The sequence below is a fragment of the Juglans regia genome, chromosome 10 (genome assembly GCF_001411555.2).
Source record: "Juglans regia cultivar Chandler chromosome 10, Walnut 2.0, whole genome shotgun sequence".
Lineage (NCBI taxonomy): Eukaryota > Viridiplantae > Streptophyta > Magnoliopsida > Fagales > Juglandaceae > Juglans > Juglans regia.
In genome coordinates, this window is record NC_049910.1 from 17530264 (window position 1) to 17602352 (window position 72089).

Genomic DNA, 72089 nt, shown 5'->3' on the forward strand with positions numbered 1-72089 from the left:
CTCTGCCAATTACCGCAACACAACACAGGTATATGTACTAGCTATGAGTGCGTTGTATGTGCCACACTGACTGTGGACCCCATATTTCGTGTGCCACACTGACTGTGGGCCCCACGAGAATTGAAATGTGGCTCCATCGGCGTTAGTATCTGGCGCGCTCCGGTGACCAGCTAGTTAGGCCCCTCTCGCTATGTTGACAGTATTTCGTCAACTCAAAAAATTTCACACCAATTTAGATACTACAGCGTGAATAATGAAGTTTCATTAGGAATTACCTCATCCTAGCACTTAAGGTCGTCATTGACATTAATAACTTCATATGATTGTTCTCAAAATACACAAATTGTATTTGAGACAAAACGTGACTAGAATACGAAAGGACAGGAGCCCTAATGTAACACAACACGACTTGAATGTAACTCGAAAGACAAGACTTACTTGAGATAGAAATATTTTGTAACATGACATAACATGTAACAGACAATATTTTGTAACATGACATAACATAAAAACAGACAATATACTTGCAACAGTTAATATTACATGACATGACATACATGTAACAGATGACAAACTTAAGATGACGTAATTGCAATGTATAGCAATACGTGACAAAATATCTTGTGTAGCAGATGAAAAATTTATGATAGAATAAATTCTGTGTAACAAATGAATATGCAATGACTTGTAATGGCACATATGATAACATACATACATACACTATAGTTTATTTACTCATCACACATACACATTACACTGATAGTAAGTTAAAAGCTAACTAATCTCTGTCTTTGGATTTCTAAACAAAACTCAAGCGCGATTACAAGGATCTGAAAGTAATGATTTCTAAAGTTAGAACTTAATCACTAACAATTATGAATATGGAAAAATTTTAACTTAGAGTAAAATTACCATTTTACCCCTAACTTAAGTATTTTGCATCATAACTCAAAAAATCACCAAAACTTACATAAGGTATGTAAATTTTGTCCTAAAATCAAATATTAATTCAGAAAAATTTAAAACTAAATACAACCATGAAAACTCTATAGGGGTCGAAACTTACATAGGCTATTTTCCTTGATTTTTATTGCAATTCTTTCAAATTTAAAAACGCACAAGTAAACCAAAACTTTTCTTCTAATATACTTATAACATATTCCTAAGAATAATCATATTTTGAATCATGAACAAAAATCATCAAAATCACTTATAACAATACTTGAAATTTTCGATTTCTTTTTAAATTCAAAAACAGATTTTTGTTTCTAAACTAGTTTTGATCAACCTTTTGATCGGTCAAATGTTGTTTAAATCCCAGAAAGTTCATTATGGGCTATAAACTGGAGAGTGTTATATTTTGAAATTTTTGGCCAAGCTAATGGATAGATCTTGGTCCGAAAGTTTTATGGAGTACTATTAACATGTGTATATGATTATTGGTTGAGGAGTTGTTGCATGATTAAAGGTTTTGATGAAAGATTTTATTAGATCTAGAAAATTTGAAACTGGAACAGGAAACACTATTTCTCTTTTAAGAAAGTTTGGATCTTTTGTGATTTAAACCTATTCCAATGACTGATAATTTTATTGGAAGATACTAAGCCTCTTATATACATGTTAGAATATTAGTTTGATGATATTTGATGTTATATTCAAATATATGAATTTTTATGCAAGGCGATATTTAGATAGGTCACAAAATTGATGTCCTTAGCTAAATCCACATTTTGGTTGATTTTTAACCCTGTGATCTTGAGTGTAAAGCTTAGATATGTTTTAGGACACCTTTTTAAACCATGTGATGATCTTCAAATAGAACAAATAAGGTATCCATGTAAACTATGTTCACAAAGGAACAATTTTCATGAAGGAAACTTTGTGAGAAAACACTTACAAGATCTTCGGATAAGGCATGCAAAAGAGCTTAGAAAAACTGTCTGAGAGTGTCTTTTGTATTCTTTCAAAGAAAAGTATAAAGAAGAGATTATTTGTGTGGTAAGTGGGCTGGAGGGCTTCATATACAAGTTATGGAAAATGATAAGGCTGAAATGATGCTTGAGTGTTGGTCTTTTCTACCCAATACAATATACAAAAATTAATCCAAGATATTTCCTTTAGGTGGAGTGTAGAATGGAAAGAGTGAGGTGGCCTTGTAGCTCTTCACTTCAAGTACTCTCTACACATTCTTGAGCAAATCTGATCAGCCATGTGAGAGTGCAATAACTTAGCCAAGAAGTAATGCTAAGGTCGCCAAATTCGTGGGCCTAAACCAAATGGACCTCAGTTTCGGGTTTTAAGAAGGTCTAGGTTGCTATCAAGCCCAAATCCTATTTTTCTTGACCCAATCAAATATCCAAGGTTAAAAAAGTTGGACAATGATGTCCATAATATAAATTTGAAGAATTAATAGCATGTGGAATAAGTTTTATCAAGTTCTGAGCAATATGATTAAACACAATGTTAGAAATCAATTCAGTTAGGGTTTGAAGGTCAACTTTAGGGTTTGAATAAAAATCGTTTAGGATTTTGGTTCCAACCATATAGGGTTTTACTAGGGTGTAAATCTTTTTTGGTTTAGCACAATTTGATTGGTTAGATGGAATTCAGGTTTTTGCTTCGGTTGCAAGATCTTACACCTTGATTCCTTTAAATCCATCAAACGTTTCTCATGGTACCAAGTGTCTAATACTATTCACTATGTGTGGCTAAGATCTTGCCAAGTGTTCAAATAAAAATTCTAACTAATTTGGATATTCCACACTGTGATTTTAAAAACATTGCACTTAATGCACATACCGAGATTACTATTCACTCTGAAAAAGTGCATAAATAAACTTAGTACTAAAAAATTCTAAATATTCATATTAACTTACAATGAAAATAGTCTAATGATACATACCATAATGCATTCTGACACTTTTAACTACCTCAAATAATTAAAATCGCACTTATAGCATCATAGTGAGTGATAACACTGACTATATTAAAAAACTAAAACATATACGATTGGTTAATTCGTGAAAACTAATGGAGATTTCATAATGTTCCTAAAACTAATAGAAATTACACCAATAAATTTTTAGCAGGCTGTTACAATCCAAACCTCCCCTAAAATTCTCGATTTCTATGTCCTCCTCAATTTCTATGCAATCATTCTCAAAATTATTAGTTAACCATTAAAATCTCTAAAAACTTCTCATCTAACCCTATAAATTATAGAAATTGCCGTTTTCTCCCTTATTCTATTTAATTAAAATCTTCCATTAGCTTTTCATTATTTACATTTTAATCCCTAAACTTACCAAAATTTTAATTTAAATCATTAAAATATATTTGTATATTATTTTTTATTTAAGTTTCAACTTTACCCCTAACCTTAGGTTAAACTACAATTTTGCCAACTCTCTATTAATTGTAATTTAGTCCCTAAACTTTGCTAAAGTTACATTTTAACCTCTAGTTTTACTATTTATCATCAAAATCATTTTCTTCATAAACTTCACTCATTCATAAAATTATTTTTATTAAAAATAAAAATAATATCCTCAACTCATCTCACTACTATTCATTACTATTCTGCACCTTTAACTCACAAATCTCACTACTATTCACAACTCATCTCACTACTATACACAATCCATCTCAACTCATCTCAAGTCATCTTCGAATTCAAACGTCTCCTTTAACACCTAAATACATTCTAAAACCCTAATTCACACTGATTATTAAATTTCACTATTCATATAGATTTTGTTACATATTAATTTTCCAAGAACTTTCACGATTCATTTTAAATCAAAATTAATGTGCCATTAAACTAGATTACTGATTTCATCATTCTTTTAAGTTTTATAAAAAAAAAAAATCAAAAATCAAAACCCCTAACTACCTATAAATCTTCTATAATTGCAATTGCACCCCAAATTAAATTTATACACAATTAACCTCAAATATTATTTTTTATCCATTTAAATAAATTATTTATTAACTAAAAATTCAAAACTTTAAAATTAAAGCGCTAACCGAAACCCTAAAATCTCTCTTCAAAATTATCACTACAATTCTTCATCATCAATTCAACTCCAAACACCTCAAATATCATCCCACCATCATGATATATAACACTAACTACACAAAATAAATTAACCCAAGTTTTACATAGCAAAACCAAGATCCCTGACCCATTTTTTCCAAACTTTTTACCATTCAATCACACATATAATAATCTATAATCACAACTAACATGAGTACTATAAATTAAAAATTCACATAAATTTAGAAGCATAGAAAACTAATTACCAGTTTACGTCCTCAAAGCTTGCGAAATATTCCGCTGGTTTTTAGGTTGAGGGTCGGTATATATACATGTTGGAGGATATGATTTAAATGGTAGGTGAAAATTAAAAAACAAAAAAAATAACAAGGGATTTGCAGAAACAAGGAACAAAAGTCAAGTTTGGTCTTTCATGGGAGATGTGTCAAATGGAGGGAGCTCAATTCCTACGTGTTCAGTGCAAGCAGCTGCCACTATTTATTTATTTTTATTTATTTATTTTTTTTTTTTTTGAGGGAGATGTGTCCTGCTGTTGTTATAAAAAAAATTATTATTTTTTTAATTATTAAAAAATATCATCATGTACTAGGGGACACTCCTTTGCGAGCAATGTGGCATGCTTGAAGGCGGCCACGTGACATATTTTTTTATTGCTTTATTTTAACATCTAAATATTAATTTATATTTTTTTTAATGTCGGAATCTCTCTAAAGTAGAGTCTTTCGGACCCATTCATGCAAAGTAAATTTTGGTCTCGTGCAACGCACCTTCAGAAGTTTTCCTATATGAAACCGGTTAAATCACTAGCTTTCTACTAGGAGTATGGTTCTAAATGATTATTTGCATCCATGAAATGTTGAACCTTGAAGGGAGTGATACCTCAAGATGAAGGCTTTCACCACTTGGACCAACTCTTGGAGTTAAAATATTAATTTATATTTTGCACTACACCCTAATATTACTGATTTATATGTCTATATTATTTGAATAATTCTATTTTAAACCTTTAGATTATTATCACATGTTATGTACATGATATAATTTAATTTAAAATATAATTTTAAAATTTAAATATTATAAATCAAATTATATATAGATGGTATATCATATATGATATAGAGATCTTAAAATAACATTTTAGTATTATTTAATCCAATTTCATTATTACATTTTTTTTAAAATACTCTAGTCATAAAAAGATTATATAAAAATAATCCTACAAACTGATATGGTTTGATGTGACTCATTAGATTGTAAAGCTCTTTTTATTGTAAAGTAGATCTAATAGATTAGATAAACCCACAACAATTTGTGTAATTGTTTTGTATAATTTCTATGTAGATTAGTACTCTTTTATTTTTATTTTTTTACTTTTTTTTATGAAAACATTATAGATACAAAGGGATCTCACACACTAATGTGACACATTGTGAGGGTGCCACATCTCCTCTTTTCTTTTCTTTTTTCCTTTTTCTTTTTTTCCTCCTCTCGTGCGTCTCCCCTCCCCTCCTCCCCATTTTCCTCTCTTTCTCCACCTGCCTTCGCCTCCACATGGCCGTCACGGTGGTTGGGATGGCGGCCACGAGGAGGCGTAGGCAAAGAGGGAAAGGGGGAGGAGAGACGCACGGGAGAGGCGCTGCCGTGAATGAGACGGTGCCACTTGGACCGATGGCGGCTTCTGCTGGCCCTAAGGTGGTTCCCGACCACTATGGCGGCCACGGAGAGGGCGGAGGCAAGCGGAGACGCACGGGAAGGGAGAGACGCATGGGAAGGGGAGAAAAAAGAAAGAAGAAAAAAAAAAGTGGGTAGACGTGTTATACTCATAATGTACTACATCAATGTGTGAGATCTCTTTATGTCTATAGCAGCCATCTTTTTTTTTTGTCTTGTTTCTGTTAAACAACCTAAAATTTTTATTTTTTATTTTTTGAAATCAATGATATTTTTGGCTGGTATAGTGGTATATGCTTCAACTCTACTGGGCCTGATGGTTTTCCAGCAAAATTTTTCCAGGGACACTAGGATATAGTAGGCACTTGAGTCTGTGAGCACTAAATGGAGGCAAGTGGGAAGGCAAACTAAATGAGACTTTCATAGCTCTTATCCCAAAGAAGTCTAACCCAACCCAAGTCTCAAACTTCAGGCCAATAAGTTTGTGTAATGTTTTCTACAAAATCATTGCTAAGACCATTGCAAATAGACTCAAAATTGTCTTGACTAAGATCATTTCCCCTACACAAACAGCTATTGTCCCAGGGAGGCTTATAACCGACAACATCATAGTGGCTTTTGAATCACTGCACACCATGAAAACCAGGTTGAAGGGCAAAGATGGATTTATGGCCTTAAAACTCGACATGAGTACAACTTACGACAGGATTGAGTGGGAATTCTTGGATTTTGTTATGCACAAGATGGGCTTTTCAGACTCTTGGATTGGTTTAGTTATGAAATGTGTTATCTCAGTTACTTATTCTCTCATAGTAAATGGGGTGTTCCAACCTTCCTTCTGCCCCTCTCGAGGCCTTAGGCAAGGGGATCATCTTTCCCCTTACCTTTTCATCTTGTGTGGTGAAGCTCTCAGCTGCCTCCTTAATAGGGCAGAATGCAATGGTTTCATGACAGGCTTACCTATTAGACAGAACCATTTGCACATTAATCACCTATTTTTTGCAGATGACTCTCTCCTTTTCTGCAAGGCCAACTCGATTGAATGGAGTCATCTTTACCGCCTGCTGGACACATACGAGAAAGCATCTGGACAAAGACTAAACAAGGAAAAAACCTCAATCTTTTTCAACAGGAATACTCAAGAGGAAACCAAAGAGATAGTAACAAGTATTGCTGGAATTAGAGGGACAAATTCATGTGAGAAATACTTAGGTTTACCAGCCCTCATCGGCAGATCCAGAACCTACTCTCTCAAAGGGGTAATAGCTAAAGTGCAAGCCAAACTAAGCAGCTGGAAAACCAAACTGCTATCACAAGCAGGGAAGGAGATTCTTGTTAAGGCTGTGATCCAATCAATTCCCACCTATTGCATGAGAATTTTCAAGCTACCAAAACATTTACTTCATGAACTCAACAAATTGATCAAATCCTTCTGGTGGGGACAACAGTCCCAAGACCACAAGATACATTGGGTAGCATGGAAATAGATGAGCAAGTCTAAGAAGTAAGGAGGGCTAGGCCTTAGAGACTTTGAAAATTTTAATGGTGCTATTCTAGCCAAACAATGCTGGCAGATTCTTTCATTTCCACACTCACTTGCTGCCAAGGGTACTTCAAGAGAAATACTTCAAAGGAAAGCACTTCCTTTCTACAAAAGTGGGCTACAACTCATCCTTCCTCTGGTAGAGTTTTATCTTTGCTTAACCACTCCTTGAGGAAGGTTTAATTTGGCATATTGGGGATGGAAATTCAGTGACCATCTGGAATGACAAGTGGATCCCTCAAAAATCCACTTTCAAACCTCAAAGTTCAACTAGGTTCCTGCCAGTAGAAACTAAGTTTCTATGCTCATCGACCACACTACAAACCAATGGAAGATTCCCATGCTAGAAGCACTTTTTAATAGCACAGAAGCTGGAATCATCAAGAGGATTCCCCTCAGTCCCTACCAGAAGTCAGATAAGCTGATATGGAGATGCACTCCTACTGGCACTTTCTCAGTCAAGAGTGCTTACTACCTGAAGGATGAGTTGGATAAAAGAAAGGTAGGCCAAGCCTTTGTGCTCGAGAGGGTGTTTGAACCTTGGACTAAAGTATGGCATCTGCAAATTCCAAATGCTACAAAAACCTTTCTATGGAGGGCCTGCATAAATGCTCTTCCCTAAAAAACAAACCTATTCCAGAGAAAGGTTACTAAAGATGTTTCCTGCCCCATCTGTCACTTATATCCAGAAACCATTGAGCATGCATTGTGGGAATGTTCATCTGCTCAAGATGTCTGGGGTCAAAGCAGTAGGAAGCTTCAGAAAACAACTGGTAGAAAGCTTGTTTGAGTTCCTAGAAGAAGAGGTGATGATTGAGTTTGCTATCACAGCTTTGATGATATGGAAAAGAAGGAATGAACTAGTGTTTAACAAAACTTTCAAGCATCCTAAATCCCTCATTCAACAAGCCAAGGTATTCATTGAGGAGCTGAGTCAACTTCAATATGCTACCAAGACTCCATCAACTGAGCAAGGGAGGTCATCTCAATGGGAAGCTCCTCCATGTGGCCAACTCAAATTGAATTGGGATGCTGCCCTTGAAAAAAACAACTGCAAGGTGGGTGTGGGAGCAATTATTCGAGTTTGGGAAGGAACAGTGAAGGCCACGATGAGAATGAAGCATGATCTCTTCCCTGACCCCTTGATGGCAAAAGCCTATGCTCTCCTGCAAGCATCCATTTTTGCAAATCTCTAGGCTGGGAAGAACTCATCTTGGAATGGGACTCTTTACAAGTTGTCAACTACCTCAAGTCTAGTGAAGTCAATGATTCTTATGTGGGCACCATGATTAGGGACACTGTCTATTTTGAACTCTTTTACATCTTGGACCGTGAGGCATATTCTTAGAGCTGGTAATGTTGTAGCTCATGCCTTAAGTCATGATGCACTTAGTGTTAGAGATTGTATCTGGTCTGTTGGTACTATCCCAACTTGTATCCAAACACTGTTTTTAAGTGAATGCATAGAAATGTTTGGATTTAGAGATGAGTTAAGATGGGTTGAGATGATTTATGAATAGTAGAATAAAAATTGAATTATTTATTATATTTGATGTGAGAATTTGGAAAAGTTGTTTTGAGATTTGAAAAAGCTAAATTGTTTATTATATTTTGTGTGAAAATTTAAGAAAGTTATAATGATGAGATGAGATGAATTTAGATGAGTTTGATGTAGATTTTGAATCCAAACCTCTCCTTAAAAATAAAAATAAAAAAAAAAAAAAAACTCTGCTGCTAAACCGCGCGGTCTCTGTCGTATGGCCTCACAATATAATGATATATGTAGCGACGGTTGAAATTTTTCTCATCCTTTCCCAGACAGTTCTCCAATTCCGAGCCCACGGTTCGTCAATTCCAACCAGAAGCCAAGCAAGAGGACATGGACTCCATCCTTCTCTCGGAATCTCTAGCCGTCGGTAACCCCCGCGTCGCCGCCGTGGCTCACCGTTCATTCAGTTACCACGTGCCATGCCCTCTCCTATTGCCTCCCGGGAGGAGACTTGTGAAGGTGCCCACCCATCGTTTACTGGGTTTCCGGAGGTCCTTGGCTCTCGCCGCCACTGGCACCTTGATGGCTAATTCGGTACCCGTACGTTATCTTCTTCCTTGTTCGCCTCTCTAATTTGTTTTTTGGGTATTTATTAACGAGTCTTTATGAAGAATAGTATTCGCCTCGTAATTTTTTTTTGAATCTCGGGTTTTATTTTTTGAAAAATAACAGATTCCATACTTTCATTCCACATAAGAAGAGACCCAAAAATACATCGTAAATCGTAAGAAGGGCATTAAGTAATTAGTAGTTGCGGTACATTATGATTCATATTGTTTGCAACAGATTTTCAGTGGCATGTTAGCACAAATTAATGGCGAGGAGGCTAGTAGCCGTCTAGTCGAAAGTTTTGAATAAGAAGTATATAATAAGTTAGGTATTTGCATGCTCAACCTTTTTACTAATGGTGGAACAGAAGAACAAGTATGATTTGGATGAGTATATGATCATTTCCATGACCTTATCCTTCTTCTACATTGACTTGTTAACATTCAGCCAAGAAGTGGAGTATACACCGTTGGTGATTTTATGACAGGAAGAGAAGAATTGCTTGTGGTAAAGCCTACGACAACAGTGGATGAAGGTAGTTTGTTATCCCTGGATTTACAACTCGTCCTAGAAAACTTTTTAATCTCCTAATTTATGAGCCTTCATGCCAACAGCGCTGGACGCTCTTGTAGAAAACAGAATCACTGGCTTTCCAGTCATTGATGATGACTGGAAATTGGTAAGATGTGCTGACTCCTTCACAAATCATTTATATATTTTCGTCTTTGGACATAATGGCTTACCTGATTTATGGGTTTTGGATGTATTTTAATGTCCAGTATCAGACATTGCAAATGCTTTCTAATTCCATATGAGCGTATATTCTAATTATTGAGGACATTTTGAGTTAAGTAGAAGAACTAGATATTTCAACTGTTCCCACAGGTCCCCAAATCCGACTGTCACTTCCCATCTCATCTCTTCAAAAGAAAAAATGAATTGTTGAAAATAGGAATTTCGCCTGCTTCCCTGAGATAGAGAACTTTTCTTCAATTTGTTCAGGATTATCTTAAAACCTCTTGCTACACTCAAACAAATATCCAGATTCCAAATCCATATATAAATTTTCTCATGCTGTTTTGTCTGTACTCATGCATCCGTAGTTAATTTCAGTTTCTTTTCTTTTGCAAATGCAAATTGTATGAATGACGTGGTGTGGGTTGGTAGAACATATCCTAGAATGATTTTTGAATGTTCTCTTAAAACGCAGGTCGGTCTTGTTTCAGATTATGACTTACTGGCATTGGACTCCATATTAGGTTAATTTCCATCCTATATTCTGCCTTTTTAATGTTTCTAAGAAAAAATATTTGTTGCTGTTATTCATTTGTATAAAAGCACTCCTTAAGAGGCTTATAGTTGCTAGCCTTGAACTAATTATCCTGTACGAGGGAAACTGTTGGCTTTAAATCAAGATATCCGATTTGGTGGAATAATATTTATTATTTTTTCATCATTTTTTGTATGGTTTTGTTAATTGCAAGAAGAGAGAAGTTTTTGCTGTTTTACAATGCTTAAATTAAATGCATCAACGGTTTTTGGAAGTGACATCTCCTGGCGCCTCACACAAACGATGGAAGATAGGACGCTGGTTCAAACTAGTACAAACGAGTTAATATTTCCCATCAGTAGATGATCATAAGAAGTGTTGTCATAACATTTCTATTGGTTCTTTGTTGCCACTTAGAACTTGTTTTTCATACTCACTAATTAAAGCCACAAAAGCATAAACCATGTTGACCATATTACTTTTCTGAATGAAACTCTTTTTTGAAGAATAATTTGAACTTCTAGACTTCAATTTATGTGGTGCGAGAGGAAAATGATGTGAATGCATGATTTGAATTGTCTTCTTTGAACAATTTGTACTGTTAGTTTCTTACATGATGGGATTCGATATTTTAAATTAGGTGGCACGCCAAACGACACCAGCTTGTTTCCTGAAGTTGACAGCTCTTGGAAAGTATGGAGAGCCTTCCCACTCTTAAAATGAATTTATATATTCATGGTTACCCTTTTCTCACCTTTATTTTACATATGTGGTCTGATGAAGATTCTGTTTTCAAAACCATTATTGTTTATAGTATATCCCAATGCAGTGAATAAAAGAAATTTCTCAAGATTTTCTTTTGTTGAGTAGAATAATAAGGACAGAAGAAAATAGGGGCAAAATGATTATTAATTTGCAGAAGATATTTTTTTCCTCCTCTCTTGGATGGACACAGTGCCTCAGAGCTGCAACCATACGCATAGAGAACTGTCCAGTGGATTATGTGGGGCTGATTCTATGGTTGAGTAAAAATTGTCACCCCTTGCCTCAACCATTGTAGCTGGGCATAGTTATATAGGAGTAGCTATGTATTACACTCCTATCCCACTTTTATCCCACTTTGTAGATGTGACTCTTTTCATTGGTTCATCTCTTATTTTGAAAAAGAAAATCAAAGCTTGATGGATAATGTACCTCATCATAGTGGGATAAGAGTGGGATGATTTTTCATTTATATAGTGACTGCAAACTGGTTGAATTATGCCCCAAGTATTCCATGGCCCCAAGATGATCATTTGTGGGGCACAGATTATCCGCCTATTTCTGTCTGTTATTTTGGCTTTCACATCTAGTTAGAAAGTGGTTTTTTGTTTAGGTTCTTTTTTGGTCTTCTTTCAGCACATTTTACATTGAGGATTACTATAGCCACAAAGAGATTACACAAAAACAATCACACAAACTGATGTGGTTTCATGTGATCCGTTTGTTTTACTTTACAATAAAAGTAACTTTACAATCTGACGAACCACGTGAAGCCACATCAGTTTGTGGGATTACTTTTGTGTAATTCATTTGTGGCTAAAGTATTTCACATTTAACTTCTAGAGAAAGGGGGGTTGATTTACTCATGTGAATCATAACATGATAAACGTTAAAAAAAGGAGAAGAAGAGAGAGAATCTGCTATTCAACTCAACCGAACCCTAACTTGGTAGTTCCTCATATTTTAACTATTTAGGCTTTACCTTCAAGATCCCTAACTTTCATTTATCAGTCAAGTGTTATCTGACCATGTTGACCACCATATTTTTGGGTTTTCTTGAATCTTTTGGGTGGCCTTACACTTCATTGAAATAATTCCTCCCTATTGCTGTGCATCTTTTGGATTCAGTATATGAGTTCCATCAGTCATTTTCCCCTCAACTCATCCTCATTGCTCAATTGCTTTTATACTTAAAACACTTCTAGCCATAGTTTTAAATTTCGTACCGTACCGGCGGTCCAGCCGGTACAAGTACTATATCTATTTCATACCGGCCAAAATACCGGCCGTACCGGCCTCAAATTTCGGCCAGTGTTTTTTTTTTTTTTTTTTTTTTTCGTTTTTTCAAACTACAAGCTTATTTTTTAACTCACAATTCAGACAAGACTATTTATAATTTATATATATATGTATTTATATATAATTTATTTATATATAGACTATTATTTTGGAATATAATTTTATATATAATTTATTTATATATCGAGTATTCCGAAATGTTATCCCGAAACGCTATTCCGAAACAGTACCGATACCGAAATATTTCGTTCCAGTGCCTTGACCGGTACAGTATCCGGTACGGTATTCAAAACATTGCTTCTAGCCCCATGAGCTGGAATCCCAATCCAAAGTACTTCAGCTCTTTCTGTGCCCACTTTGTTTAGTACCTCTACTGCTGTGATTCGTCTTGTCTATATTTGAGTCCCTTGTCTGTGCCTTACGGGTTCAGAGCAATGTGGTGAAGCATTATGATATGATGACCTTATTAAAGAAGTGCAAGATGCAATCAAGATGTGGATAAATTGGGAAAGCAGCATGTTTTGAGTCTGTCATTTCTAGTTGCTAAGTGGTTAATAAAGCATCTTTGGAGTACCGGTTAAAAGATTTTTTCATTTCTTTCCTTCTAATAGTTAGATTGTCCAACCTAGGGATTCTCTGATTGCATATATATCACTGCAGACTTTTAATGAGGTACAGAAATTGCTCAGTAAAACCAATGGTAAGTTGGTTGGTGATTTGATGACACCAGCCCCAGTTGTAGTTCGTGAAACCACTAATCTTGAGGACGCTGCCAGGTTCTTTTCTGTGTTTGCACTTTCTCCACTTCCTTTACTACTGCTTCTTCCAGCTTTCTGAATAGCTGCAGCTAGAATGACAATTCTGAGACGGTTTATCAAATTTAGGATATTGCTCGAGACAAAATATCGCCGGCTTCCTGTTGTAGATGTTGATGGTAAGCTGGTAAGTAATTTCCCTTCGAAAATCACCCTTATATCTTTGCCATGCTGTTTACCGCTTCTTAATTACCCGCTTTGTATGACCTGCAGGTGGGGATCATCACCAGAGGAAATGTAGTTGGAGCTGCTCTTAAGATAAAACGTGCTAGTGAAATGAAGGCATAAAATTTAGTTCTGTGGTATGAATCTGAGGCTGTCCGATTTGGCAAGCAGGAATGAGTCTATTCATACAAGCTCTTGAGACTGTTGAGAGGGAGGTCAGAGGATCTCAGCTTCATTCTATATACAATTTTTGGCTTATATATGTATAAGAACACTGATGTGTTTGTTATACGTAATTACCAAGACCAAGGTTGTTGAGGTACCTACAATTGTTCTGAATTGAGGTACTTCTGAATTTCTCCCCCCCCAACACTGCTAAGAGAGAGGTCAGAGGATCTCAGCTTCTTTCTATTGTACAATTTTGGCTTGTATATGTATAAAATCACTGATGTGATTGTTATTCTGAGGTACCAACAATTAGGGCTGTAAGGTGGTTGGTCCGGACCGGAAAAACCGACCGGACCGACTGGACTGATTTACACCCCTACCAACAATTGTCCTGAAATTTCCCCCCGCTATAGAGAAAAAAGGACCAAGAAATCAAGAATTGTTGTCACCAGTAAAATGACTCAAAAATATCGATGCTATTGGATGTGTCCAAACGTGTAAAGCCCGTGTTCAATACAATAACTTGAGTTTAAATTGATTTTTTTTATTTAAATTATGATCGATTATTAAATAATACAATTCAATAACTTGGCTCCACTTGTATAAAACTTGAATAAATTTATATTTATTATTTTTATGGATAAATGAAAATATTTTTAATATTTAAAGAGATTAGAGAAAATTTTGTCCCAATAACTAAACAGGATATTTGATTTCTTATAAATATAATTATTGATATATGTACGTATACAATTTATAAAGACATTAGCAAAAAGTCAAAATTTATTTGTAAAGATTTGTTTATGAATTTATAAAAAGAAATATTAATAATCTATTTTATTAAAATGAATTAAAATTGCCTTAATATGTTGTTCGTGAATATAAAATCCTTGATAAAATTAAACGAACAAGACTTGACCACCCACTATTCGCTCGAACTTGCTTCATTTATACCCTTAGAGCATTCTGAATAGGCAAAAGCAAAAAAATATCCCACATTTAGCTATTACATAAGGAAAATCGGCTGCAGTGGATTGATTAGGCAAACTCACTCAAACCAAGTTCTATATAACAAGTTTCAATTAAGCCTTAGCCGTTTCGATGATTGATGATGCTACTACTACTATGATTTGGAATCATTATTTCCAGAATTTAATAGTAAAAGAAAGTTTTTTTTTTTTTTTTTTTTTCAGTTTGAAATGGATAATATGCATAAAAAGTACAGGATATTTTAGTCATTTCACATTATCTTGACAAATGAATGCCAAAATGTATCATGTTACTTAGAAAAAAAAAAAAAAAATTCTGATAAGTATTTGGAATGGAAAATTCTGAACTCTGAGTTTACTCAAAATTATCCCCAATCAATAAAATATAGAGGTTAGTGAATATCAACCGATAAAACAAACCCTCCCAACAGTTTTTGGACTGATGATCGATCGTCCTTCTATACAGCAAAAGGGATATTATAGATCTGCAACCCCACAGTTTCATATGGTGAAAGAATCTTGTTAAAAAATTTGATAATATCTCAAAAGCATGTATTAGCCGCTAATTAGGGAGTAATCCTCTTGTCCTCTAATGGGAAAGGCATAGAAAACATGGATTAACAGCCAAATCAGTCGAGTCAAACAACCTTTTCATCGGAACTGGGATCTGGGTGTAACCAACCCCTCTTTAAGCAAGCCAAGCAGCTTTGCTAATTTCCCATTCTTAAAAGCACATATTTTTTGGTCATTTTCACACCCATCTACATATTTAATACTATCTGAGAGATGACTAAGAAAGAAATAAACCCCACCGACCATAAGTCGCGGGGCATCATCATATAACCAGCAAAGCTCTCTCTCTCTCTCTCTCTCTCTGTGGGGTACCCAACCCCACACAGATCACAATCAGCTACATTGCAGAAGCAGAAAATACCTAACTCTTTAAAAATCTTTATCTCTTTTAGTACTTGTCAACTTTAGTGGTTAGCAGCAATTAGCATGGCTATTTGCGCCCAACTGCTGTCTATGCAGTGTAGTGGAGGTCACTTCTGTTTTGCCTCCCCTCACTCAAACACATACACACTCCTACTTTTACCTTCTTCTTCCCAAGTATCCATTTTTTTGAACTTTCCTAATTCCCACCAACAAGTTCTATCTCACTCAAACTCCATTCATAAACTACAGATAAAAAGACTCCAAAAATAAATAAAAAAACTCCAAACATGCTAATAATTAAGAAGGTAAAGGTAATATACATTTCCCACTTTTTTACAAAGGCCAAAATTTCTTTTGATTAGAAAATAATAATACTAACAAAAGTTAAAGGAAAAAGAAAATAAAAGCCAAGACAAAATGTACAGAGAAGTACTGAGTACTAACATAGCAGAGGCCTTCACATTAAGGAAGAGATGGACTTTCTCCTCTAGTTCCTCTCCCAATCCCCGTCCGAATCATCCGGGTCGGGCACCTTATTCAAGTCGACTCGTTCCACAAACCCACCACAAGAATTAAACTTGTTCGTCGCAGCCGCCGCCGCCGCCGCCGCCGCCGATGCATGTTCATGATGAAGACGATGATGCAGAGCCGTCTCGAGCGCGTCGACTTGCGCTCCCACCTCGGTCGCCTTCTTCCTTATGGAAGCCGCAGACAAGTCACCGCTCCCGAGCGCTTCACCGGGGGCCAAGAACTCTGGGAAATTGAGGCGAGCGGAGGGTCCCCTGAGATAAAATACGGCGGTGTCGTAGGCTCGAGCGGCAGCGACGGGGGTGGAGTAGGAGCCTAGCCAGATCCTGGAGCGCTTATTGGGCTCCCTAATCTCGGCCACCCACTTGCCCCACTTCCTCATCCTTATCCCCTTGTACCGTTTCTCGCACATCTCGACAACCCCTCTCTTCCTCCTCGCCTCCCCTCTTTCTCCTCCAACACCACCTTCCATCTCTGCAACTCTCCTCCGAAGCACCTCTGTCTTTCTACCAAAATCGACTCGTGAATTATAGAGGGAGAAGGTGAATCTTCATGAAAATATAAAAACTAAACGAGTAATAGACACGGCAGTGCCATTTATTGAGAAGGACAGAACGAAAGAGAGAGGAGGTTTTATTTCATGCGACGGAGGTTGTCATCTGGGTAAGCCTCCACGTTGTTTTAATTCTTCCAAAGGGTAAAAAACAAAATAAATGAAATAGGGTCCAAAATTCACCGACAAATGCTCCGTGCCCTTTTCTTCTTATTGTTTTTTTTCTCAAGAGAAATAAATGCTACATATATTTATAGTGTGTATAAATATTATATAATTATTTTAAAAAAGAATAAATTTTACTATTAAAAATGTAATTTTTTTTTTATATAAATCTCGTATTTATTTATTTTTTCAAAGTGATTGCATAACGCTTGTGCACTCACGACTGCAACTATCATTACTCATATAATTATTTTATTCTCAACTCAATAGTAGAGCATATCATTTAGGTCATTTAAATGATAGTATTTGATTCATAAAATTTAAATTTTATCTTTTAAATCAAATTATGTTATATAAATATTATATCAGATGTATTTGAGAATATTTTTTTTTTATATATATATAAATATACTTTTAAATTTTAAATGTTGTAAATTAAATATTATTAAGTCAGTAGGATAACCTTATAGATGGTGTGTCGTACAAAGCGACTTGTAAGGATAATTTATTTTTATTTTTTTCTCTCTTTTCTCCTATAATGGTAAGAAGAATCTTGCTTGCAAGCGGGTATGAGAGCATACATTCCACAACTCTGTAATGAAATAACTTAATTTGCAAGATAAGTTTAGAAATTAAATTTTTTGCAACTCTAATTTTATTATGTCAGGGCATGTAAGATTGGAAGGCATTTGTCTACTCAAATTGTAATATCATGTTTAGTGGTGGACACTGAAGACTTCGTTGTATAATAATAATTATCATTATTTAATAATATATTATTTTTATAATTTAATAAATCACATTAAACCACATCAATATTTAAATTTTATTGAGAAGAATTTGACTTATGTGGAAAAAAAGAATTTGGTTTTTGATATTTTATAGTAAAACAAAAAAAGAATAACAAAGTATCCATCTGATGGGGTTTCTGTTTGGGCTCGATTTGGCAACAAGAAGGGGAGAAAAGATTATTTTTTTCCCCTCCTATATATTTTTGTAAAAAGAAACAACATAAACTTTAAAAATAAAACTTCATTTTATTATAATAAAAAATTATATTCTCAAATCGATACGTAGAAGATATATAATAAAATATTTATATGATATAATTTGATTTAAAAAATTAAATTTAAAATTTTTATTTTACAAATTAAATTTTATAATTGAAGTGATGTTGATGGCCATTTGCTTTACACACCCACTTAAAAATAGAATAATTCTATTAAAATTTATGTCATCTCGACTATATATAATCTTATACAAAATCTATGGATATTAAATTTTTTTTTTTTAAATATATTTATCATTATTATCTCTACATTCCTCAGACATTAATGATTATATATAAATAATTTTCACTCATTTAAAAAGACAATGAAGTAATGAAAGGATGATTAAAAGAATAAATAATAAATAAAATTACTCAAAGGAAAAAAATATATATAACACATCCATCAGCCTATGTCACTTTGAAATGATCAAAAGAGAAAGTGGTAGGTAGTAATTGGTCGGTGGATGGATTCCGTTGGGAATTGACTTTCCCTCTACGCACGCAATTACCGATTTGAGGGATATATATATATATATATATATATATATATATATATATAATATAAATAAAACTTCTTCTCATTAATCACTATTTATTTTTCCACACTTCATATCTTATGAAAAATATTCTTATACCTTATAACAAAAAATTATAAATATAAAATATAAAAATAATAAATAGTGGTTGATATATAATATCCCTTATACTGACATTTTAAATTTGTTTGTGGCCTATTATATATTAAGTCAAGCTTGGAAGCCTTAATTTGTTCTTTTATAATCAAAAAAAATTTTATTTAGGGGGTAGAGACTGCCTAATTAAGCTCGAAAATACATGTCTTTTACATAGAAGAGAGGTTTAAAGTTTTTTTTTTGTCTTTTCAATCATTTATAAGTTAAAGTTTCAGGTTTAAATTAAAGTCATCCCTTTGATTACTGTAAACTTCTGATTTCAACACAATGCAAAAGAAATATAACTATAGAAAAGTATGAAAAATTTATTATTTTTTTTTATAGGATCCATATTTTTATAAAATATTTGTACAAGAGATATACATTTGAGACTTGTATCTAAAAAGCACCCGCTAGACAACAAAAATGTAAATATGAATTGAGTTGGTGGCCGCAGATTCCGCATTTTATGAAAAGGGAGCTGGTAGTACGTACTTAATTATTGTGAATTTGGATTTATAAAAAATAATGTCTTTAGGGATATAGCTAGGCAAGCTTTTGAATATATATATATATATATATATATATATTCTAACAACAAATTAATTTATGTTGTTTTTCATGAGTAGATCGATCACATTAAGTGTGGTTGCATGCAGGATCGAAACAGTGAAGAGTGGAATATATATAGAAAGCCGTATGTGGTGCTTATATGAATAATATTATACACCACACTTTCATCTTATTTTGATTATATTAAATGATATGTGACACATTCATTACTATTAAATGATAGAGAAATATATAATAAATGATCATTTAATAATAATAAATGTGTCACATTATATTTAATAAGATGAAAATAAAATGATAGTACGATATATATCGGACTTCTAGCTTCTTGTTTTTCATGAGAAAATATTATAAATTCACCACAGATTATGCATGCATGGACATTCACTTGCTCTACGCGCGTACGTTGCATGAAGTTGGGGGAGCAAAAGAAACGAAGGAACATCATGGTAGTACTGTTGTGTTGTATATATATAGAATATAGAATATATGCATGCATGCAGGCAGCTAGCATGTGGAGATCAAGACTCCCAACACTAACAAGAAAGGCATGCATGCAAGCAAGAGTACTTAAATGGTTACATGCGTACGTACAATTCAATAATGAAGATCTCAGAACGTACGTGCATCTAATTGGCTTCCTTGAGGAAATGAGTACGTACTGGATCGATCGATGCATGTTTGATGATGATCATGAGCTTGTTTGCAGCACAGCTTAATTATTACGAAGAGCTCAACAAGACAACATGACTTCTACCAGCAGGTAATGATTATAAATTTGGCCCTTTTGGAGTCAAAGTATTTTATTATAATTTTTATCTCATCTTTATAATTTTTTAAAATTTTTATATAAAATATAATAAATAATTCAATTTTTTAAAATTTTAAATTCAACTTTTTAAAATTTTAAAATAATAATAATATTAAAAATAATATTTTATTCAATTTTTATATTTTTTCTAAAACCATCTCATCTTATCTCTAAACTCAAACCATGAATCTACCAAGTGAGCAGTCTTTTGGAGCAGCTAATTAATTACTGGACTTTATTAAATCAATATATATGTACATGCACCTTCCAAAACGTTGAAACAATTGACAATATTATATATATATATATATATATGAGAGAGAGAGAGATGCACCGAATGATGAGGTGACAAGCTAGTAGCTAGCTAGGCTAATTGTAGAGGCCTTGTGACTGCAAAGAAGTCATAGATCATACGCGTGGGAAATTTAGGATGGAAGCCATGAGCTTATATAGATACATTAATTTTAAGATAGTTTGAGAGAGAGAGAGAGAGAGAGAGCGGGGGAAGGGGGGCATGCATGCATGGTGGTCCGATTAATGAATTAAAGTCAATCTTTAGGTGAGTACGTACTTGGAATTCGTTGTGGTTTGATTCTCATATTCTGCATAACGTCAATGCTTTGCAAACTCATACATTGAATGAATCGACAGACATGGCGCTTAAGGACATATAGGGTTGTCGATATTTTTGTCAGATTATTCTGGAAACATAAAGACTTTTAATTTTTTCAGTTTTTCTGTCCGAACTTCACGGGAAAGTTAAAAATAAAATAAAATTTACATGCGGTATTACACTTTTTAATGTTGTTGATCGAAACAATATTTATTTTAGATTTAAATAATGTGTCTTATCTTTTTTCAAGTTTTTGGAAATAAATGTACAAATTACAATCTAAAATTAGATCAACGTGTTGGCAGAAGACAACATACCTTTGATGAAAGTTAGAGAGAAACTATTATAACAGTGTATATTTTATACTCATTGTGTGGCTATTTCTAATTAATTATTTCTAACATTTATTTAGAGAGATGTGTGATTTAGATGATACTATATTATATATATAAAATAGATGCTTTTAATAATAACTTTTATCTATATTTATTCTTGATGAAATAGAAAGTACGTATTAATGGCACAACACGTACAAGTCATCACGTTAATGGCCAAACACGCAAATAAGGCTTTTGATGCTTAAAAGGGACAAGTCCGCTGGCTAGCCAAACGACAATAGTACCTTTTGTCTACTAGCACCATGTTGTAAGAATAATAAAGACTCGTTTTCTTACTTTTTGGGTTGGAAGGGGTACTCCACTTTATTATGAGTTTTGTTACTATCATTCATATACATTATATATCATATTTAAAAAAAAAAATTAACTTTTTATTTTATTTTATTCCTCTTAAACTTATTGAATTCTTCAACTCATCATCTATATACTATACATTTAATAAGAAAATAAAATAAAATAAAAAAATATAGTGTATAATATGTAAGAATGATGAATATAATTTTTCTTTTATTATATATGTGAACAAAAGGTCATTAAAGAGTGTTGTTAAGTCAAAACTACTACTACTACTACAACTAGCACCAGCATATACGCGCCCTCCAAAGACCACCACCAAGGTTGAGGGAGGAGCTCTACCTCTTCCATTCTTCCCCTTCTCACCGCCAATACCCTTCATTCTTGTCATTTTTAGGTATTTTATTTGAAAAATGCTATTTAGCCCTCTCAATGTTACTATAAAGTTACTGTTCAAATATTTTAATTATTTTTTAGTTAGTGATTATTAGTGATGTTGTATATATTTTTTTTAATTTCCTCTTCATGATTAAAGATGTTAAAAAAATATTTTCAAAAAAATGATAAAAAAAACCAAATTACATATTTGTGGTAGCAATATGCCAGCAGTAAATGTTGGGAGGCCCACTAGCACCACCCATTTTATTTTTCACTTTTATAGAGAACTTTGTACTTTCATGTAATCCCGATCAACAACGGCCTCCGGCTGCATGCCCTACCCAACACTTGCCCCCATTGACTTCTCTCTCTCTTTCTCTCTCTCTCCCTCCTTTTGTTTTCAGAAAGGAAATCACTGCCTCCAAATGGTCAAGGTGTAAGCCACACGCATGTGGACCTCATCAGCCCCTTGCTAACCGAAGTTTACACAACCCTTTGATCCCAAACGCCTTACACGCACTTATCTTACATGATCTACCCAGCTTGGTCGCCTCCCTAACCAGCTGCATGGCATGGCACCCACCATGCACGCATCATCACCCGATCTCCACTAGAAAAATACACAACCCCACTCTCTCTCCCCCAAAACATCTCGCCTCTATATAATACGATCAGCAGCCAACCTATGATGTTGCTCTACCTCTCTTTTATTTTTTTTTTGTAGATGCTTAAAGTTAATCTACCATGTCTCTTTGACGTCTAGCGCTAGCTCACTTTCCAGCTTTTGTGATCTCAAGAAGTGATTTTTGTCCACCTACTCTATCCAACAGTGTAGAGGATGTGGGATTAGGGATTTTCAAACATTGTCTTGACATAGTCAACCACAATGTACACCTTCCCGTTACAATGTCTTGACATAGTCAAACACAATATCCACCTTCCCGTTACAGATTTTACCTGTAATAGATATTTCATAGAACGTTAACGCGTTTTTTTTAATGACTAATTCTACTCTTAAGTTACTTAAGTCTCCAACACCACACACCAACTGAGCTGTCTTTTCTTTTCTTTTTTATTTTTCAAAACGATTTGACTACTCCCCACATTTTTCCCAAATCTTCCATTCGAATTTCTCCTCCCACGTTCTCCCTCTACGCTTCATTCTCTACTATCCCCCCTCCCTACCGAAGCCCAACCAAATAACACATGGACCTTTTCTTGCATGACTTGAGATGCCAAAAACAAACAATAGTTAAAAATGAAAAACAACGATTTCCTTTCATTGTTGTGCAGGGTTTCACGTAACAGTTGATCCTTTATAGAATTTTTTATTCCCATTAAAAACAAAGCACAATATGAGAATTTCGCACCATATAGGTACCCAAAGAACACAGTTTTCATGAACTGCTACAAACTTTCTTCATCGGACTCTCTCTTTCATTCATTCAAAGATTTAGAGGAAGAGATCAAGTATTCTCACAAATGGCAACTATCTCCAAGGCTTCGTTGTTGATGACTCTCATAGCCATCATTCTCTCATTGGTTGGTACTGCTCAAGCCCAAACAGTTGAAGCCCCGACACCTAGCCCCACCTCCGTTGCCCTCTCCACCTCCCCGTCCTTGGGGTGGGCTTTACTTTGCTCCTTCGTGGCTCGTCTTCAAATCTGCACCCAGGGTCTAAGAGACTTTCTCTCTAAGAGACTTTCTCTCGAGGCACATCATTCTCTTTGATTGTTTCATGGCGTGGATGGATCGTATAGGGTGGATTGGGATTTTATGCTTTAGAGTTTGTTGTTTTACGTTTTTAGGATGGGTGGCGCTTTTGGAGTTACTTTCAAAGTTTACACCATTCGAAGAAAGTAATCCATATACAGAAGCCCAAAAACAGAGAAAAGCCACAAAACACAAAGAAGCTTTTTTCTTTTCTTTTCAATGCCATTGAATTGAGATTTACTATGAGCAGAAGCTTATAGATAGTAAAGCTTGCTTATTTCTAAGCGTGATAAAGATGAAAACTTTACGCTAATAGTTTCAGTGGTGTTCTTTTCTGGGTAAGGCCCAAACTAGTCGATTCTTCCACGTCTTTTCGGGATAATAAAAACCTGGAGCTCATTTTCTCTCTTAAGTGACTGAACTCTGGTTTTGGGAGGGGGAGAGGAATTCGAAATAAGGACGGGAGCAAATAAATGAGGGGAGAGAGCAAAGTCGACAGGACAATGGCTTTGGGAAGGGGGAGAGGGATTCGCAGAGAGAGGTGGGTGGAAGATGGATTCGACAGGGAGGGAGGGAGGAAGGGAGAAAGCGCTTCATTAGACCCAAAGAAACTGGATTTGCCACATCACTAGTGTGTAATATTGGAGAGTACACAGAGTAGAATTACTCTTTTTTATTATTATTATTTCATTATTATTCTAAACGCCACAAGAAAGGTATGTGATTTCTAAATAACAGAACTCATCTTCCAATTTAATTATTATATTTTCGATTTTTTCTGAATATTACGGTAAGACGTTTAGTCTGTCACTTAATTTCCAGTAATTTATATATGTCAGTTAATTATTTATAGCAGCAAAATATAACATCAATTTCTACTTCTTTTTGCTTACATTCATGATATATCTAACCCCACCAATTTATGGCACCATTTCACCACGTACGTGCAAGAACAAAAAGGTAGTAGCATCACACGGAATCGCATCTCATCCATTTTACCAATATGAAAAAGGTTGGCAAATAATCAAAAGGAAATTCCACCAAGGAGGAATGATACAAACTGCGGTAAGATATGCATTACGGTAGTCGAGACGCACAACCAAATGGCCATATGTCTCCTTGTCATGTATGTGCAATAATTTACCTCGACTTCTTACGCATTCCCATCCGTGATTTCGCATACCTGGATTTCTTGTTAAGTGAAACCTTGGGAGCCATAAAAAGAGTAAACAAATACTATAAATGAAGCTATTATCAAAGGATACTGTAACCGCATGCCCTCGCCGGCTGGAGATGAGTACAAAATCGTGCCCTGCAGATGATTCATAGCTCCACTTGAACAGGCAGTATCCTTCAGATGGGTAGACAAGCAATGTGAGGATTGCAAAAGCAAAAGCACAAAATGGAAATAACAAAAAGTTCACAGCGACAATGCTGATAATAAGATGGGAAGCCCCAAAACCAGAACCAAAACAGCTAAAATTTGAAGCACGTGATACAATGTGAAAGCAATGAAGAAAAATTTACATTGAAAATTTTTCATTAAAGATACATGAATGGCATAAGGATATTTTGCACCCTCAAACTATATGAGGTTTTGCATTTTGCTCCCCAAACTACAGAACATACACTTTGCATCCTCATCCAATTCTGACCGAGAGGTGGAGGTAAAAACTAGTCAACCTGGACTATTTTTCGTGACGAATGTATTTACAATGAAGTATTGTATAGTCAAGAGTATCATAGTTGTAGTTGTTGCAATGATTCATGCTACTTTAGTAGGATGGCACTTTTTTTTTTACATAGAATCTCTAGAATGAGACTACTTTTATGGGAGAGAAACATTTTGCACTCAAACTATCCGAGGTTTTGCTTTCTGCGACCTAAACTAGCAAAACTGACACCTATTTTTAATAAGTACAAACATTAATTAATTACAAGAAATTTTAAAATAATGTCATATTCCAACTCGTCACTTTTTGCATACTTTTGAACATGTACAGTAATTTAGGAACGTCCAAAATTAAAATCTACACTATAGATATGGGAAAGAGAGTAAGTGATGGAACATTTTCAGACGTTGAACATGCCAGTAGCAGTGACCAAATTGATCTAGCAACTGAGATAGCTATTTTTTTCCTCTTAAAAAAATAATCGATGACTTGATTAGAAATCGCAAAAGGCATAGTCCAAGTGGAAAGAAGAATACAAAAGAAAACCCCTTATAAATAGAAATAGAAAAAAAGACAAGAAAATCATTAAAATGGCATAGCCCCAAACAACAGAGCTAGCTACACTCTCGAAAGTGTATCAAGAGTGGGTAACTGCAACATAAATTCGGCTGTCCCCTCATGATCTAACAAAGCAACCATGAGAGAGATCCTTTCTAAATGACATGAGTAACAAAAATAACCTTCAATCTCCAACTAATCAAACCATGCATATGGACATAGCCCATGCGAGGTCTGTATATACAAGTATATAATACAGATAGATTAATGGCTCCAACCGCCCACTTTTGAAAATTTCCCTCCAATCTCCTTAACTGACATCAACCACCCACTTTTCAACTTCTCCCTCCCATCTCCACCTTGATCCTTTTTCCACAACTCTCTTACCCTCTCTTGTCATTCAAAATCTCACTAGCCTTTTTTATAGCATGCACATACCAAGATGCTAGTATGTAGATGTGTGTGTGTGCGCGCGCGGGTGAGAGAGAGAGAGAGAGAGAGAATGCTTCGTTCATAAAAAGAGTATATGCATCAAACAGTAAATATGCAATATAAGTTCACAATTTTACTATGAATTAAAAAGAAGATAGCTACTAGTGCATTTTTGCTCAAAAAACATCTCTGTGCATAGTAGAAATTTACTACATAAACGTAAAAACAAAGGAAAAAATAAAGTTACCATTCTTGCCTTTGTTGAAGAAAATCTACTATAATTTCCCTGAAATTATAACTGATATCACAAAGGACAGCAAAAAAGTACCTTGAAATCAACAAAGGCAACTGGAGCACCATATGAGTTCTGCATCTTCAATTTTAAAAACCCAGGACATCTGATAGAAACAATGAATAATTAGAAATTTATACCCAAGTTCTATAGACATCACAGATAGAAAATAAATGATAATACAAACTACTACAAACCTTGAAAATACTTGAATTAGCTCTTGCTCTGTACAGGTTGGTCCCAAATTAGCCACAAAAAGTGTTGGACATGAGGTGGCATTTTGTGCATTTTGTGGAACACCAGGCGGCGGAGGGTTATGCTGTTGTAAGAAATACCACCAGAACTCTAAGAATTACAGAATAGTGCAAGTACTAATCATATGCTTTTGAATTTAAAATGAATCCAAATATCCACAAGTGATATGCTGTATAAAATATATGCAATGACCCCATGGGTAAGTGTTGCTTAGTGATCCATTGCATACCAACCCACTTAAACAACTCTTTTAAAAAGAAAATAAGGATGCCTACTTAAGTCGTCTCCAGAATAACTTGATTGACATGGAAATTTTTTCACATGGACCAATGTCTAAAAGCATATTCAGGCATCTTATATATGGATGATAAAATTGTTCAAATATTCAGGCTTGTTTCCCAAAATAAAATCATTTTTCACAGAAACTTATGGGCCATTTGCCAGTTAGTTGGCAGTGAACTGTGCCTGGGGAGGAAACAAGAAACTGCCCCCTGGGCTTGGCACTCATGCCTTACGTTTTGGCTACAATCATGGATAAATGCGGAAAATCAATTTCCTGCTTCAAAAATTTTGTTGCTTATGTTTTTCCATAACTGCCAGTGAGCAATCAGCAATGTCATAAAGAAGGGCCACTTTATTACATAACTATACACACTAATACAGGTGTCAGTGAAGAAACGCTTGTTCAGATCCAGAAAACAAAGTATTCAAGAAAAACACAGATTAAAAACAAACTCCAGAAGAAAGTGAAAAATATTTTTCAAAATGAAAGAAAGAGCAGTTTTTATTTGATCGATAAAATGTAACAAAGAAGGATTACTAGGTCACAGAGTACACATAAGACATGAAACAATGCATATATTATTATGTCATCCGAATAGGTAATCCAAGAAAGCTGTAGGAGCTGAATATAACTTAAAAATTAAATATGTTGAAAAATAACCTTACCAAATTTGCAGCTGTCTCATTTACAGTTCTGCCATCAAAATTTCCAGGACTGAAAGATGAAAATATATATATTAGATGAGCTAGAAATGATAACTTAAAGGGGGGGAAAACTATATACCCAACTTCAGGAAACAGGGCTGATTTTCACTAAGCCCTCGAACTCTTGTCTAGAAGTAATTATGACCAATAAAAAATGTGCTTATTATTGAGCTAGAAGTAATCACTTAGACATAATAGAGATGTGCTTAAGCAGTGCATATGACCTTTGTGCAGATGGATAACCAATCGTGTTGTAAGCAGAATTACCCATTCCAGGCATGTGAATGCTGCCAAGACCTGCTAGTGCCCAAGCGTGCAAAACATGTGCAATGTGAGCTTTTAGAAGTATGTGTCCTCCATGTGACTAAGCAATTAATTTGCACTCCAAGTAAGATGCCAGATAAAAACTACAACTAACAAACAAGTATAGAGAGAGATGGCATAAAGTATGCCAGGAAACTGAGATAAGATTTTGCAAAAAAGGAAAAAAGGAAACCTTTAGGAACTATTCCATGATCTCAAAGCAATTTTAGTAAATAATCTTTACCAGAATCAGGAGTGCCCCTTGGAAAAGCAGATCCTCTAGCTTTTTTATCTGAGCCAAATCTTTCATCATCTAATTGACATAGTCAACAAATCCACAAAATTCAGTTTTGAAACAGTTAAGCTGTACAATAAAATTATAGTCAAATTAAAGAGAAATCAATTAGTGGTTGACCTGTTCTTGGGCGCTTGGATCTAGAATTAGATTTTGCTAGATCAATATATAGGGTTGACCCCTTCTCAAGATCGAACACCATGCCCTGCAAGCAAGATTATGAATAAAAAGGTATTGAATGTTACCATATCTAAAAACTACAGCACCATAATGCCTTGCCACCACCCAATATTTTTCCTATAGCAACAAACTTGCCAAAAGCACAAACAAGATTGAAAAACGTACAATTAATCAATCTCAACAAGAGAGACAACTAAAGACTACTATGACTTGAAACATACAAGAAGCCTACGAGAGCTATATAAGGCAAATATTGTCATATATTGTTTACAGCCACAAGGAATAAAGCTTCAGTAATAACTACTGTTAAGATATTGAAGATTGCCCATAGGCGACGTCACCACAGATCTGCTTTTGGTTAGTTAACTTGCCCCAATGTTGCTATGAAGAAAGCACATTGCCTAATTGTTTTTGGCGCAGCAGCCATAGTTATATTCGCACTTTAATATCAATACCTTTGTGTCAATACGTAGAAATTGTCTATACCGTAGTGCTTATGTGTAGGAGGTGTTCCAACAATTCTCTCCGTACACTCTTTCTCACATCCTACGCTAAATCGATTGTTCTATGGCTGGTGATTCTCTAGCATTTTCTGGTCGACATTAGGACTATTGTAAGGATGGAATGCTCAAAGGTAGTCCTGATTGAGACAAAGAAAGACATTTGAGATTTCAAGGGTAGGAAGTCGAGCATTGCACATCATAGAGAGGAAGAAAGGTGACTAAAGAGCTAGTACTCAATACTCCAACAGTGAACTGGGTTGTGCAGACTTTGGATGAATGCTCTCATTCGGAAAGTAATAAGGAATTTATCAGAACATCCAGCCTAGGCAGTAGTGCTTACATAGCACAAAGGTCCTTTATCGAATATGGTCGATATCTGACCATAGTACAGTACAGAGGCGGAGGAAGGAGAAGCCTCATCATAATCCCTGAAGAAGGGGATGGTAAAGGTTGGAGGAAGATGGCAACGGAACTTCGTGCGATATATGGAAGTGCGGGAAAAAATGGTGATGAGGATTAGAGTGGGTTTGTTACTCTCAAACAACAACTATGCACAAAAGCTCCAAATGGAGGAGTTGCCCCCAAATCATACACTGATGCAGTCACTTGTTCAGCACCAGCCATTAGAGGAGTTGACAGGAAAACAGAGGAGATGAGAAGTGTAGGGTTGCCAAACCAGGGAACGAAGGGCAGTATGAGTATTTTGAAGGAGATAGAAGATAACATAAGAAGAATAGTAGAGAGACGATGGCTGCTGGGCTGAAAGCCAGAGGTACTTACACAGGAAAGGATGGAGGCGCTCTGTTCAAGGGGCGGGATGCAGAAACAGTTTCTAATCTAAGTATCAGAGATGAACTTTTTGAACTGAGGGAGCAACTTGACGTTTTAATCCACAAAATAAACCAGAATATGGGGCTGGGCTCGAGACAGGGAAGACAAGCCCGTTATGCTAGGTCCAAGGGGGCTTAGGACAATAGGTTGGGCACAGAAGAAAGGTGGGCTACGTGAGCCGAGAAATGGAAAATGAAGATTAAGGACCCAACGGACCATCCGATCCAGCAATGGCGGATCAAAATGCCAGGTCACCCGCTCTTCGAAATTGGGTCTACATCTAGAGCTGCAACCACACCGTCAGAGACGACATCACTCCAGTCGGGGACATCACAGACAAGGTCAACCGATGAAGGCGAATCGGTGGCCGACATCCAGGCAGCCGTGGTGGCAGCGCGGGCGACAAGAACAACAGTTACGAATATCATTTCTGAAGCAGAAAAGTCCGTCCAACCACCCTGATCTCATCACAGATAGTGCCGATCATGGAAATCGAAGGGATAAGGAGCCCGGGTTTTGTTCAATGAGTGGAGTGGAACTGTGTATTTTGAGAGAGGAAGAAATTTCAGACCACGTGTTGGTAGTGGTTGACTCGGCTGGGGCTCAAGGAGAGTAGGGGAGTTTTGAAAAGCATGGAAGGTGACAAAGCTCCAGGCCCGGATGGATTCTCTATGGCTTTTTCCAAACATGTTGGGAAGTGCTTAAAGAAGACATAATGGGGGTCTTTCATGAGTTTCATAAAAGTGGGAGGTTTGAAAAAAGCCTTAATCAACTTTTATCGCTCTCATTCCAAAAAAACCAGGAGTCGTAGAGGTAAGTGACTATCATCCAAAAAAAACAAGGTGGGCGGGATGTACAAGATTCTCTCCAAAGTTTTGGCAAATAGATTAAGGTGATGGAGAAGTTAATATCTTAGCCTCAAAATGCTGGTGTAGCTAAATGGCGCTCAAGGAAACTTTTTCACAAGTTTATGGCATACAAAGCATGAAAGTAGCCTCAATTGTGGACCTCTTCATACTCTCTAATGGCACTACACAATGGAATGTCACATACCTTAGAGATGCACAAGATTGGGAAATGGCGGCTTTTTTGGAGTTCTATAACCTAGTTTACTCCACCTGATTCTTGGCGGGAGTTGAAGAAGAGCGGTGAGTCCGTTGACCATCTATTACTACATTGTGAGATTGCCATGTCCGTATGGACCAAAGTCTTAGCACTGGTGGGGTTAGCATGGGTGATGCCGGAAAGGGTAGGTGATTTTTTAGCCTCTTGGAGAGGTATTAGGGGACTCTCAAATTGCTTCCATATGGAAGATGTTACCTATTTGTCTATGGTGGTGCATTTGGAGGGAGCGGAACGCAAGATGCTTTGAAGATCAAGAGAGATCAACGGAAGAGCTTAGAACTTTGTTTTTCAATACTCTACTCCATTGGTCAATTGTAATTGATTTTCAGGGCAGGTCTTTTCATGATTTCCTTGTATCCCTAAGCTAGACTTAAACTTGCTCATGTATATGTCCTATATACTTGGGCATTCTCTGTCTCTCTTTTGATAAATAAAAATTTGTTTACCAATAAAAAAAAAAAAAAGATCTTTTGGTGCCCTTCTAAGATAGGGAAGTTCTCAATCTGCTCTTTCTACAAAGCCATGACAATGCATGGTACAAATTCTTTCCCATAGAAAAGTATTTGGAGATTTGAAAATTGGAACATATGTTGGCATCAAGAGGTTAGAAAATTTGAATCTCTCCGTACACCTTGCGATTCCCGTGGATGAACAATGAGTGAGAAACCCTAACTCAACCAACCTGCCGCCACCTCTTACCCATCATCAATCGGAGTGTGATATCTCACCTCCATCATAGACGAGGCCGGCGGGCCCCAGCGTCCTTGCTGAGGGCCATCCGACGTCGGTCCTTGCCGGCAAACTGGCTCTTTCACTTCATCTCTGTCGAAGGTGTTGTACTGTCGTCATGCACTTTCAACACCACCACAAACTTGGATGACGAACTCTGGCGAGTCCTTTGTGAGGCATCCGACGTCGGTTCTTTGTCGGTGACTAGGAGTATTCTGCTATTTTTCCTTACTTCCTCCGGCAAACTGCGACCTGAGCCTTTGCATTAGCCATCGTTACAGACGTATTCGACGGACTCTGGCGACCCCATTGTGGGACCTCCGACGTCGGTCATCCTCCGGTGATTGGAAGGGTTATTTTTACCAACCTAGTGCGCCTTTGGGCTCTGTTTTCCCAACCTAATAACTCCAGCCACCTTCGCGCACTACTTTTACTTGACAGAATGATGCATTTCAGCGTGGGATGCCCCTGCATCTGAAGTCAAAGGTTTGATCAGTATGGGTCAGCTGGTGCGCTTTTGGGTGGAATCGAAGGCTTTTGAGCTTTTGCCAGAATCATGGAGATCGTCATTAAAAATTGTGGAAAGGAGCAGAAGGGTGTGGAGATTTGTAGTAATGGGTCGCAGTGGTCTAGAATGGCTGATGGCTATGATGGAAGCTTATTACAAGCGGGGAAAAATTTGGATTTCACAAAACACTTGCACAAAGGCAACAAAACATTCATGGCTCAAAGATGCTCCAACAAGCATTGTAGGTTTCTAACTATCACTGAATATGGTGGTGGAGGCCGGCAGAGTGTTATTTTATTTTTTATTTTTGATAGGTAATAAGAGATTTTATTCCAAGTAAATAGGTATAGCCTAAGTACACCGGGAGTATACATGAGAATACACCTAGATACAAACTAAAGCAAAGTGAAAATGAAAAGCATTACAAGATATTCATGTCCTTCACTAGATTATTCACCCAAAAATTTAAAGTGCTAAAGAAAAAATCCCAAAAGTCCCCCATTGTGCGTTCACAATTTTCGAAGCACCTCCCATTTTTCTCCAACCAAAGGCACCAGAACAAACACACAAGGAATTATCCTCCATTCAGCTTTATTGCCTCCAAATCCCGCATTGCCTTGCCAACTAGCCAAGAAATCCACCACTTGAAAAGGCATCACCCAAGCAATGCCTACTCTAGCAAATAATGCATTCCATAATGCAGTCACCATATTGCAATGAAGAAACAAGTGATTTACTGATTCGCCATCTTTTTTGCACAAAAAACACCAATCCATCACATATAAACCCATTTTCCTCAAATTATAAGTTGTTAAGGCTTTCTCTAGTGACACCAACCAGCAGAAAAATGCAACTTTACTGGGCACTCTAGCTTTCCAAATGCATTTCCAGGGGTATGTATTATTATCATATCTATTTAATGCCTTGTAATAGGAATTCACCGAGAATCTAAACTTACCATGAACCCACTACATCTTGTCCTCCCTGATCAGATCAATCTTCAACTCATAAAGTTTAACAAAGAAATCAGCAGCTTCACTCACTTCTCAGTCCTATAAATCTCAAGTAAATTCCACATTCCAATTCAGCATGTTATTAGAGAATAAATATGAATCAGCCACAGCTGTGGCTGGTGAGTGTTATAGTCATTCCTGTAGGGTATGAAGGTCTGGGTTGGGAGAAATTTGTTGTGGAATTATGCAGAGCTGCGGATATGCTTTTTGCTGATGGGTCAAAGAAGGAAAACCAAAAGAGGAATGAGAACATCAACTTGGAGGTGAATCATAAAGACCCAAGTATATCCAAGGTGGCGAGGCGATCATATGTGGCAGCTTTGAAGACCGGTCATGATTCGGGGGTTCATAGTGAGGGGAATGATGTTAGTGGTTTACAGATCACGCCTTAGAACCAGCTAGTCGCGATGCATAATTCTTTAAAGGAGATGGAAACCCAACTTGTCGAATTGAAGACAACGATAGCATTTTTGTCTACGAAAATAGATCTGCTTTCAACTGGAGGCAACAAGGTTGTAAGGAACAAGACTAAGATAGGCCCGAATCCTTTAAACTTAGATAAAGGAAAACGGAAAATCGGATTCAGCCCTCCTATAACCGATCCAGAAGAATATGACGGGTCAAAAGGAAATCTAGGTTATTTGAAGTGGGTTCTATGTCGTGTATCGGAGTAGAGACATCTGTAATAGAATGTCATTTGCCTTAGGTGACTTCTGTACCCGAAGAAACTATGACTCCCTCGTCGGAGTTGAAGGAAAATGGTGTCATACATTGGTGAAGGGATCCACTGAAGTTGCACATAAAGTGTCACCAAAGGTGAAGGGACTTGATGTCATACCATTGGAGAGAACCAATGGAGTTGTTGAGGAGGTACGAGATTTGAATATGGATTTGGCTTTGGTGCCTTGCATAAAGGAATGCCTAGAGTCGAGAGTGCAACTGAATACTATGGTTGGGGATATTGTGGCTCCCTTGGTCTCTCTTTCTCCAATAGCAGATTAGATTCTACCTAAAGTTAACGAGATTCAACAATTCGTGAAAATTTCACATGGAGGATGTGAAGATCAATTTAAAGAACTAATTACTGCGATTGAGGGAAGCGACGCACTTGAAACCAAATCAAGTTTCAAGAAAAGCAGGGAGTTACAACGTTTTTTTTCGACAATTAACTACAACACTAAAGGTGGTAGCTCAACTAGAGGGAAGTCTAAAGGGAGGGCATTATAAAGACGGGAAACAAAGGGTTTGGGTAGGGTTTTGGGCAGATTTTTAGTTCTACAGGAAGCAAGGAGTTGGGGTCGAGCTCAGTTTTCAATACAGTACTGGTCAAGGCACTGGAACGAAATATTTTGGTACCGGTACCGTTTCATATGCTATTTCGGGATAGTCGATATGTGAATAAATTATATATATACAAAAATTATATTCTAAAATAATAGTCTATATATGAATAAATTATATATAAATACATATATATAAATTATAAATAGCCTAGTCTAAATTGAGGGTCAAAAAATGAACTTGTAGTTTGAAAAAATGAAAAAAATAAAATAAAAAATTAAAGGCCGAAATATTGGCCGGTAAGGTCGGTATTTGGGCCGGTACGAAATATATGTAATACCTGTACCGGACCAATGGCCAGTACGCATATACCGGTCGTATCAACTAGTACAGTATGGTATTTAAAACAATGGTCGGGCTTGGTGTATTTTGGGTTGTTTTTCACTAGCTTTTTGGGTTATTAGGAGTTTTCTATTATGGGCAAGGTGTTCTCTTGTATACATCAATGTATTTAGTTCCTCATTTTGATATATATATATATATAATATTTTTACTTATAAAAAAAAAAAAGTATTTGGAAGACAAAAGTGCCCATAAAGGCAAAGTTTTTTGTATGGACGGCTTGGGGAAGATCCTTACTCTAGACAATCTAAGGAGACGTCGAATCATAGTCTTGGATTAGTGTTGTATGAGTAAAAAGAGTGGAGAGTCGGTTGACCATCTACTACTTCATTGTGAGATTGCTAGGACATTATGGAATGATGTTTTTGCTCGGGTGGGATTAGCTTGGGTGATGTCAAGACGGATAGTGGACCTCCTAGCTTCTTGGAAAGCCATTCAGGGTAACTCTCAAATTACCTCTATTTGGAAGATGGTTCCAATGTTTATGGTGGTGTATTTGGAGGGAGAGAAACAAAAGAAGTTTTGAAGATCAAGCACGATCAACATAAGAGCTTAGAAGTCTATTTTTCAATACTTTACTCCATTGGTCGATTGTAATTGATTTTAATGGCTTGTCATTTCATGAATTCCTTGTATCCCTAAACTAAGCACGCATAGGCATTGCTCTTGTATATGTCCCGTATACTTGGGCTTTTGCCTATTTTTTTTATCAATAAAATCTTGTTTATCGGTATTAAAAAAAAAAGAGTATGACCTACTCGCATGAAATCTCTCAGCCAAAGGTCCGAGCTTCTCATTCCTCCCTTTGGAAATCTATTGGTAGATTTCTACCTCTCATCTTAGCTGAAGAACCTAGAAGATCAGAGAGGGGATCATTAATCTGTGCGCCGAAAATTGATGTGGAGATGGCTCTCTTATGCACAAAGGTTTTACAGTTACTCATCATCACCTTTTGCTCAAAGATCTAATAGTGGGCTCTAGCTGAAGTTTCTCTATGATAAAGACTGCAGGTCCTGCTTTAGCACAAGAAATTTCCAAATTTTCAGTAATCTTCAAGGCCTGGCATTGATCAGAGAATTTGGAAACACTACAGATGGGACTTTTTATGTCAAATTTGCATGGCAGATTATACAATTGGCACACCCAGATTTTCATTTGGCAAAAGTTCTATGGAATCCATTAGTTCCTCAAAAAATCTCTGTTTTTAGTTGGATGTGTTGATGTTGTGCCAGTTGATTCAGCTCTGTTAAGATTTGTGGTATTCCTTTAGCTTCAAAGTGTTTCTGCTGCAAGAGTAATGCAAGTACTGAGACTAACTCCCGTTCATCAAATGATGAAGGGGGAATTAGCCTCAGCTGTATGGAGAGACACTATGCTGCCCTTTTTGTTATTTCCATCTTCACCGGAATTTCATTGGAAGGAAGGTTATCAAGATGGCGGATGACTAATCACAGGAAAGCTAAAATTTCTCCACTTGCTTCCAGAACTCCCTTACTCATTATACGGGAAATATTGTTATCTAGGAATGCGCACTGCTTTAATGAAAAGAAGCCAGTATTTTCTGCAGTTATTCATAAGATTACAAGCTGGCTTTTCTAAATTAATGCATTTGTTAAGCCATCACAGCTTAGGAGATTTAGTTCAAAATTTTCCTTGAGGACTTTGAGCTTAAATTCCATTCAGGTTAGATGTAAAGACCTGTTTTAGTTTGCTGGCCACCTCCTTCACATGTGATGCTCAAATTCAACATTGATAGTTGGCCTTTGGGAATCCTGGTATGGCAGGTTGTGGGGGTATTCTTCATTCTAACAATGGTGCTTTTATTTTTGGCTTTTCTCTCCATTTTGGGGTTGGCACTAACACCTTCACAGAGTTGATGGCTTTGAAACACGTACAAATAGGATTTCCTGATTACTTGATGTGTTATAGTCCATTGGTTCCTGCATTCAGCTTCCCCTCCATGGCAGTATTATAGCTTATGGGATGATATTCTTTCATTTCAACAAGTGTTGACATTGTCTATTCAACATACATACAGTGAAGGTAATCTTGTAGCAGATCATTTAACCAAATCAGGGGCTGCAGGGATTTCAGATGCTTATGCCCCAGCAGGGATTTCAGATTCTTATTTTCTTACTTCTCAATTACCTAAAATGGCTTTGGGGGAATTACAAATGCATGCTGCTGAATTACAAAGATTTTTTTTTTTGATAAGTACAAAGATTTAATTTTTTTTTTTTTTTTACAAGTAAACGATTTTATTAAGTAATGATAGGTATAGCCCAAGTACACAAGAAGATATACAAAGGTACGCTCTATCTATGTGGAATCAAAAGAGACAAGGAAGTCATGCAAATCAAGGCCATTAAAGTCTATAGCTATGGCCCATGTACATAAGGTTTAAATACCTACATAGATAGTGAACTTTATTTTTTCTCTTACCATCTTTAGAGTTAATGGTTTAGCTTTGTAGTCATTTTGTATAGTTGTATCGTTTCAATGTATTTTGCAGGTTGTATAGTTGGTTATATAGGATCCGTGTTTCTTGTCTTTTACATAAAGTTTTTCTTGAAACCACGACATCCATCTACCATAAGTGAAGGTTTCTAATAAAATTGGGGTATAGTCCTCTTCATTAAAGATATATAATATTGTATTAATGTTTTGAACATCCACATTGGGTTCCGAGTGTTTCTTCACTTGAATGTAATATAAATTTTGCATAATCTTTCAATATGCATTTGTAACCCTGAAATATCAGGACAGCATTACATCATACAAAGAAATCAAATGATGCTATAACATAATGATCCACTTTGTATGCCAATTTCCAACTACTAAATGGACAAGTCAATGTGGTGTGATAGTCTTACATTCAGTCCATGCATAGCCACAATTGCAGACTGCTGATCTGAGAATACGGCAAAAGCGAATGGCTGTCACATCCCAAAATCATGTCAGAACATGACACATGAGGAGTTCGATACAATTAAGAAACAGATAAGCATGACTTGAAGAGATTAATGAAACATCCACATCTTCAATTTTTTTTTAATAAGTTGAAACAGCCATGACATGGTTAGATGAGGTGAAAAATGATGTTCCATGAGCACAACAACTTCAATTATTTTGATGACAAGCTACCCACTGAACATTGGTAGTCAACTCTCACCTAACCAAAGAAACAGTCAGAAGAGAAAAGTCACTTGAAAAGCTTACTCAATTATTATCATATTAACCCTACTTTATATTATCTGCCAACTTAGGTTCTGAATTTCTTATGTTGAAGCAGATTCTCATCTTAACTATTTCTAAGGTGATATTGCTCTGACTTGGCTTTGCCCATTCTTTTATTAATACATCTTGATTACTTATAAAATATATATATATATAAGATGAATTTTATTAATGATCAAGAAATGTAAGAGAGGCATAATCGAAGTACACGGCGGGTATATAACAAATTCAGCTATTGAGAAAAAGAGAGAGAAAAGAGCAAGAAAGTCCTAGAAAGTAAATCTCGAGAGACCAAAAAAGAGAGCCTTGAGGTCTTCAATGTTTCTTGCTATGCATTCGAATTTGGTCCTTAATGTTCCTCCATATGCACCAGATCAAGCAACTCGGAATCATCTTCCACAAGGTCTCACCATGCTGGGTCACAAATCACCCCATGTAGCATGCAAAGAGATATATCATATACCACCACCCTTCTAAGCATTATCCAACAAGCTAGAACAAGTTGAGAACAACTCATGTGCTAGCTACATCACAATGCAATAAAACATATCCAGAGACTCCCCATCTTGCTTACACGCACACCACATTCTACCACCATGACTTGTCGCTTCCTTTTTTATAAGTATGATGTGTCGCTTCCTTTGCTTGTTATCATAGTTATGGAGGCACTCAGCAGGATGTTATTAATGTCTACTGAAGGGGATTTATTTCAGGTTTTTCTGTGAGGAATATAAATGTTGGGGAGCTTCACCTAAATCATCTTCAATGTGCAAATGAAACAATGGTGTCCACATTACCTTTGGGAGCTATATTCTTATGTTTTTGAAGCTGTTTGAAGATTAATTTGGCTAAATCGGAGTTAGTTCCGGTGGGCCATGTTGAAAGTGTGGAGAGATTGGCGGATACTTTGGAGAGCAGGGCATCTTTCTTACCCATGAAGTATCTTGGCCTTCCCTTGGCAGTTACGTTCAAAGCAAAGACAATTTGGGATGAAGTTTTTGAGGAGATTGAACGTCAGCTGGCTGACTGGAAGAGGATGTATCTATCCAGTGGAGGCAGGATTACATTGATAAAAGTACTTTGACGAATTTGCCCACAAATTGCATATCTTTCCCTCCACTTCACAGCGGAATTTCCTTTGGGGAGGTTCAGGGGAAGTGGCAAAACATCATTTAGTGAGCTAGGCCAAGATTTGCTCTCCGATTACTGAGGGTGGTTTGGGGTTTCAGACTATGCTCATGTTTAACCATCCATTATTATTGAAAAAAGTGTCTTTGGCATTGCCAGAACTAGAGAGAGAAGTGGTGGAGAGTAGTAGTGGATTATAAATGGATGCATGTGGAGTGGGCGGTGTTCAAATGAAGGTCCACAAGGACCCCATGAGGTTAGAATATGGAATAATATAAGGAAAAAATGAGGGAAGCTTGCCCACAAGACTTGAGGTGGAGATGGCTCCAGGATCAGATTTTCCCAACAGCATCTGCTCGCTCTAAGGAGGCTTCAATAGCAGATAATTTGTAGTAGTGACTCTCTTCGATGGAATATAAGCTCCATCAGTGCAGCTCAAGATAAGAAGGTGGATGCATTTAGCGAGTATTTTAATATGTTGTATTCCACTAGATTAACAAGCAAAAGTGAAGACACGATTCTCTGGGTCCTGTCCAAAAATGGGATGTTTAGCGTTCAATAGGAAAGATTATTACCACGGAAAATTTAAGAGACGTATGGTGATAATCAATTGTTGTACGAGTAAGAGAAGTGCGGAGTCAGTTGCTAATCTTTTACTTCATTACAAAACTGTAAGTGCCATGTGGAGTAACTTTTTAAGTTGGATTGGTTTAGCTTGGGTCATGCCCAACAGAGTTGTAGATCAATTTTCTTCTTGGAGAGGATTAGGGGGTGGCCAACAAATTGCAGATGTGTGGAAGGTGGTTCCTACTTGCCTTGGTGCATTTGGAAGAAAAGGAATTGAGGACTAAGAAAGGACAATGCAGGAGCTCATAAATTTATTTTATCAGTACTCTTCTATCTTGGACTGCCTCCATAGACTTTAATGGCCTAGACTACATGATTTTAGGGCATCTTTAGCCTTTGCGCTTATTAATAAATAATTAATACTTATAAAAAAATCCCAAAGGAAGGGTCTTACCAAGTGCAGCCATCCAAGCAGAGGACTTCACTTGCAATATGCTCCAACGCATCTTGTATTCCCCACCCAATCTTAATTGGAGAGAATACAGCCTAACATAAATAAGGTGAAGTAATAAAACCACAATCCTAAACTGCTTGAATAGACTCTACTTCCTATTGAGGAATTGAAAGTTTAAATAAATGGAAAAGAAAGAATAAATTAAGATTAAAAGGAATGAACAGGAAAGGATTAGAGCTTTAACATTCTAATGTGGGAGAAGTGGAGGGGGTCTTGAGGGTTGTTAAAGCTCAATTGACAGGAGTTATGGAGTATATGAGAAATCTTATGATTAATGTGGATAAGGGTTGGACTTGGTCATGGGTTTGGGTGGGGGGTTGAAATTGGACACCGGGGGGGGGTGGGCTGGGCTCAACAGGGCACTTCGACACTGTCACAGATAGGGTCGTCGGATGCCGGCATAATTGTTCACACCGGTTTGCCGTCTGACTGCCCTCATTCACCAATTGCAATTGGGGTTGGTACATTTTTCCAGGGTTCACTTTCAGTTGAAGATGGGGTCCTTCCAGGATTTTGAGTACTTTGGAAGAAGCAGACGAGCTTATTTTAGAAGATGAAAATGGGATAACAAAAGGTAGTGCTCCCCCTACTTGATCTATGCCTCCAGAGGGAGTAGTAGGGTCTGACAAAGTGGCACAGAAAGGGTCGTCAGGGGGTGGAGCACCTACAAGAAATGTTATCGACGACATCTATGCGAGAGGTGAAGGAACCTATAATGGTGACAACAACAATATAGTTGTTGAGGAGGTTCGGGATTTGAATGAATGATACTAAGGGGAGGAAATTACGTGTTTATCATTGGTGTTGTGAGGAGGAACGTCTAGGGTTGGGAGAGCAGTTGGGAACTGTGTTTGGGGATAAAGTTGATCCCCTGGTTTCTCTTCCTCCGACAAACAACATAGCAGATTCACCATCATATTGGGTTCTACATAAGGTTAATGAGATTCAGCATATTGTGGGGCTTTCATACGGAGGATGTGAAAACCAATTTAAAGCACTACTCACTTCGATAGAGGCAGGCCACTTGCTTGAAACCAAATCAAGTTTTAAAAAAAACAAAGAGTTAAAGCGTCTTTCTTAGGCAATCAACTATGATGCTAAGGGAGGTAGCTCAAGTCAAAGGATGACGAAATGGAGGGCATTATGAAGACGTCCTTGTAGAGGGAGTTTCGGGTGGAGTATTAGGCTCGGTTTGGATACACAAACCTATCTCATCTCATATCATCTCATCATTACAACTTTCTCAAACTCACACACAAAATATAATAAACAATTCATTTTTTTTAAATCCCAAAACAATAATAATATTAAAAATTATATTATAACAATATTTTATTCAATTTTCAACAAAATATCTCATCTGAACTGCGTAACCAAACGAGGCCTTAGTCTTACAGGGGGTGGGGGTGGGGGTTGGGGAGATGTGTTCTATTACAATTCGGGCTTGATGTATTTTGGATAGATTTCTAATTTTCATGGGCTTTTTGGGTCATTTGGGGCTAGCAAGTATAGGCTAGGTGTTTTCTTGTATACGTCCAGTGCACTTAGTTACTCCTATTGATATATATAATATTTTTACTTATAAAAAAGCGTTATAATGTGTTTGGGAGCTTATAAAGGAAAGGTATGGAAAGGAGAGGAATATGTAATTTTATATTTTTATTTACATTCACTCTCATTCGATAGGGTTCATTTTTATTTTTATTTTTTGATAAGTAGGACAAATTTTGTTAATAAGAAAGGGGTATTATCCTAGAATCATGAAGTATATATTAACTTACTCAGACAACAAAGTGGGAAAGAGCTATAAAGTCCTAAAAACTAGGAATAAAAAAGTGAACATCATAATGGGTTTCTTTCCACTGATACCAAGTGTTTAAAACATAATACTTTAACTCCGACACCAATCTTTTGCTACCCTCAAATTTACAACAGTTTTTTTCTCTCCATATGCACCATAGCACGCACAATAGGACCATCCTGCATAATGAAACATACAAATGGCAACCAAACTGTCCATTCCAACATGTTAACAACTTCACGACCTTTAAAGGCAATTGCCACATAATCCCAATGTGATTGAAGAACATGCTACATAAAATGTTCACAACCTCACAATGTTTTTTTTTATAAGTAATTAAGAAGTTTTATTAAGGCAAGTAAATAGGTATAGCCCAAAGTACATAGGGAGTATACAAGCAGAAACACCTAAATACAAGCTAGAAACTAGGAACTAGGAAAAGATAAAAGAAAATCATGTAGATTATCCCCATTCAATACATGAACATTTGCCCAAAGACATAGAGTTAGAAAGAAAAACTCTCAAAATTCTCCCAACGAACATTCTCTTGGGCGCAAGATCTCATCCCTCCCTATCAGATATCTAGGCCTTCCCTTGGGCGCTCCTTATAAATCTTCATCGATTTGGGATGGAGTGATCAAGAAAATAGAGAGAAGATTGGCTGGTTGGAAAATGATTTATTTGTCCAAAGGGGGAAGAATTACTCAGATTAAAAGTACATTATCTAATCTTCCTTTTTCTTTCCCTTTTTCCTTTGCCCATTGGGGTGGCTTGTAGAATTGAGAGAATCTTCCGTAATTTTTTGTGGGGCGTTGGTGAATATAGGATGTTCCATTTCGTATGTCGGGATAAAGTTTGTTCATCGGATGCTTGTGGAGGAATGGGGATTTGCAATTTGAGGTGTTTTAACAAAGCTCTCCTTGGGAAATGGCTTTGGAGGTATCATTTAGAGAGGGATGCATTGTGGAGAAATATTATCAATGCTAAATACGGGATGGCTTGGGGGAGTTGGTGTTCTAACAAAGTAAGAAGTGTGTATGGTATGGGTTTGTGGAAATATATTCGGAATGGCTGGGGGGAATTTCTCAACCATGTTTTGTTTAAGGCGGGTGGAGGAGATAGGATTCGGTTTTGACATGATCTTTGGTGTGGGGACTTGGCTCTTAAGAATGATTTCCCTTCCTCTTTAGGATTGCAAGGGGCAAAGAAGCTACAGTGGCTGATACCTCTTTGATTTCTTCTGCAAGAGTTTTTTAAAATTCCACGGCCTGGCCAAGTCAGTACCTCGCCAGTCCTTTTTTTTTTCTCGTTCCAATGGAATGTGAGATTTATTAGAGATGTTCATGATTGGGAAGTGCCCGTTGTTTCAGTTTTTTTCAGTAGGTTGTATAATATGAAAATTGGGAGGGAAGGGAGGACAGATTGCTATAAAAACATACTGAAAATTCCATTTTTACTATCAGCTCTTATTATAAAACGCTAACTTGGCATTGTATCAACCAATTCCCTTGGAAGTCTATTTGGAGATCCAAGTTGCCCAGTAAAGTTGCTTTTTTCTGCCGGTTGGTGTCCTTGGGAAGATATTGACAATGGATAATTTGAGAAAGCGTAGTAAATCTGTTTAGACTGGTACTATTTGTGTAAAAAAGTTAGTGAATCAGATGATCATTTGTTTTTGCATTGTGAGGTGGCCAAGATTTTCAACAGGTCGGGTATTGCTTGGGTGATGCCTAAGAGGGTGGTGGATCTCCTTGCTTGTTGGTAAGGATTTATGGGTAGTCACCGCATTGCTGCTATTTGGAATATGATACATTTATGTTTGATGTGGTGCCTACGGCTGGAAAGGAATGGGTAGTGTTAAAGTAGTTGATCCATGGTCTCCTCATTTCTTCTACACATGCAGCACCGGTTGACCACTATCATATCCAAGGTAAGGTTTTTCCTTCAAGCCGCTGTCCATGTGAAGAAAGCCACCTTTGGAGGGGCCTTATTCTTCCAAATAAGCTCCCATGGGAAAGGTTCCTTTGGCATGATTACATAGCATCTTATAGAAAGACCACTTCATAAACACCTCTTAGCTGGGGTCAAAAGTAACATATCAACACTTTTTGATCCACCATACATGCGTACAATTTGTCATAGAATGATAGATCATACCAAGGATAATAAATTTCAGCCACATATGACTCCTTCATGCAAGTGATTCTATAAAGAATTGGGAAAATACTTCTCAATGATTGATCCCCACACCAAACATCATGCCAAAAGCGTATCTTAGAGCCATCCCCCACCATGAATTACTCTGGTTGATGATAGGAATGAGATGTTTTGCAGAGGGAATGTAAAAGTTTGATTCACTCCCCCTATTCTTTTCATCTTTCCAAAAATCCACCATTCCATTCCTTCCTTTCCCCTTGCACTTCCTCTCTCCCAGATGAACTGTTAACCTTATTTTCAATGGCTCATACTCAACAATGAAGGAATGAGCTTCTCAAGCTAGAAAATAAGCAACACTAAAATTCATTAGACGCAGCTTGTAATGGCAAAAGCATAAGTTTTTCATGATCATTATTTGTTCAACATTGTAATGCGCAATGTCAATCTTCTTTCTTAGCTTATTGCAAACCAACTGATCCTAGTTTTCTTTCATGGAAGCAGCAAGAAAACTACACGCCCATCAGCCTAAGCTGCATTATCAGATTTGTGACAAGTAACTCCCAAAGTGCCCAGTAGGCCAGCTAAGAAAATAAACCCTCAGAAATACAAGTTTACTCACTCCCATGGCAACCCAATAATACACTCATTAAGCTGAGACAACACAGCTCCATTCATCGAATACCTTCAACTTAGCTTCTGATAGACCCCAAAGCTTCCAGAATCGTGTTGACATGGAGAAATAGCAGTTAATATGTAATGGAGAGCAGTTACTTGCAAGTTTCAGATCATGGGCAGTAGTTATTAAGTAGACCAGTAATTATTATGTAACTATTAAATTTGTGTGATCATTTATGTACATGGAAACTAGATAAGTTATGTAGTGGTGTAGGTGGCGGTTCTGTAGGATTGTAGTATAAGTTACCAGGGTGTTTAGAAATCTAAACTGTTCCTACCCACGGCGCCCCAAGTGGAGAATTATCTCTTTTCTATCTTTTTATTCCATCCATATTTATTTCATACAGGGACCTATGAGATTCCCCCCCCCAAACAATCTTTAGGTTATGAAAATTTGACACAAGCCATTCACCAAATTAGCAAAATATATGATGCATTAAAATCATGCATAGAAACGAGAATTAACTTGAAATTCACATTACAGAAAAGAAAAAAAAAAAAAGATCTGCAGCTAAATCAAATACCTGAGACGTTTCGGTCGGGGTCCGAAGATGCGAAGACTCATAACCCGGGAACTCCCGAAACAGATTGTAGATTTCGCGGGCCTTCACATCCTCCGGGAGCCCAGCGACGAAAAGGGTTCTGACCTCGTCGTGCGAAGCCTGAAGGACAAGAGGAGGCGCGTAGGAACCGTAAGGTGGCTGCGGGTGAGTGAGATATGGCTGAACCAGGTGGTTGTGATGTAGCGGTGGCGCCTCCGCCGTATGAGAATGTATCGGTGGCGCGCCAAGTTGAGTAGGAGGAGCCGGTGGCGGTGGTTGATAGTAGGGGTAGTGGGGATGTTGGTAGTAGGCGGCCATTTCGTCCATTTTGGGAGCTTGGGACGCGATTGGAAGATCGTGCCCTAGATTTTGTTGGTCTATTGCCCTATCATATTCCGATCTGTTATTCTGTCTAAATGGCTAAAAAGGGTAATTTTTTAGGGATAAATTACAATCAACATATTTCAAAAGGAATGGTTGGCAATTACATTAAATAAAAATTTTGTAAATAGGAATAAAATAATTTATAAATCATAGTAAGATAGTTTGAGTTATATTTGGTGATATGAGATTTTGAAAAATGAAAAAAAAAATTGAATAAAAAATATTCTAAAATTTAAAAGAATATAATTTTTTAATATAATTTTTATTTTAAAATTTAAAAAAGTTGAATTATTTTTTAATTTTTACTTAAAAGTTTGGAAAATTTATAACAATTAATTTAAAAATTTTACAATGATTAATCTGAATGTATTTATATTTGAGTGATATTTGATAAGGAAATAAGATAACATGAGATGAAAACTACTTCAAAACATTCCATACATGCTCTATATTTTCTAATAAGGGAATGGTACAGCAAAAATTTTTTATAAAATGGAATATTGAGATGAGATGTTATAAAAAATATTTTAATAGTAGTGAAATAGTTTATAAATAGTAGTGAATGATTTGTATTAATATGTTTTATGAAATTTTAGAAAATGAGAGAAAAAAATTAAATAAAAATATTATAAAGTTAAAATATTGTTATAATTTTATTTTTTATTTTTATTTTTGTTTTAAAATTTGAAAATGTTGAATTAGTTTTTGTGTTTTGTTTGAAAGTTTGAGAAAGTTGTAATCATTAGGTAATTATTAGATAAAAAAATTGAAAATCTAAAATTAAAAATTTTTTTATTTTTTAATAGTGTTTGAATATTAGGATGAGATGAGATGAGATGGATTAAAACCATTTCAACAATTAAATGGGGCCAAGACTATTCATACGAACAACTACCCAATTCTACCGGGCCGATAATTGGATTCCCTACTTGCCCATCCCATACATGTAGGCGGGTACAAGCAGAGAATGCAGATACTAGATTTTAAGGCTAAAAAAATCGAAAAACTGATGAACCAAACAGACCGCACCAAACCAGTGTCCGATATAAAACCAGTTCCAATTTTGCAAAACCGGTTCAAAATCAATCCTGTTTTGGTTTTGCTTTTTTATAAGACTAGACCGAACGGTTCATATATGTATATATATTTTTGCTTTTTAAATTATATAGAACTGTTTTTTATATTATATATTTTTTTTTCTAAATTATATTATAGATATTATATTGTTAAATTGCTTATTAATATAACATCAAATTTTAAAATCTTATTATTCATGTCTAATAATCTAATAACATAAAATTTATATAACAAATCTTAATATAAGTAATAACATTTGATACAACATATAAGTTTTGAATTTAGAACATAAAATATTAAAATTAATATAATATAAAATTTTAATTTTAAACATGATCATTAATTTTAAGTTTTTCAAATAAACCTACTTTTGATATATATATATATATATATATAAAGGATAAATACATTTTATAGCATAATGAATTATAATATAAATCCTTTTTTATAAATAAATTTCTACACATTTGATTATATGTACTCATATAAAATGTGTATAGTCTAACTTATATAGACTATAGGAAACTTTAATATTATACTAGTATGCGTTAATTATCATAAAATAATGTACCTATATTATAATATAAATAGATTAATAGTTTTAGTATATGTAATCATCATATTATCACTAATATATATAATCAAATATAGAAATAAGTTAGACACTAGTATAATAATATGAACTTAGACACTATAATATGGAAATAAATTAAACACCACCATACTACTTACTAGTAGTCTAATATAGAAATAAGTGTAGTATAATAAGTTTATCTCACTAATTATACTATACTAAGTTAATGTCATTAATAGTAATAACTAATAAGTTAATCTCACTAATAAGTTAGGTACTAGTATAATTAGACAATACTAAATTAGTAATTACTAATTGTTAACGTTGTATTTCATACGCCTTTGGGTCATGTTTCAATAACTCAAGTCTTCAGAACTAGGTTTGTGAAAATAGAGAAAAAGAAAACTAGGAGAAGGTGGCCTTGGGACTGAGAAGTCTCCGATGCCAAAGTCAGTAAAATTTCTTAGAAGTTTGTAAATAAGTAAGAGAGTTTAGAGATCAGAGAGAGTTTCTCGTACCTAAGATTTGCTATTAATATCAGGAGTCTGCGGGAGGACAAATCTTGTCTACCCCCATAGAGTCCGTGTCCTTTTACTATTTTCCTTCTATCAGAGTCTTTTAATGTGGTGTGCTTCTGCAATGGCGTCATTGATGTAGCTTGTAGCTCAGGCAATGGTGCCATTAATACAGCGTGCTTTCCTGATTTATTTTACCTTACTGGCATTCTTGGTAGTTTATCAATGTGTCAGAGGATCGAGGGTTCCCCTTACTTCTCTCCCGATTATGTGGATAAGTACTCAAGGGTTGGACACTGTTCGAGGGGTCGCCATGTCGACAAGTCTCATCTCCCTATAGTATGCTCCCTTAAGAAGATTGCATCAGGGGAGGCCTACCTGTGGGCCAGGTCGAAAAGTTAAACTGTTATGGGATGGGTCTTCGCTTCTTGTTCCCTTTGTTATCCTTCTTAGGCCTGCTAAGACAGAGAAATGAAAAACTTCTTATAGTTACTCCGCTAATTCTCATCGGACTCGTACGGTGGGAATTATTATTAATCTTAAATTCGCCTTGTTGTTGTGGCCAGGGTTCCCTCTGCTGATGTGTACATGGCTCTAAAGTTTGAGGTGGTTCCTTGTCGATTGGCTATCCTAACATCGTTTCCCTTTCCACTTTTGTTGGCACGTTTCTCAATAAATTTGATGGCGTCTTTTCAGTTGTATTAGTATCAAGGGCGTCAGGCGACTCTTCATCTTTACATCTCATACCTCTCCCTTTTGCCACGAGGCATAAGAGATTAATCGTTGCCTTCCTCCTATATAAATGCGATTTAGATTAGGGTCTTCTTTCCTTTCACTGCATTGTAATCCCTTTGTCATCCTTATTCTCATAACTCTCCCTCCTTTTCACTTATATTATTTTCTCTTTTCTCTGCTGTATGCTACTTCTTCGTCAATGTCCTCTGAGAAATCCACCCAACCCACGACTTCTGGTGGGGGAGACACTCCAGACGTTGGCGATGCTGAGCCATCTTTCTGGGGCACCACTTGACATTCCAACATCCAAGCGGCGATGCTAGCATCTTTAGCCCTTACTTAACAGGTGCTGGAATCGGTGCTCTTTGAGGTCCATGGTCCATACGAGGGTGTCGTCAACGCTAAGGGTCACTTTTCCTGAGTTGCCCTATTTCCTTCTATGTTTTCGTGTGGCTTGTGGTTTCCTTTCCCTCGCCCCGTTCACGATTTATTGGATCGTCCTGGCCTAGCCCCTTCCCAGCTTCACCTGAATGCTTGGAGGATCCTGATTTGCTGCAGTATCATTTGGTGACAAGCCCAGCTGGAGGCGGACCCGGAGCACGTTGACCTCACCAGTCGTGAGTTCCTCCTTACTCACAAGGTGTTGGGCAGAAGGGGAACATTTGCAGCTTCAGGGCGATGCACGCCCTTATCAACTTGGAGTTGCAATACCGCAAGGTGAAGGACTGATCTTCAAAGTTATTTTTCATGTCCGGCCGCAGATGGGAATTCCTGGTGGGTTAGGTGAACTGTCACGAGTTCTTGATTCACACTAATTGGGAAAGGGTTCTGGAAGATAAGGGGGTGCAGTGCGTTCGACAGCTACTCCTGTCGAGTTGTGGCGTATCGCTATCGTTTGGAAGTGGGTGAAGAAGAATTCCAACAATGTCTTCTCGGAAGCCCTTCTTTTCGAGGAGAGACTAAGGGTTTCTTTGCCTCCTCTTAGTCATGTTCCTTTTGATGATAGGGTGACCGTTGTCCAGCCTTTGGTCACTCCTGCCCAAAAACGCCCATTGGATGCTTCTCCACCAGGTAAGGAGATGAAACCTCGCTTGGAAGGGGTTGGGGCCACCAGCAGGCCCCTTCTAGTGCCCCTATTCCTGAAGGGCGGGCATTGGCTATGCCTGAAGTCCATTGTCCCACCGTCCTGGTTACGCCGGTGGAAGCGTCCCGTTTTTCTATTGGCATGGAGTTGCCGGTAGGACCTTTTCCTTTAGAGCCTTTGGACCCATCGACGAAAGGCTCCTCGGCTGAGGTTCTTGTGGTGTCATACCCACCAACTGATGCTTGCGACTTGTTCCCGAAAACTGTTGGCCTTAACGCCCTACTCTAGTGAATCTTGGAGGTCAAGATTCCTCGGCGACTTGTAGTGGGGTGGCCTTCTCTAAAGGTCTCCTCCCCTTCTTCTACTCGTTCTACTATCACCAGTCGCTCCTTTGAAGGCGAGGTCAAGGTTCGCTTGGGGGTCCTAGCTCTACGGCAAGTGGGAAGGATCTTGAGTCGCTTGGAGTCTTGGATGTCGTCATTGAGAGGGTGGCGGCCGCTACTTCCAATAACCATGTCGCTGGGGCGGAGCACGAAGCAGAAGGTGGTCTTCTTTTGGATGTTGTAGTCGGCGCAAGTTCGAGGGGTCCATGTTAAAATCCGCTTGCCCAAGCGGAGCACCAAGCGAAAGGTGGTCTCCCTCTAAATGTTGTAGTTGGCTCAGGTTTGGGGGGTCCGTGTGAAGATCCGCCCACCTAGGCGGGAATCGATTCGAAGAGGTTGCTGACAGGGCTCGTTGGATTGAGGCGACTACACAAGCGTCTAATGCTGAGGGTTCGGTGGAAGTTATCCCCCTTTGGCCCAGCTGGAAATGGAGGGGTGTGGCGTAAAAGCTATAAGCCATGTTGCTAAGTGTTTGTTTGGCTTTTTCACGAGGTTCGGCGACTCCTTTTTCCGCCTTTTTCCTTTCTTTCACTATTTCTTAAATTCCATTTACTGACCGTTCCATGTCGGCCTCTCTTGTTGTCAAGGTTCCTCTCAACTATGAGCCTTTATTGTGGATGGCCAGGAGGCCATTGAGCAAGAAAACCAGGACCTTCGCGTGATGACTCAAACTACCCTTCAGTGTGCTCGCGGTGAGAGGGAAGAGAGGGAGCGGCTAGAGCAAGAGCTGATGAGGGTACGACTTGCCTTGAAGGAGGAGAGTAGGAAACTCGAGAAGCTGAACCGCCATCGAAAGAGGCTAAAGAAGAAAGCAAGGGAAGACGGCCAACAGACGAAGCGACTTGTTACAGATCTTCGAGGCGACCTATCCCGAGTGCAAGAGGTTGCCTCTCGCCTGGACAGGCAGTTGAAGTCAATCCTGGGCGTTTGCAATATTTTTGGGGGCACGGGTGTGCCGAGGGTCTTAGGTTGATGTGGGACCACATCCTGGAGAGACCGCAACTATGTTTGTGGACTCTTGAGAAATATTTGTGAGGCCTTGACCTTACCCAGGTCATCGTTGACGAAGAAGCCTTCGCGTTCAATCGTAAGTTGGGGAGGAAAGAGATCCCTGATGCTTTTACGAGTCATGTCTTCCCAGTCGTGTCCTGGCCTGCTTCTTCCTAGCTCAGCGATCCTAATCCCAACGTTCCTGAGGTTGGCGCTCCTAATGTCGAGGTCTCTAGTCATGGTGCCTGACATCGCTATGCCCTAGCTTCTTGGTGTCGCTACTGCTCTTTTATTTTGTTCTTCTTTCTCTTTCTTTTCCTTTTTATAAATGTATATGTGTCGTCGTCATGCAGCTTGTATGTAATTTTTGATCATTAATGAAATTACTTTATACTTTGTTGTGCCGAGCTTCTTGTCTTTATGATATTTCCTTTTTGTCATTTTGCTTTTCCCCAACATTTCTTTTGATGCTTTCCCTTCTTCTTCCTTTTTTTTTTTCCTTGCTGGCCGACCGTTCTTCTGCTTGTGCTGCCTTCATTCGCCTTTGTTAGGTAGTCGTCCCTTTGGGGCCTTTAGCGACTTGGTTTGACGAGGCCAATGTCTCTCCGTCGATTTCCTTTTTTTATGTCCTCGTTCTTCCTTTTTGCGTTCTGCCCTTTATTCTGGTACATAATTGAAAGAAGAGAGAAGTTTCATCAACGTGTGTCAACCCTTGCTCGTTGTTGTTGGCTTGGAGGGGATGGAAACCCCCCTTTAGAGTTAAGTCCTTGGGGGAGAGGTTGGGAAGCGCTCTGCTAACCCGCCTCTTTGCTCCCCCCAAGCGGCTCTGTGGCCGCGAAGTTTGACTATAAATAGACGGGGCTACTTTTTGCTGCACTCAAGGCCGGTGTAGGTTACTCGGATAGCCGTGAGGCTGATCCCGCTCTCCGTCGTGGGGAGACAAGGTGGTCTGGCTTGACTCGTCTCCTTGGTCCATGAGGAGGTAGGCTGTTTGGGCAACTTGGAACTGGACTCGCTCCCATCCATTGGTATAATGCATTTAATCCTTGGTTGGAAGATAAGAATGTCATCATCATTTTATCATTTAGCTTTGTTGGAGTTAGACTTCGCAAACCTGGGCTTTATGGCCTGTGACACGATTTGCTTGCTACTTTTGCCGAGTTATTGACGCATGTGTTCCTTGGTGGTATTTGGGCAGTCAAAGGACCTGGTCTGCTCTCCCCTGGAGAGAGGTAAGGATGCCTTAAGTCTACCTGGCCCTTTAACCCCCGAGAAGGTAATTTCTTTGTGCAGTCGTGGGCAGTCGTGGGCCGACTTGTTCTTTATTTTGATGGGAGTTGGGGTAAGTGTTTGGGCAGCCGAAAGGTTGGAGCGGATTCTGGCTCAACTCACCCCTGCTACCTCTCGGGGAAGTAATTTGTTCGAGCAGTTTGAGGCTGAGCCCACACCAGCTCGTTGACATTGTGTAGTCCCTTGCTTTGACATTTCATCTTTGGAGACTTTGTTCATGTCGGGTAGTCAAAAGACTAGGCCCACACTCCATCAAACAGAGGTCGGGATGCCTCAAGTCAAACCCACCCTTTTGATTCCCTGAAGAGGTAACTTCTTCGCATGGCCTTGGGGCCGATCCTCTCTTTCACTGCGATGGGAGTCGAGGTAAGTATTTGGGTAGCTGAAAGGTTGGGCCCGCTCTCCTCCGCGGGAGGGTTCGAGCAGCCTTCGGCTCAACTCGTCCCTGCTACCCTGCGGGGAGGTAATTTGTCCAGGCAATTTGAGACGGAACCAGTTCTCAATCGTTGACATCGCAGGAAAATGTAAGATTTAGGTCAGGCTAGTGCTGAACTCACTCTTCGCTCGCAACGAAGGTCTGGGTAAGTATTCGGATCCCCAGGGGAGCTGGATCTACACTCCTCCGCATGAGGGCTAGAGCAGCCTTTGACATGACTCAACCCTTTGAACCCTACAAGGAGGTAAGTTTTTTGACAGTTTGCAACTGGATCTGCTGCTGCATGTTAATGCTTATGAGGAAGGAAAGTCTTTGTCTTTGGGTAGTTGAGGATTGACCCGCACTCAGCCGCAAGAGGGATAAAGCAGCCTTAGGCATTACACCCATCCCTTTGGTACCCCGCTGGGGGAGGTAATTTGGACAGTGATATAACTGGTCCGCTCTTCTCCATGATAAGGGTTGTGGTAAGTTGTTCGGACTGCCGGGGCGGTATGATCTGCTCTCCATTGCAGGAGAGGTAGAACGGCCTTCGGCCTAGTTTTCCCATTTGGTCCCGCGAGAGGTATGTTGTTCGAGCAGTTTGAGACGGGACCCACTCCCACCCGTTGATATCGCAGGGAAGATAAGTGTTGGGTCAGGATGGCGTTGAGCCCACTCTTTGTTACGGTGGAAGTCGGGGTAAGTTGTTCGGGCTGCCAGGGGAAGGACCTGCTCTCCATCGCGGTAGGAGTAGAGTGGTTTCCGGCCTAACTCTTCCCTTGATCCCATGGGAGGTATGTTATTTGGGCAGTTTGAAACTAGACTTGTTTCCGCCTTTTGAAGCTCACAAGAAAGGGTTGGCCCACACTCTGCCGTGGGAAGGATGAAGAAGCCTTTACCGTACTTCTCCTTTTGGTACCCCGCGGGGAAGGTAACTTATTTTGACAACAATGTGGCTGGTTTGTTTTTCGCTACGATGGGGGTCGGGGTAAGTTGTCAGGCCGTCGGACCCACTCTCCATTGTAGGAGGGGTAGAGGGGCCTTCGACCTAGCTCTCCCCTTGATCCCACAAGAGGTATGCTGTTCGAGCAGTTTGAGACTGGACTCGCTCCAACCTGTTGACATTGCAAGGAAGGTAGGCATTGATTTTGTGATGATTTTGTCATTGCAGATTTTGTTAATTGTAGATCGTTTTGTCGGTGTTTTGTTGATAACCCAAAAGTTTGAAGTATATGCGTTTCATTGTCCTGGAAAATCATTTCTTTCATTAAATAACAAGAATTTATAGTATTGAAATAACGCATTACAAAAGAAAGGGAAATAGAGCATTCACCTGGGGAGCTTTCGCTCGTTGTCTCTGCTGCTGGGGCCATGCACCTTCCTACTCCCCCTGGAGCCCGACAGGGCAAGTCATAAACTAAGGCCTGCCAAGGCTCTCCAAGCAGTGCATGGCCTACTCTCTCATGGAGGTGTCGTCTGGGGTAACCCCACCATCCTTCTACTTCATCTCCTAGACTTAGCATTCCCTCGCCAAGACCTATTTGCCTCGGATTTCTCCCACTCCATGGGGGGTCGAAAACTTCATCTTGAGGTGGTAGGTTGATGTGACGGTCTGCAAGCTATTGAGGGTGGACCTTTCGATGATGGAGTTGCACTACGACGAGGTTCTCACCACTAGGAAATCGACCATGATTAAGGCCGTGCAGGGGGTGCTACTTGCAAGGACCAACAGCGTGATGATTCCCACAGGATGAACTATACCCCGAAGAAGCCCTTCAATGGCATGGGGGTTGGGTGCAGCCGGACAACATCTATTCTCATCCTGGTGAAGGCCTCCCAGAACAGGATGTTCGCAGAGCTCCCGTTGTCAATGGTGATTCTCTGGGTGGTGAAGTTGGAACCCAACATGGTCACCACTAGCACATCATCGTGGGAGTACAGGACCCCCTCCTCGTCAACCTCTGCAAAGGAGATGACTGGGGTCGACTCACCCCTTTGGCACTTGGCGGGGTGGTACTTCGCCGAGTACATCTCGTGGTACCAAGCCCGCCTGGCATGTGCCTTTCTGCTTGAGGAGGAAGTGCCCCCGCCTGCGAATCCTCCTGCTATGTCTAGATTTCCCCTAGTGGAGGTTCCTGCGGTGGTGAGTGAGGGCGATCTTGCTATGGCCCTCATACTGGTGGTCGTTGCCGAGGGCTTTCTTCCCTTCTGCACTAGTCGACTCGGTCCGCGCTCTTTTCCCTCGACTTTCCCCTTCTTTCTTGCTCCAGTCTCTAGGCGGGGGGATAACGTTGCCTCGTCCACTCTGCATACTCCCTTCTTCCTTGTTAAGAGAAGCAGTCCTCGGTGTTGTGCGAGGTGGACCTTTGGTATGTGTAGTAACGAAGATCAATACCTCGGTCATCGTCTTCACAGGCGGTGGAGCTGTCAGCCTCGTGGATGGTAAATGCAGGTCGGTTGAATCTAGGTCCTGGTCCCCTCATCGGAGTCTCTTCCCTTCTTTTATCTTGGGAAATCTTCTCTGGCTTCTCGCAGTTATTAGCCCTAGCTGGGGTCCTTGCCTTCATCTCCGCTCGCTCCAACTCCTTCTTTCTTGACCCTGTTAAGGCCCGAAGAGTTTCCTTAGCGTTGATGAAGTTGTCAGCCTGATCCATGAACTCCTGCAGCTTCACTTGAGTTCTCCTTACCAGCTTGGTCGTGAACTGGGATCGCGCCAGCTTGGCCATGAATTGGGATCGCGGCTAGACCCCTAACAGAAGTGCTGCCAGGTTATTTCTCGTCCTGGTCGTGAGTGGTCATGCACTCCTTATTGAATCGGAACAAGTAAGACTTTAGGCTCTCTTCCTCTCCCTGCTTGATGGTGAGGAGGTACGCTGCTGGGTGCCGCCTTCTCTGACTCGACATGAATTGGGTTAGAAAAAGTCTAGCTAGCTTGTCAAAACTGTTTGTGGATCCTGGCGCAATAGACTCGAACCATACTCGTGCTAGCCCTTCAGGGTCAGCGGGAACTCCCTGCATGCCACCTTGCCTGGGAAGTCATGCAACGTCATGTGAGCCTTGAAGGTTTCCAGGTACTCAAGGAGATCCCTCCCTCTATTGTACATCTCCATAGTTGGGATCCTGAACTTTGGTGGTAAGGGCACGACCATCACCTCCTCCGTGTAAGGTAGACTAGTGCTTGTGAGCAATTGGTCTACCGACGACGATGTGCCCACCTCCCTTCAATCTCTTCGTATTTTCCTTTGAGATTACGGAGCTCGTCCAACATGTTCTTGCTCTCCTGCTCCCTATTTGCCCTAGCTCCCGTGTTCCGGGACCCCATGTGCTAGTTATCACTAGACTCCGCCTCCTCGTCTTGCCCTTGTTGAGGCTTTATGAGCTCCTCATTATATTTGCAAAGTGTTTGCACCTCATCGGTTAACTTCGTCACCCATTCCTCCATATTTTTTTGCTTTACTTCCATGGCTTCCTTTTTGTCTCTTCTGAGCTGTTCAGAACGGGTTGTTGCAGGCATACGAAGTACACACAAGATCTATAGTAATCCCACAGATAGCATCAGTATTAACATCGTGTTTCGTATGGCTTTGGGGCCGAGGAGTCTCTAATGCCAAACTCAATGAAGTCTCTTAAAAGTTTGTAAATAAATAAGAGAGTCTAGAGATTAGAGAGAGTTTCTAGTACATGGGACTTGCTATTTATACTAAGAGTCTGGGGGGATAGATCATGTCTACCCTGTGGAGTCTGTGCCTTTTTACTCTTCCTTATGTCAGAGTCCTTTAATGTAGCATGCCTCTATGACGACGTCATTGATGTGGCGTGTAGTTCGGGTAGTGGTGCCATTAATGCAACGTGATTTCTAGCTTTGCCTTACCTTGCTGGTGTCCTTGGTGGTTTGTCGATGTCTCCATGTCAAAGGATCGAGAGTTCTCTTTACTTCCTACCCTTTTATGTAGATAGGTACCCAAGGGCTGGACGCTGTTTGAGGGGTCTCCAGGTTGGGGAGTCTCATCCCCCTGTAGTACACTCCCTTAAGGAGATTGCTTTTAGAGGAGGCCTACCTGTGGGCCAGATTGAAGAGTTTATATGTTTTGGGCTGGGCCTTCGCTTCTTGTTCCCTTTGTTACCCTTCTCCTGCCCACTAAGATAAGGGGAGGAAAAACCACTTACAATAATAATAAATACTAATTTCTAACAAATAAAATTAGTCTTGAAAAAATTATAAAAACTCTAAATAAAAAAACTTATGGATAAAAGCCTAAGACAAATATTAAAGTTAAATTTAGGGTTTAAAAACAAAAGAGGGCTTGGTTTTTGGGTTTAGAATTAGAAGCCCAAAGGGCCAAAACATTTCCCAAAATAGCAAAAACTTAGCGGGCCAATAGGGACCATCCAAGCCCAAACATCCGAAACAACGTCGTTCAATGATACCTTCCCAACACACAACCACCATCTAATTAAAACGACATCGTTTTTAGACAAGTAAACGACACGGTTTTAATTGTACTCTAGGACTTAGGGTTACCCCACCCCCTGTACCTCTATTCAGTAGTTCCTCACTCCTTAGTTCCTTCATCTCTCACTCTCCGTAGACACTCATGCAGCCCTTTAATCACTCTGTGTGGCCATCACAAACTAATAGGCTACTGCCCCTCGCCGTCGGCCACCATTGCCACTCGCCATCATTTTCTTCTCCTCTAGGCATCCTCGACGTCTTCCCTCTTTCCTCTCGGTATGTTTTCAAAATCTTACATTTACTTCAAGGGTTTCATTGCTTTATTCCATTTTTTACTGATTGTTGTTGGATTAAATCGATGAATCGTATAATTCCCCCCATGTATTTTCTAATTTAGGGTTTAATAAAACAAGGCTTGTGTTTAGTTTAGGGTTTAATAAAACAGGGCTTGTGCATTTCTGATTTCTGTCAATGGTTTCTGATTGTCTGTTTGGTTTCTCATTGATAAATGTTGTTTAAATTAGAAGTTTGACAGTTTTTTTTCCTCCTGGTTGTTAACTCATTGATAAATGTTGTTAAATTATGTTACAGAATGATGCTTTAAATGAAACACCCACCAATGTTCAACCCTCAATGAAAAGGACGCTTGAATCAGTAGTGACTAATGATCTACTTTCACCCAAATCTAATGTAAGTAAGACAACTGCCGATACTAGTAGGAAAAGATTTGTAGTTTGAGAATATTTTACAAATATTAAAAGTAAAGATAAGTCAAAATCTAGGGTTGCATGTAATTTTTGTGAGACTCATTATGCTTGTGATCCTAATATAAATTGCAAGGTTTATTTGAATGGACTCTTGGAGTTGGCGGATACAGGCTGATTGTATTTTTGTAATCGTGTAATCAGGACTCTTGGTACTGTATTTTTATTTTTATTTTGTAATCTGGACACTTGGAAACTGTTAATATTGTTTTTTTAGTTTTATTTTGTAATCTGGGCTCTTGGTTCCAGATTTTTTGTGCGCCAAATTTTTTATGAGCTAATGTGGCAAGCTGGCAACTTGTGTATAAGCTAGTGTGCCATTCTTTTTATGTGCCAGTTTTTTTGTGAGCTAGTTTGGGAGCTTGTGTATGAGCTAGCGTGCCACTCTTTTATGTGCCAAATTATTTGTTTGCAGCTAATGTTGATTGCTTGACAACTAGTGTTTAAATATGTATTTTTAGTTTCCTAAATAATTGGGCACAACTCTTGCTATATTTCTTTGCTCTAGCAAACTTTGTGAGGTTTTCATCATTAAAGTTTCACCGAAAAAATGGATAAAACGGGACCTAATTTGACTAGAACTGGTAAAATTGAAAGTTCTAGTTTCGGTGATGAATCAGTCCGGTATCAGTTCTTTAATTCTCAAAACTGGTGTATACCTATTCGGTTATAAAATATATAAAAAATCTGACCGAAACAGACCCGTTACACCCCTACTAGATTTAGAATCGACACCTGCAACTTGAATTTTTAATTTTTATAAAAAACTTAACTTTATACACAAAATGATGTCGTTTTAGGTTTGATAGTGTTTATCCTTCCCCAACCCCATTCTCTCTCTCTCTCTCTCTCTCTCTCTCTCTCTCTCTCTCACTCACTCACTCTTTCTCTGTGTGTTCAAAACCTTACATTCTCTCTCTAATCTCAAGCTTCTGTCGTCGTTTCCATCTCAGAGATTGCCATCATTCGCTAGACCTTTGATCACCACCTTTTTAGATTCATCAGTACGTTTCTATCTTATTCAAGCCGAAATCCTTGTTTCACTCATGCCAGTATAAAAGGAGATGCACTTCCCAACATATGGCTCATTCATTTCTAAACCGCTTCTACGATATACATTTTCAAATAATGAAAAAAGATTATTTTTAATGGTTGATAAAAATCAAGTTACTAAATGAATATGCCTTAAACATAAAGGCATGTATGCATTTGTACGTTGGATATGAGAGATAAAAATCCTTGGTTGTCGTTTATTTTTGTAATGTTTGTTATTGATTAGGGTTTGTTGATAATTGATGACGGATGTTAATGGCAATGACTAAATTGGGTACACTAAGTTGGGGTACATTCTTCAAGAATCTAGGTTCCAAAACATTGAAGTTGAATGCCTTGGTGTGAATGGATAAGATATTGCCATATTATATAAGTTGTAAAACACATATTGACAATCATTCCTTGATGTAATAGTTCACATGGATGTGCATTTGAGTGAGGATCACACCAATGCAAGGGGATAGACCACCGATCGAGTGCGAGTAAAAGGCAAAGAGAGCAGCTCCATTAGTTGCAAAGTGCAGCTAGTCCAACATATGGGCAAGCAACACTATGCATAAAGCCTAGCAGATGCATTCCAACACAAGGTAATGAAGGACTTTTCACCTTGTGGTAGGTGAGCTAGAAAGGCTGCCTAGTGTGTGTAGACGAGAACGAGGAGCTTAAGAGGCTAGTAGTTATGGAAAATGAGCCATTCGTATGAAGGCGAGGAACAAGCTCAACGCGATCAACGATCAAGGAAAGACTGAAACAGATATGGGAGTCTTTGGAAATAACATGGAAATGCTTTGAAGGTGACAATGTCATACATAGAAACCCATACTCCATCTACAGAGTCACATCTGGAGTGGGTTTGCAGAAAACATTACGACTCGGCAAATCATATCATTTGAACCCAAAGGTATGGTTTAATCCCATATGGGAGACCCTTACTCAAAGAGAGACTGAGGATTGGACATAAGGTAGGTCGTTAGGACGTACGAATCATGTCTTGCCAGTTTGTATCTATCATCTTGCAGTAGAGTGATTGAGACTATAAAACTTCTATTTAAGCATGACTAGAGTCAAAAGTATGTCAGAAGGATATTTGATGGTCCTAACCTATAAAAGGTTTGGACAATGGATAAAATCTCACTTTTGAGATCGCATACACTTGAGTGTCCTTGAAGTCAAATTCTTCAGAGAAAGCAAGTGACTTCAAAGGAGACAAAAAAATGAGTAGCGTAGCGCCGTCGTAATTTTAAGGCAATGAGGTAGGTTAATTTCAAAAACAGTGCTGAAGAATGTGGGGTAAATGTTGTGAGAATGTTATGTAATTTGGCATATGCATACTCTATAACCCCCCTTCTGATCATGAACTAATAAATATTTTCGCCACAATGTTTATGAATATTTTTATTTCATGTTTTCTGAGATCTTGAATGTAGTTGTTTTAAGAGATATCTTTGTATGAGTAAACTTTATCATGTGTCGATCATCATGGACGAGAAGGAGGATTCCTCGAACCATTCCTGCGGTGCATTGCTACGAGTTTGATACGTGAAGTAACTATACAGTTACTTTCTCACTGCGATCTAGATATCTATTTCCTTACACGTGCACTTTCTAGTGAACATTGCATGTCTAACTCGATTTAAGCCTCGTGTTGCCAACCAGCTGGCACCCTTTGCATCATGGATCCTCACCAGGTCCTTTACTGATGAACAGGGCACCACAACATGGTATAAAAGCATTTATACGGCTTTGGGTAAATCCATATTGTCGAATAGGGGAAGTACTAGACACATAGGATTTGATTTGTAGTATCATAAGTTTGAATCTTAGATCATGATAGGCTTAAATTGTGTTTAGTGGGTGGAGGTTAAGGAAGAAAGTGATTGGTTTAGGTTCTGTGGTAGGGTCCAAAAATGGTGCGACCGAGAGTTTCGCATTGTGAAGCAGGTAGTCTTGAGGGAGAGCCGTCGAGTGAAGGGAGAGATCACAAGTTAGCAAGAGCATTTATTCATATCTCGAACGTGTTGGGGGTAGCAACGTGAGCTTTACTCACGTCACCTGTAGGTTCAATCATTAGGTTCTCGAAGGGAAGAGATTTTTGGCTTACAGTTACCTAAGATTCCTCAATAACGAGGGTCCAACGAAGTCAAGGAGAGGTGGATTACGGATATTGAAAGGACTTTTGATATATGAGGTTGCACTGAAAGTCAGAAAAGTTTTGTACGCGAGCTATTTGCTCCAAGGAGAGGTGGCACTATGAAGGGGTTCCACAAGACAACTTCTTACCATGGAGCTGGGAGCCATTGAAAGGATATCGTGGGAAAGATTTAATAAGGAGCTCGACGATCGTTACTTTCCTGCTATTGTGAGACAACATAAGTCAAAAGATTTCACTAACTTGGTTCAGGGCAACATGCCTATTGAGCAATATGTTGCTAAGTTTATGAAATTGTGGAGGTTTTCGCCTCACCTCATTTCTACTAAGAGCATGAGAGAGACGCTATTTCAGGAAGGGTTGCAAATGCGAATTAAGGTTCAAGTAAACGTGATTGGAGATTAAGGATTTCTAGAAATTGGTACATGTGGCCTCCATCGCCGAGTAAGAACAGTGCAATTCGTTGGTTGTGCCTATGGGTTTTAAAAGGAGAACATTTACTAGCAAGGGAAGCAGTTCGAGTACCCCTAAAAAGTTCATGTCTATGGTGGGAGGACGATTGCCAACTATCCATGCAATGCGCATGGGAGGAAGAACACCAATGTGTGGTAGTTGTCATAAGGCTTTTAAAGGAGAGTGTCGTCAAGCCCCAATCTTGTATTATCGCTCTAAGCAGATGGGATACTATGCCAAAGATTTCCCCTAGGCAATACCAGTGCAGTGAGCAGCTTATGATGGAGGACGTGGAGATCACAAACTGGTCATACAAGCGAGAGTGTATGCCCTCACTCCAAGAGAAGTCGACAAAGACCCAAGAAGCAGGTGTCATCATAAGTACGAAATCTCAACCCACAATTAATTAGTCATATTTGTAGGAACATAGTTTAAGTAGTAAACTGGTTGGTCATTTTAGGACGAGTTAGAATATCACATTTCTACGCGAGTATATTATTTGACTTGGGTGCTTCCCAATCATTTTTGTCCACTACATTTGCCAGGATGATTGGTCTTCGAACGGAATCAATGCGGCAGGGAGTCTCAATAATGTTACCCAATGGAGCAATGAATTTTGCACCAAAGTCGTTGTAGAATGCCCCTTAGAGATAGGTGGAGTCATTTTGGAAGTAGATCTAATATTGTTTGATTTGTTGGGATTTCATGTCATTTTACGCATGGACTGGTTGTTTAGGCACTTTGTGAGTATAAATTGCCCGTAGAGGAAGGCCATTCTGTGTGCCTAGAATGGAAGATAGGATTTTTTGAGAAAGCAAGTTATGGTCAATGTAAAAAATGATTACCTCATTGCAAGCCAAGAAGGAGTTGGTGAGTGGGTCGAAGCCTACATAGTACTTAAGAGAGAGAACCTAAGGAGATATGAGATATACCTCTAGTAAGTGAGGTCCCAGAGGTTTTTGGAGAATTGCCAGGATTGTCCCCTCTTAGGGAAGTCGAGTTCCCGATTGAGTTGGAATCAGGGACAATTTTAGTACATAAGGTGCCCTATAGGATGATCGAGTTGAAAGAGTTGAAGAGCCAACTACAAGATTTATTGACGAAGGGGTTTATCAAGCCTAGTATCTCACCTTAGAGAGCACCAGTGCTATTCGTTAGAAAAAAGGATGGAACCCTTAGAATGTGTATCAATTACCTGCTATCGAGGATAGATGATTTGTTTGATCAATTACAAGGAGTAACGTTGTTTTCTAAGATTGATCTTAGGCCAGGTTATCATCAATTGATGATTATGGAAGGCGAGATACCAAATATAGTTTTTTGGATGAGGTACGGTCATTTTGAGTTTACGATGATGCTATTCATGGACATTATGAATAGGGTGTTCCGGTCATTCTTGGACTTGTTTGTAGTACTGTTCATAGACAATATAGTAGTGTACTCCATGAGTGCCAAAGATCATGAGGATCATATGTGATTAGTATTAGGGAAGCTCAAGGACCATCAATTGTTTACCAAACTCAACAAGTGCGAGTTCTGGCTAGAGGATGTGAGATTTCTCATTCATGTGATATCCAAAGAAGGAGTCACAGTTGACCCGAGCAAGATCGAGGCAGTATTAGAGTGGTAACGTCCTACCTTGGTGCATGAGATTAGGAGTTTCTTGAATTTAGCTAGTTATTATTAGAGCTTTATGGAAGGATTCTCTAGATTATCAGGTCCTCTCATTGTGTTAACCAGGAATAATGTTAAATTCGTTTGGATTGATTAAGTATGGGCAGAGTTTCGAGAAATTGAAGGGAATATTAACCACGACTTCTATTTTAGACTTACCCAAGCCTCAAACAATTTGTGGTGTTTAGTGACTTGTCAAGGTACATATTAGGTTGTGTCTTGATGCAAGAAGGAATGATAGTGGCTTATACAACTAAATAGTTGTAGGACCACAAAAAGAATCATCCAAGAGATGATGGAACAAGTCAAGGAACTGGCAGTAGTGGTGTTTGCCCTGAAGATTCGGCTACACTACTTATATGGTGAAGAGTGCGAGGTGTACATGGGCCACAAGAGTTTGAAACCTCTCTTCACCCAAAAGAATCTCACTATAAGGCAACAGAGATGGTTAGAAATCATCAGTGACTACTAGCGTGGAATCAAGTATCACTCTATAAAAGCAAACTTAGTCGCCAATGCACTAAGTCACAAGTCAAGCTCAAAAGGCTTGGAAGGTTCCACAAGGGGGGACTCACTTTTGGAAGGGATGAGACACCTATTGTTGAAGGATCTGCCACCAGAGGAAATCCTCACCGCCATGCAGCAATTAAGAGTGAACTAGTTCGATGAGCTGAAGTGTTAGCAGAAAAAGGATCCAAAATTGCTAGAGATTCGACAAAGAGTCTGCAAAGGTAGGGCACCTATGCATTTCAACTTGGGCGAGGATGGAACCTTGTTGTATAGAGGAAGGAAAGTAGTTCCAGCTAATTCAGAAATTTTAGAATGAATTCTAGCTGAAGCTGATTCCTTGCCATACTCGATACATCCTAGAGGTACGAAGATGTATCGAGATCTTAGGAAAGGATTTTGGTGGGATGGATGAAGCAGGATATCACCCACTTCATCGAGTGATGCACTACATGTTGAAGGGGAAAGCTGAGCATCAGAGGTCGATCGAGGGTTTACAGCCCTTACCTATTCTGGAGTCGAAGTGGGAAGACATCCCCATGGACTTTGTGGTAGGATTACCCCGAGCCTCCAATGGTAAATACACTATATGAGTAATCATAGATATGCTTAACCAAGAGTGTACACTTTTTACCAGTAACTACTATGAACACACTGAGCACGCTCACTCGACTGTACATAAGAGAGATAGTTATATTACACAGAGTGCTCAAGACTATAGTGCCAGACCGAGATCCAAGATTTATGTCTCATTTTTGGAAGAGTATGTAGGTGATGAAGGACACTAAATTAAAATCCAGTAGTGCTTACTATCCTCAAATAGAACGGACAGTCGGAGATGACCATTCAAATTTTAGAGGACATGTTGAGAGCATGTGTATTAGATTTTAAGGGAGCCTGGGAAAGCCACGTCCCACTCATTGAGTTTGCATACAATAATAGTTAGCAGGCAACCATCCAAATGGCCTTTTACGAGGCATTATATTGGAGAAAATGTAGACCGCCGATATGTTGGGATGGAGTAGGAGAAGCCAAAGTGATTGAAGATCATCCATGAGATGACGGAACAAGTCAAACTCACACGAGCAAGTTTGACTACGACTCAGAGTAGGTAGAAGAGCTACCCTGACGTAAGAAGAAGGGAGTTGACCTTAAAGAAAAGGTGATTGAATGTATCTTAAGGCATCACCTAAGAAGGGAGTTACAAGATTTGGGCTGAAAGGGAAATTAAGCCCAAGACAATGGACCTTACCAAGTAGTGGAAATGATAGCCCCAATAGCATATCGAGTTGCATTACCAACTAAATACGAATGGATTCATAGCTTGCTCCACATTTCCTTGTTAAGGAAAAGTTTTGGGAACCAACAACCCCAAGTGATTAACCTAGGTTGGGAATGCCGACAAGTAGATCAGGAATGCTGCCGAGATGAAGAGAGTTCTTGGAGGGAAGAGCCCTAATAACGGAGATGCTGAACCACAAGAGTACGGCAGGGACACGATGTGGGGAGAGCAGTGTCAGAGCGTGACATGACGAGCAAGAGAAGGACAAGGTTGGGGATTCACCAACGTCCTACGATGCCAAATCTAGTGGAGTAGCTAGGATACAAGGGAGCACAACCGATGCAGATGCCTGTTTTTGTTGTAGGACTTGTTTACCTTTTGGGAATTGTACATATTTATCGGTCAGGTGACCATGTGTTCAGCCTACCTCATATTGGGTGTACGAACTAGACAACTGAGCATGTGTATATTTATTCATGGAATGAAGTAACCTATGAACGTTGTGCAAGTCTATAAATGGTTTAAACTTTTGGTACTATAAAGTTTAGCCTTGACTATACATTTACTTTTTCATTGGGATCCAGATATGTATTTCCTTACACGTGCACTTCTTAGTAAATGCACGCCTAACGCGATTTGAACCTTGAGTGTTGCCAACCGACTAGCACCCCTGGCACCACATATACTTGTCAGATCCTTTATCGAGGAACAAGGCATCACAATTTGTGTCCTAATGCCATCCTTGCAAGAAAAATATTGTTAATATGAAATGAACCAACTGAAAGATTTCTTGATAAAGTGGTGCATGGTGGGGAAAAAATCATTTGAAAAGAATAATTGTAGGGATGTATATAATGATATGTTTTCTTCTAAGTACTTCCACATGTTAAGCATAATGTTTAACTAACTAGAATGTAATTATGATAGTGGGCATCCACTTGAATGTTTTCTTAATTTAGTCATATGATCCAAGATCCATGCTCATGGACACATGTTTAAAATTTATGTTGAGATTGAGTGACATTTAGAATAAGTAAAGTTTTATGTTCATTTTCATGACTTTTTAGTGTTTCTATTTAATAATAATTTCTATAAACGTGTAGGAAACGTATTAATGAGCTAAAATAATAAGGTGTAAATTACATAAGATAGAAGCACGAAATGCACTTCCATAATAGTTTGATGAACATTTAAAAACTTTACAAGCCTAATAACATGTGTTTATTATTGTTATATAACTTAGTTATAACGATCTGTAATGTATATGTGTGTTTATATCCTTTATTAGATTTTCCAATATGCATGAGCATAGTTCGAATGATATTTTTTAAAGTTTGTATTGGCACATGGCCTTTCGATATATGTTTTTCAATATTTCACATACATTATGCAAATATCACACAAGTTGTAGATTTTATTGAAAAATGCATAATTGTGCTAATGCTATCTAAGAAAGCCATGAGGAGTAAAATATTGAGTTTTATAGGTCATAGTAGGTTTAAGTACTTAGAGAAAGTGTTGCATACTAAGTATGAGAAAGTGTTACAAATTGTATCTCTGTATTAGCATGTTAGACAAGCCCAATTTTACTTAGATGGTCCCAAGTTTGGTGATGTGTGTGGACCAGTCTAAAAGATTATTCCTAGGGAATATATAGGATGTTATCGTAGTAGTAGAAAAGAATGTTTGAAAAATTTAGTGAGAATGAGAGGAATATCGAGAAAGTAAACTTGTTATTATCCTACTCGATGATTGCCTATTTTTAGATTTAATTAGTATGAGATGATCTAACTGTAAAGGAACATATTGAGTGTTAAATCCTCAATACTTTTGCCATGCAAGATATTTAGTTAATTGACATATCCAATGAAAACAAAAGAGAATGGTAAGTAGAAAATAAAACATATTTATGGAGCATATTCTTCTTTTCATATAATTTTTTCTTTGGCCTATGCTATGTTTTTAATCACAACTTCTAACTATTATAGTGTATAAAATCTATGCCCCCCCAAATGTAAAGAAATCTTGTGTGCCATTATCACCCATTCTCGACTCTCCATCATCTTCACTATGTGAAGTTGGCTCTTTTTCCACTTTGGACTAAGAAAGATAATGAAAATGTTATGAAAAAAATGAAAGGAAAAGGAAACAAAAGTTTTATGTATGAAAATATGTAATAGCCAATGACTGAATGATGATGGTATCAAAGAGATGGGCAAATTGCAATGTTGGATTGGTTCTATTAGTAGTGCACCCAGTGGCGCCATCCTGACTAATGGATTCCCAACTCACGGTCACAGGCAAAATTGGGTTCAAAAGACCACTCCTTATATAGGAGGCGTAATAATGTGTATCGGCCAATGGAAAGTGAAAACTAATTTAGTAATATTGAATTGAAATGTTTTATATTTATATGAGTTTTCTAAAGAAATGGGATAATTAAGGCATGATATTTTGACTATATGGTATAACTGCTTAATGAGTAATACACTTATGTATTTGATGTTGTAAATGTCCAGGTAGTGATGAAGACAAAGTTGCACAGCAATACACTACTTTGGAAGGAGAGATGGATGTTTAGTCGTGTTGGGTTGGGTCTTGTTGATGGAACTTTAGTTTGTGTTGGTTTTGTAAACTTTTTATGAACATGATAGGCTTTTGTTATGTATTTTGAGATTTTTTTTTTATTGTAAATAGGATGTATTTCCATATTGTATAAATAGTTATGGTTTCAACGGACATTTTTTATATTTTGACAAATATCTTATTTTGAGTTTTGAAGTTATGAGAAAAATGAGAAAGTTTCTTTTATTAAATTTTAGATTTTATATTATTTATGTATAAAGAGAAAGTACAACAAAACCCTAGGAAGGGGTTATTACAACTTCATATACTTGGTTTCCTCAACCTACAATTTCCTTTAAAAAGCTGTGTCCATACAAAGTTGGTCCATCGTTGAATGATATTAGACAACCAATGGGCAATTTATCTTAATATATTTCCAATGCTATATAGCAAAGGGGATCAGTTGTTGCCTCTTAAATGTTCATGTGAGGACTACGCCCAAGCAAGGGAAGAGATTCCCTCTCGAGGAGAAAAGACGGGCGATGAAGAGGCAGCTGCATGAGCAAATTGCAGCTAGTCCAGGAGAACGGAAAACAACAATATCTAGAGAGTTTGGCAAACATGGTTCAGTATTGGGCGAGAAAGGAATTTTTGCTCGACACAGGCAAGCAAGTGATGCACTGACTGTACTAAGGCGAGCAGTGGGCAAGGACAAGCTTGATGTAGAAGTTGGAGTAATTTGAGGTAACATGGAGGTGCTTAGAGGGTGGCAGGTGTTGTACGTAGAGACCTTTACTCCATAAGAGATGTCACATGTGGAGTGAGTTTGTGGAAAAAAGATTACGGACCTGTAGGCCATACTGTTTAACCTAAAAAAATTGGTCCAGTGCCACATGAGAAACCCTTATTAGCGAGAAGACTGCAGGATTGAACCCAGGGCATGATGCAGGAACATGCATGTCTTGCCCCCATTAGGAACTCAGTCTCTGCCATTCTTCACGACCAGAGGGCAAATGGACGGCTGAGATCAAAGATCTCTTATTCAAGCATACCTAGAGTCAGATGAACGTTAGAATTAGGATTGGTAGTCCACACAGTATAAAAGGCATTGGACAAAATCCAAAATCTCACTTTTAAAATAAAAAAGTGTTTACTCTTTCTTCCAGTCAGAGTCTTCAATGAAGCAAGCCATTCCAAAGCTTATGACAAAAGAATCAACACCAACGCTACTGTAATATTCAAAGTAGTGTGATTCCTTGTGTCCGACTGGTGGAGCGAATTTACGTTGTTACTTATATGATGAGATATGGTTGATTTTATATGAATTGATAAGAGGGTGGTTCCTAGCCTTGATAATGACTATTCATATATGAGATTTGCTTATAGGATGGTTCCTTGCCATGTTAATATACTTGAGATTTATTATAATGTGATTCCTCACCATGACTATAAGTACATGTGTTTTTGCCTGGAAGGTGATTCCTCACCATGCATAAATATGCATTCATTTTACATGGAACAATGCATGCATATTCATTACGATTATTTCTCGTTAATAGTTATGTCATGAGTTTTAACCTACTGAATTTTTTAGAAGTCTCATTATGGTGGTCCCAATTGTGGTTTTGTTTGCCAGACCTGTAGATCTTGATGGAGATTTAGCCCAAGCAAGTTTCTCGAGGAAGAAGAACCCACCCTGCCCGAAGTGTAGACACTTAGGCCTATCTCTGATTAGTAACCATTTGTATTTGTTAACATGTTTATTTTAGGTAGGTGGTGAACCATGTACGGTTCGTTGTATTTTGATGTAAGTGATGAACTGATGATAGTCTATAATATTATTTGAGAAGTCGTGACGATGACATATGGATTTTATTAATGAAGGATGACTTTCTTAATAATACAAACCTCCATTGAATTTAGTATTAGTCTCTGACTAATTTCTTTACTTATTCCACTACGCGTGCATTCCAAAATTAAGTACACGCAAAAGAAATATATATACATATATATATATATATTTGGCTAGTGAATGCTGAATGCTTGGACTAGATAACTAGAGTCCAAAGGGACCAGATGACTGGAGTGCAAGCAGTAAGTAAGTAGTAAATAATTGAAGTATGAAGAAAGTAAGCAAGATAAAATACTCAAAATACTCATGAATTTGCAATTGGAACAGTTGAAGTTCTTCATTTTAGATGAACTATAATACATGAAAATATTCAACAATTACAAAGGAAGAGCAAGAAAACAAGAGAAAAGAAGGGTTCTTAGGGTTCTCCAAGAATAAAGTTGTCTTTCCACAAAGCTAAGCACCCTTATATAGGCAAATGGGTCGATTACTAGTACAATGAACAGTAATGAACGATAAATCTGATCATTGAAAAACTACTAAAAGCAGGGGTCTTAGTATTACTCCAATCATCAGGAATATCTAATTTTGCAGTAACCAACAGCGGCCAATGGAGGGAATCAAGGGATCTTTAGCAGGGGTCTTCAATATATTTTGTTGGCTTGTACCAACATCAATAATTTCATCATTCTTGAATAAGGGATCTATCACTGGATAGCCTTGGCGTAGTTTTCGAATCATGTTCAAATATATTATCATAAAGATCAGTATTATTAGTAGAGACTTCAGATGATGCCTTCAACTTATCATCAAAATTATCATTATCATAATCATCCTGGAGGGACTTCTTTAATAGGTAAATCAAATCTTTTTTCTTGAGTTCTTGGAGAATAAACTTCTTCTTGAATTTAGAAGATTTACTTGATTTATCAGATGAAGCAGGTTGTTTTGCTTGAGCAATAGGGTATTCAGGCTCTTGAACCAAAGTTTTAGCAATAGGGAAATTTGTGGAAAAATTCTTAATGCTTCCTAAATTTGGAGAGATGAGAGGAAAATCTCGGTTAACATTATCAATCACGTATTGAGTATGAGAAAATTTATCCCACCACTTGACGTACTAATTGCGAGCAAGGATTTCATTTTTCTTAGCATAACTCCACTTCAAGATTAAGGAAACTTTGTATTTCTTGCAGAAGTGAAGGGAAACAAAAAAAATTATGTCCATGTTGATCGGTCTTGTAAATAGTGGCGAAGTATTCAACAACACTAATGAGTTTGTCAGGGAAAATTTTTGCAATTGGGCCAAACTGTGTCCACTATCTCAGAAACCATGGAGGGAATTGAGAATTGAACTTTTTATCAAAGGTAATAAATCATGAATGATACATCTTAGTATTCTGGAACAATGTGAATTTGAACCAAGCTTCAATGTAGCCATAATAGCAATAGGAAATATCTGAATCAAGGATATTCTTAACTACATAGGGATGAGTTCCACATTTTCCTTAGGTGATCAGGTTTAATATTAAACACTATGAAAGATCAACTTGGTTTTATTAGTTTTTATAAAAAATGGGTTTAATCAGGATGGATTGGGTTTGGGTGAGAATGGAGGAGTAATATTGGAGGTTCTTCTGAGTCTTTTCAAGAACCTAATAAAAACTAGGCGAAAAATACCCAAAAGTGATTTTGGATGGATTAGTATATATTGAACAATTAGGTTCAATATAAATCAAGTTTTGACAATATTGCTTTTGGACATAATCATTCCTTGAAGTTGGTTTTTTTTTAGGATATGAAGACTGAATAGGTTGATGGGATTTAGCAATGACATTGGCTTATGGATCATGTGGGGTAGCCAACGCAGATGAGAAACTAGTCTTAGCATTGACTGTACTACCTAAGGTAGTAAACCAGATGTAAATATCAAGTGAAGAAGCAGACTCATGTTTTACTAGTTGCATGTTAGGGATAGGAACATGTGACCCTAATAGGCAACTAGTGAAACATACTTATTTTTTCTGCTTGTCTTGATTTTACAGAAATTCATGAGTCAGAAAATCAGACATAGCATTTTGTGATCATTTAATGTATTCAATATCAAAATAAAAAATACTTAAAATAGCTTGCCATTGGGCAAAATTATGTTTTGAAGAAATATTCTCAACATTTTCTTCTAATACATATTTATCAGTTTAGCAATCAATATGTAATATAAATTTCTAATTTAATAAATCACTTTAAAATTTAGAAATAGATAGTACTATAAATAAAAGTTTTTTCTTAATAGTACTATAGTTAATTTGTGCACTATTCCAGGCTCCATAATAGAAGCAAATAATTTGTTTAGATGAACTTGGTGAAATAATTTGTTTCAGAAT

General features: G+C 38.0%; 3 protein-coding genes across 4 annotated transcripts; 1 reads left to right on the top strand and 2 right to left on the bottom strand.

The window, feature by feature from the left end:
• The first annotated feature begins 8999 nt into the window (after positions 1–8999).
• Positions 9000–14157, top strand: LOC108993885 (CBS domain-containing protein CBSX1, chloroplastic-like). Its single transcript, XM_018968936.2, has 8 exons — positions 9000–9360; positions 9817–9904; positions 9984–10048; positions 10580–10628; positions 11280–11332; positions 13361–13476; positions 13585–13642; positions 13729–14157. Exons 1-8 carry the CDS (start codon positions 9151–9153, stop codon positions 13801–13803), a joined length of 714 nt encoding a protein of 237 aa, XP_018824481.2. The 5' UTR covers positions 9000–9150; the 3' UTR covers positions 13804–14157.
• A 1883-nt stretch (positions 14158–16040) lies between these two features.
• Positions 16041–16968, bottom strand: LOC108993878 (ethylene-responsive transcription factor ERF010-like). The gene has a single exon (XM_018968918.2). The coding sequence runs from the start codon at positions 16771–16773 to the stop codon at positions 16261–16263; it is 513 nt and encodes a 170-aa protein (XP_018824463.2). The 5' UTR covers positions 16774–16968; the 3' UTR covers positions 16041–16260.
• A 7514-nt stretch (positions 16969–24482) lies between these two features.
• On the bottom strand, positions 24483–45921 carry LOC108993877 (U1 small nuclear ribonucleoprotein A). 2 transcript variants are annotated; one of them, XM_018968917.2, is made up of 10 exons: positions 45492–45921; positions 37762–37824; positions 28437–28521; positions 28266–28334; positions 27943–28015; positions 27680–27728; positions 26674–26795; positions 26513–26582; positions 24787–24872; positions 24483–24704 (listed from the first exon to the last, which is right to left on the bottom strand). In XM_018968917.2, the coding sequence occupies exons 1-10, from the start codon at positions 45834–45836 to the stop codon at positions 24662–24664; spliced, it is 1005 nt and encodes a 334-aa protein (XP_018824462.1). In that variant the 5' UTR covers positions 45837–45921; the 3' UTR covers positions 24483–24661. The 2 variants fall into 2 exon arrangements, with proteins under 2 accessions (XP_018824462.1, XP_018824461.1); XM_018968916.2 differs by having other exon boundaries at positions 27943–28018.
• Between the last annotated feature and the right edge of the window lie 26168 nt (positions 45922–72089).

Excerpts from the sequence above, each read along its gene's own strand:
- LOC108993878 (XM_018968918.2), bottom strand. The coding sequence starts at position 16,773 with ATGGAAGGTGGTGTTGGAGGAGAAAGAGGGGAGGCGAGGAGGAAGAGA.
- LOC108993877 (XM_018968916.2), bottom strand. The coding sequence starts at position 45,836 with ATGGACGAAATGGCCGCCTACTACCAACATCCCCACTACCCCTACTAT. Across the intron at positions 28,019-28,265 it reads AAGGGGCACTCCTGATTCTG|CAGGTCTTGGCAGCATTCAC; the intron begins GTAAAGATTATT and ends CTTGGGCACTAG. Across the intron at positions 26,796-27,679 it reads ATGAGACAGCTGCAAATTTG|CATAACCCTCCGCCGCCTGG; the intron begins GTAAGGTTATTT and ends TTCTTACAACAG.
- LOC108993885 (XM_018968936.2), top strand. The coding sequence starts at position 9,151 with ATGGACTCCATCCTTCTCTCGGAATCTCTAGCCGTCGGTAACCCCCGC. Across the intron at positions 9,905-9,983 it reads TACGACAACAGTGGATGAAG|CGCTGGACGCTCTTGTAGAA; the intron begins GTAGTTTGTTAT and ends TCATGCCAACAG. Across the intron at positions 13,477-13,584 it reads AATCTTGAGGACGCTGCCAG|GATATTGCTCGAGACAAAAT; the intron begins GTTCTTTTCTGT and ends TATCAAATTTAG.